Genomic DNA, 72,089 nt, shown 5'->3' with positions numbered 1-72,089 from the left:
GGTGTTTACGGGCCCGTTGTGGCACAGTATGTAGTCCAGTTCGCTTTGGGGTACCGGAATCACTACTCTCCCAACGAACTCACCGAATCCAGTTCGACCTGGGATTGTACTGAGTGACACTCAACCATTCGTACTACTCACAATGTGACTTGCGGTGTTTACGGGCCCGTTGTGGCACAGTATGTACTCCGCCGCTTTGGGGTACGGAATCACTACTCTCCCAACGAACTCACCGAATCCAGTTCGACCTCGGGTTGTACTGAGTGACACTCAATCATTCGTACGACTCACAATGTGACTTGCGGTGTTTACGGGCCCGTTGTGGCACAGTATGTACTCAAGTTAGCTTTGGGGTACCGGAATCACTACTCTCCCAACGAACTCACCGAATCCAGTTCGACCTCGGGTTGTACTGAGTGACACTCAATCATTCGTACGACTCACAATGTGACTTGCGGTGTTTACGGGCCCGTTGTGGCACAGTATGTACTCTAGTTCGCTTTGGGGTACCGGAATCACTACTCTCCCAACGAACTCACCGAATCCAGTTCGACCTGGGGTTGTACTGAGTAACACTCAACCATTCGTACTACTCACAATGTCACTTGCGGTGTTTACGGGCCCGTTGTGGCACAGTATGTAGTCCAGTTCGCTTTGGGGTACCGGAATCACTACTCTCCCAACGAACTCACCGAATCCAGTTCGACCTCGGGTTGTACTGAGTGACACTCAACCATTCGTACGACTCACAATGTGACTTGCGGTGTTTACGGGCCCGTTGTGGCACAGTATGTACTCATTTCATCATGAAGCGTACCAGAGTCACTATTCTCCAGACTTTATTACTACAGTCACTTGTTCTCTCAAACTACTATTGTATTCGTAACAGTATGTACTCATTTTAATATGTGAGAAAGATAAAATGAAGAATAATATTAAAAGTATTTTTTTGTTACTTTTTTATATTTTTAAGCTATATTATGTTATTATATTATTTAAGATACCCTGAAGTTACTTTTTTTCTTTTAAATGTAACTCATATAATGTTTTAAATGTAACTTATTAAAATAGTTTTAAAAAAATAAGTTTATTTTTTATTTAATTTTCTAATTTCAAATATAAAAAATTTAAAAGTAGTAACTTGTTTTCATACATTAAATTTTATTTAAATTTAAATATTCTTTATTTATTAACAAAATATATAAAAAAAAAAAAGAAAAAGACTTAAATATTTTAAAAAAAAATTAAAAAAAAAAAGAGAATGTTTGACAAGTTTATTATTATTATTAAAAAAAATATATTTTTACTATATATGTCATGAGTCATATACAAATAATAAATAAAAAAGTAATTGGCAAAAAAAAAAAAAAACGTACAAGCACTGAATTAATATATTTTAAAATTATTAAAGTGAGAATATGTGAATAGCTCATTATTTCAGTTTTTTAATAATAATAATAATAAAAGAGAAATTTTTTCTAACCACAATCAACCAAACCACAACAAAATCGATAATTTCGTTGGTTGGAATTACGTCTTCCAAGGAAAAGTTAATAGGGGGTTGGGTTTGTTCAAATTACGTTTTTCAAGGGATTGACAAAATCAAATTTGTCTTGGGGTTATACCACCTTTAGCCGTACCTAGGGTTATATTAATTATTATTTTGTAATATTTGACAAGACTACACTCAACAATCACATCCACAAGTACTATATATACCCCTCTACCTCTCCTTACTCCTTCACCTCTCAATTTAGTATTGTTTTCTTTCCTAGAAAACTCACTCCCTATCTGTAGACGTATGTATAGGGATAATATAAAAAAAAAAAAAAAGTAAATTATGTATTGTTGTTGCACCGAAGTGAAGATGTGTAAACAAAAGGATTGGTATGCACTACAACCGTGTGTTGTAGGTGCATCAAGGGAATTTCAGCAATTCAATCAATCATCTCATTAGAAATTTTGGTAATAACTCAACTATTTACGTCTATTTTTTTAAAAATTATATTATTACGAATTGTTTCTTAAAAATTTTATGTATGTGGTATATGTATATTCAGGAAACGTTGACGAAGGTTTCGGATGGGTGGAGTAGGGTGGCCCGAACAACTTCCAATACGGGCACCCAAATATGCCATCCAACCGAACCTAAACCTCCAATAAGGCCACCGAGGGATGAGTGTTATCTATCATATTTGACACAACGGTGCGCCATACTCTCGAACAAAATGATACGCGGGAGGCAAATGTCAGCGTTTTTACATTTTTAGGTAAAATTATTATTTTATTATAAAACCGTACTTGGGTGAGTTTTAAATATATATGTCACATCATATGTACTGTAGGAGTTTTTATTAACAAAAGACAAAAATTAATCCATTTTGTTGGGTTAATCCAAATGTTAATCCATTAGTTGGTTGTTCACTTTTATTATTTGAAAATTGTAATGTTGAATACTTTATTGTAATCAAGAAGTGAGAAATTGTAATGTGGTTACTACAAATTAATTAGCATATATAAAAGATTTCTTTATTCTAATAACGTATTTCTACGTATGTCTTTCCAACCCTAAAATCAATTTTCAACAGTCACAGAAATAAATTATATGAAAATATGTTTGGAACGTATTTCAATGTACGTCGGAAAATTTGGATCTCCCATATCTCAATAACTTCAAGTTTGAAAATAACGTACATCAATATACGTGCAGAGTACCTTAAATCGAAAATACAGTACGGTGCAATTATGTTTACTCAATATTTGAATTTAATGAGATAATAAGATTTTTTTTCAAATGTAAACTATAATTTCGAACATATATATTCGTACATTACTTATTTTAATACATTTTGAACCATTTCCTATTTAGGACCACGTTTTTAAGTTGTTGGGAATTATTTAAAAATTGTCCAAATATTGTAATCTTTTTAACCAAGTATGGACTATTTCCTCTTTAATTTGTAGATACTAACTAAAAAAATCAATAGTTGTCTTATCAATATTTAATTTTCTGTGTACGTCCCACAGTGTACTCACTGACGTTAAATGGAGTATTTCCTACACTTTAAATAACGTACGTCAGCGATTTCACAGTGTAACATCAAATCAAACTGACTACATTCTGACATGCAGATCTCATGGGATTCCCTGATTTGAGTTAATTAATATACTATTTCAAAACACGAAACCTACCAGTAATTACTTAAGGAGATTTAATATTTGTTGGGCTCTAATATACTAATATGACATTTTTCTTATTAAAATTTGGACAAATCAATTAGGTCAGATTTAATAAATTATGATAGTAGTACCAACAACGATTATGATGTCAAATTTTAATAAATTATTCACTACTGAAATGAGTAGATGTCACATCACCTTTTTAAATTTCACCATTTAAACCATGTACTTATTATTACCATAACATTTAAATATTTAGGTGACAAAGTATTCATTAAATAATTACTCCTTCTGTGGGATCCGACCAAAATATTAAAAAAAAATCATACATGTCACGTGAATTCTTCGAGTATTGTGCCAAATATTATAAAAAAAACTTGTTTTTATTATTTATTATAATTGTAGGGAATGTTCTATTCTATGTACCTTATATTTTGATCTCTAAAAATAGACAAACATCCTACATATAGTTACTTTATTTCTAATAAAATAATTAGGATTAATACAATTAAGAGCACCATGATTTAATATCAATATATTATAACATTTTATGTTAATACATATAATACAGTTTCATTTTTTTTTCCTTTTTCTCAAAATTAATTTTATAATTCTAAATTTTAATGCATATGGTGCATGGGACCTCACATTTGATCTTTATGTTCAATTAATATTGATTTTTTTTTTCATATATTATTTTATTTAGAAACATTTTGTGTTCTTATTTAAATTTAGGCTAGTAAATTTAAATTAATACAACATTTAACAAAAAAGAAGGCAAACACTCATTTTGACAAATTATTTAGATGGTGTTTTGGCACTATAATTAAAAAATAAATTTTATTCTTAACAACTGAAATTTTTTTTTTTAATAATACAATTATAAGTGTTTGACAATATTTTCAGAAGAATTTTTTTTTAAAAAAAATATAAAAAAAATATAAAATTTTGAGAACACCAAAAAGTTATTTGTCGGAGTTTAATTTCATCAATTTTTTTTTCCAAATTACTTTATCTCATTATTATTGAAAAAACTTTTAAAATGCATTTCTTTTTTATGAATATATTTATTAATTTTTTTATTGAAGTTTATTTTCTAAGAAAAAAAGAAAGAATAAATAAATAATTTCTGTTTTTAGAAAATTACATCAAACAAATATTTTTTAATTTTTGAAAACTTCAAAGCATGTTTTATATTATCATTATTTTAAACAATTTTAAAAAAAATAAAAACAAGACCAGAAAAATTCAGAGTGACTCCTCTTATTATTTAAGATTTGAAAACAATTTTATGTTTTTATAAACTCAAAAGGTGGGTCTACATAAAAATTCTTGATTTAGTTAAATATTTTCCAAAACAAAATCTGGGTATTATTTTGAATTTTAGATTGAAAAATAAAAACACTATTTTTTATGTTTCAAACCATGTACTTATTATTTAAAGATGGTGATGTGACATTTTTATACGGCTGTAATAAATCAATTCACATCATTCATTATGTCTTCCATCTGTACTAATACTTAAAAGCATTTTATTTTTACTTTAATTCTGGAAATTATTATTTAAATCATAAAACCGTACGTAAATTTGTGTTTAATATAAACATGTCACATCACTTAGTACTTTCCCGATATTGCTTAGATTTTGTTTGTGGGATTTGATTCACCTTCTCCTTCTATTAAAATTGGTTAACTAATAAATGGGTAAATATTACCATTGTCAAAATTTATTAACTATTAAATGGTTAAATTCGGAAAAAGAAAACCAATATTATTACATCAACCCAATCACGTGTACATCAACCCACCAACCCACTATATAAGTAAAGGTTATGTCTATTTACTAAGCATTTTTATCAAACCCCGTTTTATTGTTACCTACATCAAATGGACCCTTACCAAAACTTCAACCCTTTTGAAACAAGTCCTCAAAAATCCCCACCGCATCCTTTTTCTTCCACAAGACCCGTAGGTACACCGTCACGGAGTCCAAGACTCCGTTCAGCGTCCATGTCAGGATGTCCTAACTGTGCAAGGCTCGAGTCTGTTCTCCACGAACACGAAAAAATTATAAAGAAGGCTCATTTACGAGCCACGGAGGCCAAGCAAGAGTCATACAAACTCGCGGAACATCTGTACCATTCAGCCCACGCCATGCAAGAAGCCAACACTTCAAGAGAAAAATTAGAGGGTATCATGGATGACATTCTCGACTACACCGAGGTGTCCATTCCCCACTACCCACTTCATGTGAAACAAGAATCACCAAGCACTACTCCAAGAGAAAGCCCTTCACGACCAAAGTCCCCGTTCAGAGACAATAGCCCTCCGTCTCAAAGGAAGTTCCCTCAAGTTATAGAACTTGATTGAACATCCGTTCGGTTTCAGTCGTGGTATTTTTCATATATATATACTGTACTTTTGTTACAACTCATCTCATATGGCCGTTGAATCAACTTTTTGTTAGGCCATTTAATGAGATTGAAGCACTTCTATTATATATCTACTTGTTTGTAACTTTACTATATTATTTTAAGTTTTTTTGCTTTCTGCTTGTTTGCGATTTGTGATTTCACAATGATTCACTTCACTTTTACTTCCACAATTAATTAATGAGGAAAGTGACATTAATACTCCAAAATAAACCAAAGTACATATTTCATAACAAATACTGATCGTACAACATTATAGCTTAAAATATAAAATAACATAACTTGGACACTAACACAGTGCATCATTTACTGTTTTTGGGAGAAGTATCCACTCCTCCTTTGTCCCCAACTTCTATATCATCTCCATTTCGGTCCTCACCTTTCTCAGTCGAATCTTTCACATTGTCCTGTTCGGGTGATTTAATTGCACCGTAACATTCACCCTCATCAAACAGTGAGCAAACAGAATTAAGGATAGCCTCTTCATCATTATCATCATCAGAATCCCACATGCAGGGAAACTCATTAACACAGCAAAGTTCTCTAACTTTCTGCCCAGTGAAGCATTCTCCCGTCTCTCCATGTAGACATAAAGCAGAAAAAGCTTCTATGAAAGATTCATAACGAATTATTTTTATGGACGCATCAGAAGTAGTGTTTTTGCTTACAGCATCTTCGTACGTACTATAGATACCTTCATTTGGTCCATTGAAAATAACCCAGTGTGGACCTGAACTCATACTTGATATATTGTAATGCTAATAACTAAGTTACAAATTAATTTCTCTATAAACTTGATGCTGGATTGGAAAACGTCTCAAGTGTCTTATATAAGTCGTGGAGAATAACCCTATAGTACGTTTTTTAGTTAGCTGTACTCCATTGGGATGTACTCCATTGGGCAAATGTGATGTGTCAAAAGAGGGGTGCTTAAATCTCTGAATTACACAATTAAATACACGTGTAGGCGTATGTAGTATGGTCAAATGTCAACATTATTCATCAATCCCGTTTTTCCAAAAAACCTAATGTCCTACGGTACTGTTCTAACGTACGACGATGGTTTAACTTATAAGAAGATGTAGGTGAAGGGCCCATTAATATCAGCCCAACATAAATAAATCCCCAACATATATAAATCAGTAAAACTACCCATTCTACTAAAAAAAGTCATCACTTTAATACACGTGTACACGCATGGGGTTTTCATAATAGTACTGCGTTATCTTTGTAAAGTACAGGAATGGTTGAATTCATTAAAAGATGTTGGTATAGGCCCATTAATATAAGCCCAATGGATTTAAATGTGAACAACTAACCATTTATTAAAATTTTCTTCTTTTCTTAACATATTTTTTTTTCAAAAACAATAAAAGTACAATGTTTTATTTCGGACGTACGAATATGGTTCAACTCATTGAAAAACTTAGGTGAAGGCCCATTAACATAACCCCAATCTATTTAAATCCCACCACCAAACCTTTCAACTCAATAACATCAACCCTTCAAATTTTTCGTCAAATAACCTTATTTCACAATTACATGTGGAATGAAATTAAAACAATTTGTACTATTATACTGTTATGACGTACGAGAGGAGTTGAGTTCAGATTGTAATATTGAAGAGGCCCATTAATATCACCAACAACTTTAAATGTGATCACCAACTCCACACAACCCTATTATCTCAGCCTTTTAAACTCACAAAATCTAATTTCAATCCCCTCAGCACCCTCTACACCTTACTCCTCATCTACAATTCTTACAAATCAATAACAAGCCAACATGAATGACGAACACACTTATGAATGGGAAACCATCACAGCAGAGCTAAACATCATAAAACCAAGAATGAGATTGAGATACGGGACGTGCTAGGCAAGAGTCTCGACAAACTGGAAAAATGGGAAGCATTCTACGAAATGTATGCGAAACGGATGGGTTTCGACACAAGGAAAGACGATGTACGACGTTCTCATGGGGTCATTGTAATGCGGAGGTGGGTTTGTTGTTCAGAGGGTTCGAAAAAAATCGCATCACCGGACACACCAAGAAAAAAAAGACCTCATGATGTCACTAGAACCGGATGTCAGGCAGCATTGCGTATTTTACTCACACAACCGTGTAACACTTGGAAATGCAAAGAGTTCAACACAATACACAATCACGAGCTGGCTTCATCAAGTGAGGTACAATTTTTGAGATCATATAGAGTTGTCTCCAATGGGTTGCTTGCCCAAGTTAGGTCGATGAACTCCGTAGGAATTAAAACTGCCAACATAATGTCTCATGTTGCTTTGCAAAGTGGAGGTTACGAGAAAATGCCATGTCAACTTCGAGATGTGTACAACAGGGTTGCTGGTGCGAAGCGAGAAGAGAAGATAGAGACGGACTCAGAAGGGGCTCTGGGATTTCTTGATTGTCTCGCAGAGAAGGATCCTAATTTCTTCGTTGTCTATCAGGTTGACGACGAGAATCGCTTGGCTAACTTATTCTGGGCAGATGGAAACTCACGCGTGGACTATGTAGCTTTTGGGGATGTACTAGGATTTGACACAACCTACATGACGAATGAGTACAATAAGCCCCTCACTGTTCTCATTGGCGTCAACCACCATTTCAACACATGCATCTTCGGATTTGCTCTCCTCCTCCACGAGAAGCTTCCATCATATTCTTGGCTACTTCAAAAATTTCTAGAATGCCATGGAGATAAGAAGCCAAGTGTTGTAGTTACTGACCAAGATGCGGCCATGAAACAGGCTATCGTTGAACACATGCCTGATGTTACGCACCGTCTCTGCGCTTGGCATCTCAATACAAATGCTTCGAAAAAGGTTAAAGATCCGATCTTCTTAAAAACATTTAAGGATCTCATGTACAACTACTACGAGGAGGAAGAATTTGAAGCAAGATGGTTAGACGTCATCCAAACCCAACAACTAACAGATAATGAATGGTGTCAAACAACATTCGAGTCAAGACAACAATGGGCAGAAACGTATTTAAGGGGTTCATTCGTTGCAAGAATGAGAACCACACAACGTTGCGAATCCATCAACTCCGCTCTAAAAAAAATTTTAGAGAAGAATTATTGCTTGCGTGAATTTGTAACAACCATAGATATGACAGTCTCAAAGCTCAGACACAACGAGACTGCAAATGACTTCAAAAGCAGATGCACTCGACCTCACCCACCTAATCCTACATGCTTGACCACTTACTACAACCAATGTGCTGAATTCTACACAAGAACTATGTACCACAAGGTTGCTGAGCAGCTTGATTTAGAGAATAACTATTTTGTCCTAACTCAAGAGCAAGAAGGAGAGTGGCAGATATTCACCATTGGAAAGTTCCAGCATCCGGACGTCCAATACCGAGTTCATTACTGTGAAGGCCGACAAGCACTACACTGTAGTTGCTTGCTCTATGAAAGTCAAGGGTACCCTTGTAGACATTTATGGGCTACAATGAAAAGATTAAACATGAGAAGAATACCTAATTCTCTTCTCATGAAGCGATGGAGCAAATCCGCAAAGATAAATCTCCACCTACATTTTAACCCGCCAGCACAACCACAACAGCACATTTACGAGATGGCTAGGTTTGGATCTCTCAGTTCACTGACTTATAACTTCACTTTCTATGCAGCGAAATCAGAGGACTCGTACAACCGTGCAAAGGAAGAGCTTGAACGGCTAACTCTAATGTTCAAGGAAGAATTTGACTTGAATTCCAATCCGGAAGGAGAGACGCCACAACCTGGAAGATATCGTAGCAACCCCAACATTATTAAAGACCCCGAAGTTGTGAGAACAAAGGGTACGGGAAATACAAGGGAAGGACCAAACGGGGAGCAGATCCCAAGAAACTCAAGACATTGTCGCATTTGTCGCTCATCAGACCATGATTATCGACGGTGCCCAAATCGTCAACATAACACTGGATCTCAGGGGCAACAACCTCCAAACAATCAACCACCATCTGACTCATTCAATGACCACTCCAACGCGTATTTCCCGGAACCGCCTTCCTCCACACAAGAGTCTTACTATGGTCATTCTTATAACTAGCTACTTTTAGCCATTGTTGTTTTAACGTTTATGACTCTACTTATTGCTTCAAAAATTCTACATTTATATACTTCTTGTTATGTTTGCTGTGTTTAAGGTAATTCTCTCATCTTCACCAAACCTCAAAATTATTATTGACGAACAACTAAATTATGCCTAGGAAAAAAAACTGAATCTTATAAGGTGAAAAAATATATTTTTCTGGTAATTTTTATATACGAAATATTTACAATTACAAAATTACACCAACTAAAAACTCAATGTATAACAACAAATAATTTCATCACTAAAAAAAAAAATTCTAAACAATATACTACGAAACGTAAATGAACGTACTCGGTACGTGAAATTTTGTACTCGGTACGTGATATTATGTACACTAATTTTACTAAACATCACGCAGAAATAAGTAATGTACACGGTACTCTATATAATGTACTTAATTACCATCCCACAAATACATATGATCTTATGAATGAAGGAAAATACCAAAATAGCCTTAATCCGACAACATGGACCCACTGCCTACAGTGTTTTCGTACCATCAACTGCCAGGAACAGTGAAGACTGATGTACCTTTTTGTACTCTAACTAACACAAACAGTACCATTTTGTACTTTTTCCGTACCTAATTATTTTATAATTAAAAAAATAAAATCCCAACCGGTAACCACACCTACAACAACCGGTTACCACTTACATTTCAAAAATTAAAAAACATTTAAAAGTACGGTGGGCCCCCCCTGCCGTACAACGGATTCCAATCCGTGTTTTGCATATATGGGCACAAAATCGGCTGCCTATATATATCTATATATATATATAAAATGTAGTTCATTTTTTTTCTTAGCAACATTTTGGTTACTCTTAAAAATTTGTGAAGTCAACATTATATAACAACTTTTTGGTTACATGTATATATCAATTATAAGTACATAAAAAGTGGAGTAAAATTAGTAGATATAATAATTTTTATAATATAACTAATTTTGTGATGTTTAGGATACTATTTAGTTACTTTAGGAATTTTTTTAGAAACATATCAAAATATCTTTATTATATAAATGTATATCATTTAATAATTTTTAAATAAAAAATAACAAAATTTTAGAATAATCAATAACATTAGTTGTTGTATTGAATTTTAAGATACTATATGTTTTCTTTTATATATATATATATATAATATATATATAAATAACTTATTTTAGAAACTTAACAAAATTCTTCTACAAAATAAAATTTAATAAAATTAAGTAGATTATATTAAATTTTATTTAAGTTGAAATTTTGATTATTTTTGTTGATTAAATTGGAAAAGAAACTTATAAGTTACTTTTAATTTTGGTTATTTTTCGGTAACGGCGAGAAAATATATGCTTCCCACATGTTAAAATGATCACCTTAACGAGTAGATTTCAATAATATAATTTTTGAGCTCGAACAATTATCGGTGTGACTAGAAAATCTTTTTAAACTTTTAGAAAAAAAATAAAAAAAGAAAGAGACATAGAATAAAATTAACGAGCTTACCTTCGTTCAAGATAAGAAAAAAAAAAGGAATAAATTTAACCTCGGTATACGCGCACCCTTACATTAATTCACTGATTGACGCTACCCTCAATATTTAATTATCTAGTGTTATTTATATAATATTTTTGTATCTTTCGGTTTCTGATGTAATTTTCTCTAAAATTTATGCAAACATAAATCACTTCAAATTTCTTATATTGATAACTAACCAGATTGTAAAGGGTTTTATTTAGGGCACAAAAACCAACAAACTCCCACTTGCACTAACATAAAACAAACTGTGCAAATTAATCAATTTGTTGTCTTGATCTTAAGATCAAGTGTAGTATATTTGAATCCACCCAAACTTCTGGAAACTAGTTCATAAAAATAATATGAAACATCCTTTACTATATGCATTATTCAACAAGGGATACTGAAATCCTTACTGTTTAAAGTGCATCTGAATAAACAGAAGACATATCTCTCATATTTTAAAATATGGAATTGAGATAATACAGTGTAGACTTTTCTTCAGTAAAATAACTTTCTGGTAATTTCGAATTTACAAAGTTATAAATCTTCTCTGGTAGAGCTTGAATTATTATAGAATAACTCCTCCACCCCCAGAGTAACCACCACCTCAAAATTTGAGTGAGTTGGGGTAGATATAAGAATAACCGTTATACATTTCCTTAATATCTAACATATAGATCACTTTCATAAATCTTTCTTGAATATCTTCTAACGTTCCTTATTTGATTACATCTCAGATAGCTCCCACTCAATAGCAGATGTCTGGTTAAATAATACTTTTAACCTCTTATTGTTTGGAGAGATATCTAGTTGTGACTTATAGTATTAGTCTGAAACTATAAGTTTCTTTTAAGACTAAATCATCAACATAGCAGACTAGTATTTGAAGTGAAAAATACTTGCCAGAGATTAAGTAATCAAAATTAAGATACCATAAAATGTTATGAGGATTAAGAAATCTTGGCTCAAGTCATTCGAATAGACTGAACTAGAATTCTTTTATCTTATTCTCATAATTCTGATAAGTTATATCTATCCACATGAATGGTTAGATTTGCTTTTCAGTAGTGTTCTTAAGTTCCTATCACAAGTGTCAACCTAATGAAGATGGGTAAGGAATTTTAAAATTCTCCCACTTAATTAAGGTAGTGTGATACATTATCAAAGAACTTTTATAGGTATCATTATTTACTACAACAGTAAAACTAAATTGGAACATACAATCAAGATCAAGGATTTATATTGATAATAGCTAATTCATTATATTACTTCCATGTTTAAAGAAAATATGTGTTACATAGGGTATTGTGGATAAATTCCACCCCTAAGTATATAGAGATTATGATCTACCCCTAAAGGTTATAAAGATCATGATTCTCTAAGTGTTATAGAGATTATGTGGAGTTGAATACAATCCAGAGTTCATTAGATATAAAAGATCGTTGAACTGCATAGTTTTCTTAACTTTTCTCCACCCCTATCAGATCAAAAGATCCTTTTATTAAACAAATTCTCAATAATTGTATTAGAATTAACAATTATTAATAAACATAGAAATAATTTCTAGTGTTTATTTAATATAACTTTATGAAGAGTTGTAAATATTATAGAATTTGTATCAATAATAAAAACACTTACACATACAAACATATAAATATAATGTGGTAATTGTGGTTTAAGATAAAGTAAATGAAGCTCAATCTCATAAATTGCAATTTATTTGTAATAGAAAATAAAATATTATTAATAATAAAAAAATGTATTGCAACATTATGAGAAAACAGGGATAAAAATCCCAAACTAAAAATTCGAAATTCAAATTGTTTTAACTAAAACAATTAATTCAAAAATAGATAAATAAATGAGCTTCATCTTCATCTTGGACGATCTTCACCCTTTTGTCCATCCAACTCACTAAGATAGCATCTGAGTTCAAGTAGCTTGGCCTATAAGAAGAAGAAACAAATAAACAAAGTTAGTCCAGAATCAATAATCCAATTGGATAATAATTCACTAAAACTTTTAAAGTTTATAGAAAGAAATACCTTGTTTCTTTGCAAGAAGTTTAGGACATTGGGGTTTCCAATGACCTTTCTCATTGCAGTAGAAACACTTTCCTTTTAGTGCATCACCAGAAGCAGTAGCCTTGTTGTTTTTCATAGCTTTGGCTCGCTTCTTGGTGTTTCTCTACTTCTTCTTAGATTTGGATTTTGAAGTAGAGGCAACATGTGCCTCAGGTTTAACCGTCCCATTACCATTGCCAGAATTTTGAGGTTTACCCCCTTTCTTCTTGGGGCCTCCAATCAAATTTTCATATGTCTGAAGGTCATTGACTAACTCATGAAAGTCTATGTCCTTTTTGTTCATGACATAATTTGATGTATAGGGCAGAAAAGCTGGAGTCAAACTATTCAAGATAAGGCTTACTTGAGTAGTGTGATCCATTTCAGCACCATGATCCTGGGCTTCTTGGAAATAACTTGCCATTAGGAGAACATGATCACGCACATTCTGATGGGGTTTAATTCGTGCATTGATGTATTTCTTAGTCGCGTCAAAGCGATACTGAAGAGATGCCCTACCGAATAGCTCAGTTAACTTCGTCATAACTTCAGCAGCCTTTTCGGTTTTTGAAAACCGAGTTTTAAGGGTGTCAACCATGCTGGAAAGCATGAAGTATAGAGCTTTATTGTTAGCATTCTGCAACCACTCGTACTTCTCTTTAACAGCTTTGGTTGCATTGTCACCCGGCACTTCAAGAGACGGCTCAGTTAACACAAACAAGGCACTTTCTCCTATGAGCGTGTGTGGCCGAGGGTATCACCCTCATCCGCGCGCGTGAGTGGGTGGCACGACCCTGATATTTTCCCAATCTTCAAAAAATCATAACTAATTTAAATTAAATCGAAATTGAGTTCTGTAAAAAGGTAAATTGCTTAATTTTTTCCATACTATCCAATAAAATAATTCCAGAAACAGAATTTCAATTATTTTTCACGAAAATTCACAAACATCAATCAATCATCATATACCACACAACACAACATGAAACCATCCAAATCACAAACAATCGTTTTAAAGTCCAAATTTCTTGCAAGCAAATCAATTACCATGGCTCTGATACCAGTTGTTGCAATTTATTTTACCAGGATATTAGATCTACTCACAAGTATGTTGTTTAACACCCTAAATATGAACTTTCTAAAACGATAATTAAACACATATAAAGTTAAGAAAAACTTACATTGATGCAGCGGAATAATGTCTCCTTCCACTCAGATCTCTAGCCCTTGTATCCTTTCTGCCGCAGAGTATTATCAAGATCTGAGCCCGAATGTCCTTCTCTTTGTGTGTGATCCTTCACAGTCTTCCAATCTATGATTGAGGTACCACTTGCTGTGTGTGGGCACTACTCTATCACTAAGGTTTCGAAATTGAGAAGAGGAAAAGAGAGAGGTATAGGGTCGGCTATAGAAAGAGAAGTGGAAGGCTCAGTTTTTCTTAAAAGGCAATCTTTGATTTTCTGAGAAAAAGGTTTTTATTATGAAAACTTGTTATTTGATTGAGCCATCACTTTCTATTTATAGGCAACTACTAGGTTTAGGTTAGTAATTATTTGGCATTAAAATAATGAAAATATTAATTAGAAAAATCTCACCAAGTGGCCGGCCATAGGTGTTAATGGGCCTTACTTGGATTTTGCAGTTTTCACAATTTTTATTTCTATTTTCTCAAAAACGCCAATTTTCCAATTCTAACCTTTTAAATGCCAAAACTAATTATTTAATAACTAAAATTGATTATTAAATAATATTGTCATTTAATTTAATTATTAATCAGACATATAGAGTCTCTTAAATAATAAATAAACCTAGAATTTCTCTTTTCTTTACAATTTCACCCCTGCTTAGTGAAAATTCACAAATTAGACATAGTCTAACTTTAAAATTATAATTGATTAATCACAAATCAATTATTGAGTCTTACAAGCAGTATAGTCTCAACTAGAATGGGGACCATGGATCTATATGCTGAGCTTCCAATAAGTGAACCGAATTTACTAAGTAAATCCCTACTTATTAATTCCTCGTTGAATCCACTCTTAGAACTTAGAATTGCACTCTCAGACTTATATAGAGCATATTATATGTTCCACGATATAGATATGCTATCTCATTTAACCATTATTATAATCTTATTGTGATCAAAGATCCTCTATATAGATGATTTACATCGAGATGGGATAATTTTACCGTTTTCACCCCTCAACGTATTTTGCCCCTTAAAACACTTAGCTACCTGTAAATGATGTTTAGTGATCTAAGAATTAGTCACTTAAACAAGAGCTCATCCATTTACTTCTATTTAGCTAAGCTCGAAGGGAATCATCACTTAACTTCTATACACTAGTAGAAGCTATAGATTCCATATTTATGTTCAGCACTCCCACTCAATCATACTATCATGTTCCCAAAATATACGTATCACCCTGACCCAAAAGTAGGCTTAACTAATAAATCAAAGAACATGAATAACACTCCTGAGTTGAGCCTAAGCATATCAGGATTTAGATTCTTTTAATCTTAAGATCAACTACTGATATTGACTTGGAAAGATACAACGGTAAGTTTATAATATCTTAAATATCGGTCCAGTCCAATGTGTACTCCATACATTCGAAACTAGTATACTTTACCAATGTCCTGGAAAGAACATAACACTTACTCCAAGTGTAAGCACACATCATCGCTGATTATCACATTAGTGTAAATCCAAAACACTGATGAAACAGGGACTTAGTCTGTTGATTCATATAATCACAATCACATTCCACTGTGTTGACAATACTGTAATTGTGTTAACAGATTTTGTGTATAAATATAATAAACATATTAAACCATAAGCATGTAAAATTCATGCAAACATAAATCACTTCAAATTTCTTATATTGATAACTAACCAGATTGTAAAGGGTTTTATTTAGGGCACAAAAACCAACACATTACACAATCTATCAAACTCAGTGTTGATGAACTCTAGACCATCATCGGTTCTAAGTGTCTTAACTTTTAAATTTGTTTTATTTTCCACCTGAGCTTTCCATATCTTAAACTGTTCTAAACACTCATCTTTGTTCTTAAGTAAATAGGTCCAAACACATCTACTAAAATCATCAATAATAGATAGGAAGTAGTGTTTACTTGAATGTGTTGAGATTCTACTTGGCCCCCAAAGGTCAGCATGCACATACTCTAAGACTCCCTTTGTGTTGAGAGTTGCTGTTGTAAACTTGATCTAGTGTTGCTTGCCATTAATACAAGTCTCACAGAATGGTAATGCACATGTCTGAAGCTTTTCAATGACTCTCTTCTTGTGCAATTCCCTCATGCCTTGTTCACTCATATGTCCGAGCCTTTGATGCCATAGCTACATATCACTTTCTAAACCTTTTACTGTATCTGCTTCGACCACAGGTACAATTCACCCTCGAGTACATAGAACTCATGTACTCTGTTTCCTTTCATCACAAGCATTGAACCTTTTGTGACCCTTAGGCTCCCATTCAAGGACTTATAGCCATAACCTTCATCTTCCAAGGTTCCAAGTGATATTAGGTTCCTCCTCAATTCTAAAATGTGCCTCACATTATGCAAAATCTTCACTTCACAATTGAACTTCCTTATAGCCACCTTACCAATTCCAACAACCCTGCAAGAAACATCATTACCCATTAGTACTCTACCACCATTATTAGTTTCTAGATAATCAAAGAAAGATTCTAAGTTGGTACACATATGATAAGTGCATCCTGAATCAGGGGTCCAATCTTTACTGTTATTATTTTCTAAAATAGAAAATAATTCCCCATCTGAACTTCCATCTCCACTGCTCTCAGCCACAGTTGCATAGTCTTTTCTTTGATTTCCATGATCATTTGATTTTGAGTACTAGTTTTGGTTTCTGTTACATCTCTTGTCATCATAGTTTGATCTGAAACCAGATTGCATCTTCAATTGACTGCAGAATTTTTTAATGTGGCCAATCTTTCCACATTGATAACATTGTCGATTGTCTTTGATCTTTAACTTCGATCTTGATGGTGACTGGTTGTTCCTTGATGATCCTCTCTTTGGACTTCTTCCTCTTACAAGATAGGCTTCGTCTTTCCTAATCTCCTTCTCGAGTTGCATTTCAAAGTCCTTTGCTTTTAATGCCGCATGAACACCCTCTAACAAGATCACATCCCTTCTACATTTGATTGATGCTTTACTTCTTAATATGCCATTGGCAATTATCTGAGCAATATGATTGCTTGACTTTCTTCATCTACCTGATGATCAATGGTAATTAAACCAAAAACTATTTCATTAAATTTATCAATATTATCATCTAAGGAAAGAGAAGAATTCATTCTAAACCCGTATAATCTTTCAAGAAGATTAATCTTGCTCGATATTGATGGTGCCATGTACAGCTGCTCTAGTTTATTCCACAATCCTTTTGCGGTCTTTTCTTGGATTAACTTTCTTCTAACTCCATTGGACAGGTACATGATGATGGTGTAGTATGCCATCTCCTCCATCTCTGCAATTTCCTCTAGCTTCTTCTCAACCAGCAACTTTTCATCTCCAAGTACCTTTGCCACCTTTTGGTGCACAAGTATACCCTTCAAACTTTCTCGCCATAATGCGAAATCATTCGAACCATCGAACCTCTCTAGTTCAAACCTAGCCATCGACATCCTCCTTCAATCTGTGTTCTTGTAGAATTCCTTGATGAATTCTTGATGAGTGTTTGGTGCGGAAGCAAGTGATCTTTGAATCTCCCTTGATGATCGAAGAACCAAACCCTGATTTGTAAGAAATTTAGCTCTGATACATAGGAATTAACCTCTGTAATTCCAACTTCAAGATCACACTTAAACAAACAAAAGTTAAATCAAAACAAAAAAAATCAAGAACAAAAAACCAACAAACACATTAAACCAAAAAAATATAACACAGATGAATCTAAAAGGCTGTCAGACACAATAACACAAGAGGTTTATATTGGTTTCGATCCTAAGTTCAATGTGAACTTGGTCATACTCTAGTTTGAAAGCATTGCCACCAATCTTTATTGATAATGAGAATTAGAGATATCAATCTCAGGAGCTACAAGAAAATAATCACAACAAGTCATCCATGGTGTAATCCCTCAACACTCATTAACTCATTAACACGAGCCAACATAATCAATAATATTGCTCAATACAATTTCCCAATCCCAGCTCTCTCTCTCTCTCTCTCTCTCAAATATCTCTCTCCATTTCTCACTCTAACTTCTCTTTCTACTGTATTGTCTCTCTCTCTCTCTCTCTCTCTCTCTCTCTCTCCATTTCTCACTCTAACTTCTCTTTCTACTGTATTGTGTCTCTCTCTTTCTTCTTGTTGTTCTCCCTTGTGTTTGACTTTTTATGAAATGAGAGGAGTAGTTTACATTATATAGGCCAAAATGACCAATATACAAGCTCATAATTGATAATTAAGTTAGTTAAAGACTAACTAATAAACTGAATCTTGGTTGGGAGTTTAAAGAATAATACCATATGTACCTTATACAAAAATGAAATAAATTATTTTCTATTTTTTTCAAGCATAAAAACTAGGATAAAATGTGTCATTTTTTGTAGTATTTATTTTAGTCCATTAAACAAATTTATTTATTTATTGAGCTTCTCAATTCATTTATTTATGAGGAAATTACATTGTATACCCACTTTACTTTACTTGTTTTAATTTTTACCTCTATTTTCATATTTTGTTAGATATACCTACTTTTATGGATGATGTCCCCATTAGACCCCTTAAATTATGTAAATTATATGCTAGACTTAAGTACAAAATGAGAATATATTAGGCAATCCACTCAAAAAAAGTAGGCATATTCTAATAAAAAAACAATATAAAAATATTTTTGATTAATGGATAAAAAAAAATATATTTTTCAATTTATCCTTTTATTTATTTACTTTAAAAGGAAGCACTATCGTGCGCTGCCATCAGCCATGCGCACCCCATGTCCTACAGACCTGAGAGGTGACGTGTCAAAACGGCATTGGTAAATCAATTTTACGTGTACTTAATAAAAAGGGGGTGTGCATTGAACAGCCAGCGCTTTTTAGCATTGGCTGCTTTCGTACTATTTTGTAGTTTTTTATTATAATATTTTTCGTTTTTCCAGGCAAAACTCTTCCCACTCATTTCTTCTCTTCTCTTCTCTTCTATTTCTCTCCTCTCTAATAAAATATACTACTTCTGTTAACACATATTAGATCTCTCTCTCTCTCTCTCTCTCTCTCTCTCTAATGCCATTGCCTTTTCTCTCTACTCTATCCACAACAAGCAACCTCATTTTTCTTCTCACTCTATATATAGATAGACTATAGTACTCTAGTTAATTATAATACTTTTCTCTTCAAATATATTCGCCATTTAATTGAATTATATAGTTGCCTTGCTCTGATCGTGATTGTCCTTTAATTTTGGATTATTCTAATATTCATCGTGCATTGCCGTACCTTCACCAACGATTCGATCGAGGTTCTTATTTCTAAGCCTACAATAATCTCAGGTAATATACATAAATATATATATATTTCTGTATATATCTGTTTCTCTGTAAATGATCTGTGTTTCGAAGGAGAGAAAATTATATATATATATATATGTATTTACAGAAGAAGAAGAAAGAAGAGAAAAATCTTAATCGAATCGATGTTTTTAATATTGATGATCACTGGTTTTATTTCTTTCTCTTATTTTAATTATTGTTATTTCATATGGCCAGGAACGTGAGATGTTGGGAGGCGGAATCTGATCAGAGAGGAATTACGGTGACGGAGGTTGATCAGCCGAGCAGGCCGTACGTGCGAGAGTAAGCTATTCCGCACGTGTGAGCGCGTGAAAAGGTTTCGTGGCGAAGAAAGAAGCAGTGCTCAGGAGGCCCGTGAATTTTATTTAAAAAGAAAAAAAAAGAAAAGGAAAATATGCCTCACAGAACAACTTACTTCTTCCCAAGGCAATTTCCGGATCGCAGATTCGATGTATCTTCGAAACAATCATCATCACCTGATCAAGATCACGGGAAAAAGGTAATAATAAACTCATCATCAACCACCACCGCATCTACTTCTTCTTCTTCTTCTTCTTCTCCCACCGTATTATCAACTAGTATCGAAAACGACACTAATAAGTCGTTGTCGTCTGCTACGACTACGAGATCAACGACAACGACTTCTACAACGAAGAATCAGTACTTCACCGTTAACACAGCCAAAGCTTCAGCTGTATCCGACCTTTTCACGAGCCACGAGTACAAGTCATCATCCCAAACCAAGAAAAATAATAATAATCATCATCATCACCACAACAACCACAGCCACCACCACCACCACCAACACCACCAACGACGGCAGCAACAGCAGCAACAGGAAGAGCATTTCGCTGCCTTTTGCGATTGGTTAGCAGAGAAGAAAGCCGAACGCCGTTCCAATACTACTACTAATAGTAATAAGTTAGTATCATCTCGATACTCCTGTGATGAGGAGCGTGAGCTTCTTCTCCCGCCGGAGCAGATTCCACCTTCTGCGGTGGTTCCGGCTCCGGCTCCGGCGACGAGGTCGTCGGTTGTGAAGGATCGGAGTTTGGACAGGAATTTCGATCGGCAGGTTTCGTTGCCGAGGGTTTCTAGTGGGAGTAGCTATGCGGGGAGCTTGTTCTCTGGGATCACAACATTTGATGGGAACTTGTCTGTTAAGGACTGCCTCTCGAAGGTTTCTTGTTCGACTAGGCATGATGATCATGTAGTGGTGGAGCAAGGTGGGGCTGGTGGCGGCGGCGGCGGTAGTAGTGATGAGAGTAGAGATCAGGTGGATTCATCATCGGGGGAAAATATTAGTAGCTTGGCGCAGAGGTCGAAAGAGAGTTACTATCTGCAGCTGAGTCTGGCCAAAAGGCTTACTTCTCAAGCTTGCCTTGCGAGTGAGCCATTGCTAATGCAAGTGTCTGGGCCCGAAACTTCTGATGCCGAAACCGTTTCGTATCGCCTATGGGTACGTACGCCGTTTCTAGTTTCTATTGGATATCAACTTCATTTGTTGTTATTATTATTATTATTTAATTCTTCTTGGGTTTGAGTGCGTATATGTATGTATCTCTGACCTGTAGTATTGCTGACTTTAACTTCACTCAAAATGCAATGAATGCGCGACTCTTATTGGTCGAGCTTGTCTTTGTTACAATGCATATACGGGTGATGACAAATTACATGTTATTGGTTGAGCTTAAAATATTCCAACAAATTAATTTCATCATCTTCCGTTATTCAATTTCAAACGAAAAATAAATTAAAACTATAATATTTCCAAAAAAAGATCTCTTATAAATTTAGAAAAATACTATTTTATCTTTTAGAACTTTTCCTAAGATCTAAACAAAGATTTTTAATGTATAATTTTATTTAGATTGATGATACTAAGTCGCTTAAACAGGTGATATTAATGTAGTTATAAGTTTTAACTTATTGATATTGGATATACACCTCTTTGTAAGATGAGTTCTCTAATTCGAATATTCCCTCCTTGCAATTTAAAATTAAGTTTCAATTAAATAGTACATAAAATGACACAGCATATAATATTAGATTTTTTTAGCAATATAATGTTGGAACTTTAACATCCATAACTTTAGCGACCATGATCTTTTATTTAATTTAGAAAAAAAAAAAAAAACTTCATTCACATCAATGAAACTTTTTATTATTATTATTATTATATATAAATAAAAAATTATGAATCGAATGATATAACTACTAATTTTTTTATTCAAAAAATAAATAAATATAACTACTAATAAATATAACTACTAATAAATATAACTACTTTAAGAATATCCCACAAATAAAAATAATGAGATAAAAAGTGAAATAATCTATTGCGATTTAGATAAACAACTTGCTGCCAGTTCAATTGTCCAATTTATTTACTCTTCCACAATCGGATTGTTTGTTCCTTAATAAAATTGAACAGAATTAGACAGGAATGTATTTACTCTTCCAAATCTAACTTGCACGACATTCATTTGACTGTCTCTTATGAATGTGTTTCGTGGGAAGGGTTGAATGTGGCGGGAAAATGGATTAAAAGTGTATCAATGCGTTATGGGGCTCATTGTCTTGCTGATAGGGCTAACAAATCTAACGTTTTTGGTGTTTTGTCTTTTTGAGAGGCTCATCCCTATCTATGATATGAACAAGATTCTGGACTGTCCCTAGTGTTTCCTTTCTTTTCAATAAAGTTTGGTTCTATAATTTTTTTTTCAGCAATGAATATAAGAAAAATAAATAAAAATGTTTTGCATACATGATCATGGTTTTGTTTTTTGTTGCCTGAATTGTATAGAGTAATTATGCCACCTGACTTTACTAAAAAATGAATTTGAACCTTTCCAGGTTAGTGGCTCATTGTCTTACACTGATAAGATATCAGATGGGTTCTACAACATTTTGGGGATGAACCCATATTTGTGGGTGATGTGCAATGATTTGGAGGAAGGGAAACGGCTACCACCATTGATGTCACTTAAAGCAATTGATCCAAGTGAGACATCCATGGAGGTGATCCTTGTTGACAGATATGGAGACTCACGCCTTAAGGAGCTTGAAGATAAAGCGCAAGAGCTGTATTGTGCCTCAGAAAATACTCTAGTTTTGGTGGAGAAATTAGGAAAACTTGTTGCCATCTATATGGGGTATGTACTCAAAAATATTTTAATCTTTTTTTATGGGCTCAGTAACAGAGATATTTGTCTTGAATTTTATCTGTGTCCTGTAAAACATTAAAGGGGCACTTTTCCGGTAGAGCAAGGGGATCTTCACATGCACTGGAAATTGGTTAGCAAGAGGTTGAAGGAGTTTCAGAAATGTATCGTGGTACCCATTGGAAGTCTTTCAATGGGACTTTGCAGGCACCGGGCGATTCTTTTCAAGGTGACAAATTGGACTACATATTTGTTGATTTATGATATACAAAAATGGCAAAGCAAACCTTTGACATAAGTAGCAATTTTCTTTTGTTTGGCTGATTAGATATATAGCATTTTGAATTTTGAATGATGTTTGTGGATATTTAAGGTATCTAGAGGGGAGTCTTTGTGGAAGGTTCCACAGTCTGTAGAGTTATTTTCTGTCAATGACGCTACTAGGATTCTGTTATTACATATAGTTACTTGAAGTACATGGTGTACTGAATTGATCTGTGTTCTTCTTGAATTTAGTTTGAGTTTGATCTATTACAAGATACTTGTCAGCAACAATTACCATGTACTAGATTTAAGATTCTCATCGTATGTGTGTAGAAGACAGATTCTCCACACAATATGTACATTTTGGCGAACATTAAAAAATTATTGGTTCTTTCATGAACCCTGTTCACACACTTACTGAACTGTGCAAGTGAATGTATATGTTTACTTACTATTCAACCTTTCAACTACATTACTGGTTAGTTTATGTTAAACTGCTTTGCTTGTGCATTGCAGATTAGTGTATGTTCATTTGTATATGAGGTGTTACTTGTTATGATAATACTAAATACGTCCTTGGTTTAATCTGCAGAAACTGGCAGACTACATAGGTTTACCTTGTAGGATAGCTCGTGGGTGCAAGTATTGTGTGGCAGATCATCGATCTTCTTGTCTTGTTAAAATTGAAGATTCCAAGCAGTCAAGGTTTGTTGTTATAACTGTTCTTGTAGGCTTTACCTTTGCTGATTGAATTTGGAGCCTTGCTTGAAATTAAACTGGCACATTGCATGATCTATCATTTCAATTAGTTCTGGAACAACAGTAAAATGCCCTCGGTGACTTTTCAAAATATGATGACCAAGTTACCCACATATCAATTTATTGTAATCCACCGTTCTGTTTCAATATTTTTGTAGAAGTTGATCAGGTGTTTCTCTCTTATCCTCTTCATTCTCTTTCAGCCTCTTTATATATGTGTGTATATTTGTTTACAGGGAATATGTTGTTGATTTAGTTGGGGAACCAGGAAATGTTCATGGTCCAGATTCCTCAATCAATGGAGGATTTCTTTCTTCAGTGCCTTCACCATTACAAATTTCTCATCTTAAAGAATTTCAACAACCTTACATGGATGGTTCTCACTCCACCAATTCACACACTTCTCCTGAAGATCCATATTCGGGTATGATTTGACTTGCATAACTTGAGAGTGTTTCAGTGCATCACAAGCTGTATGACTGACATTTAGGATTGTGACTAATAAATAAGTTACATATTGCCTAGAAGATTAACTCAGATTTGTGTAGGTTCGAAAGTTTTCAAATAAAGCCTGCTAATGTTATGCCATTAAGAGCAATAAATGGAGCAGCAATTTTTCCTTTGTAATGGCATTGTAGCGGTACTATGATATGTTGTGTTTATTTGGTTTGTTGCTTGAAATCACCAATGATGAGTCAAAAACAAAGGAAAATGTACTTTTATTCCGCAGAGAGAATGCAGCATTTACTATAGGGTTAAATATTAGTAATGCGTTATGACATTTAGTTTCTTCACAATGGTGCAGTTGAAAATAGTGCTGATATATTTAATACATCCGACTTCTGTATTTTCTTGAAAATTCAGTCATTACAAGGCCTTGATTCTAGTCACTATCCTAGGGATATTCTAGGATCTGTTTCTTGTGTAAATATGGTTGGTAAAAGTTATAAAAATTAAGAATGTAGGAAAGTAGAAGCTATCAAATATTTGCTTTTAATTATTTTTCTTTCCTGTTGTAATTGCTCTCTTTAAAAGACAACCTTGTTTTCCTCATAATTTCTAACAGCAGTGGATTGTTACCACTGCGTTTCAAATTGTGACCTTGTCATATATGTGTGTACTCGTATGAAGTACTAGCTATTTATATCTGTTTTAAAATTATATGGTCCACTATTCAGCCTGCATTTACTTATGTTATCCTAGTCTGCTTCATCTCTTCCTCAACTACCTCCAAACTGATTAAAATTAGTTGTATTTCAATCGTTTGCAGGTTGTGGGACAGAAAGTCAGAAAATTAAGGAAAGTGATTTTTTCAAAGATTTAATGGGTGTTAGATGTGGTCTTATTAAGAAAGACAGTCTCGTAAAGAAATCATCTCTGATGTCCTTGGAGTTGAAAGGGACTGAAAAATGTCCTGCTCAGAGCTCCATGATGACATCTATCCAGGGTAAAGTTTTTGAAGTTCTTGATGCTGCTGTATCATCAGTATATACATTCTAAAGTTGATTTAGGACAAATTTGTTGTATCGAAACTTGATAAAAAAATGTGTTTCATCAAATCAGGAAATCAATTGATCAGTGATAGTGTCAAGCAAGCAAAAGTAAGCGCAAGCTTGTCTAGACAAACGGATTCGAAGGAGGCTGACAGTGAACTTGAAAGTCAAGCCATGTTTCCTGCAATAAGTGTAACCATTCCCCGGTACTTGATTCTTGAGCCATCTCTTGCAATGGACTGGCTTGAGATCTCATGGGATGAACTTCATATCAAGGAGCGTGTTGGTGCTGGTATATCCTTTTGACTTTTTTTAGAAAATAAACTGTCATAGATTTGCTTTTAGTTTCTTTTCTGAAATGTAATCATGTTAATTTTTTTTTCCCTTCCAGGGTCATTTGGTACTGTGCATCGTGCAGAATGGCACGGATCGGTTAGTAACCATCTTTTTTCTCTATTATTGGGATGTTTACTTCCACTAAATTTGGTGCAAAAAACCATTTCTTTTGAGGGAAATAATATAAAGCATCTACTTTGAGGGAAAATGGGTTTCTGTGTAAGCATTGTTCATTTTTGGTTTCATTCAAACATGTTATAGCCCATAGTAGGTAAAACTTGCATGGCCACAAATTACTCGCTCTTGGAGCCTCACTGCTCCTGTATTCTCTATGTGCATGTGACTTCATTTTTATACTTGTATTGCACTCTCTCTTTCTCTCATTGTCTTGTACTAGCACTTTTTTAAGTCACATTGGAGCTGATAGCTCCTTATTTAAAGTTTTCCTTTCCCTATGCTCTTTCATTATCTTTGAACAGCAATATTAATCATGTACTTACTGCCTTAGTGAACATAACAGAGCATCCTTTATACACTCTAAGAGTTGGCTTGCAAGTTAACTGGGATGTGCTGCTTTATACAGATCCACACAAGTGTCTAGCCTATTGAATGCTCTAGTAAATCTAAAGTGGTTCTTTATACTCTTTATTATTTTTTTTAATACAAGGACGCTTTTTTTATAAAGATGACCATCCCAAAGCTGTTTAGCCACAATTTTTTTTTTCTTTCAAATTATTTTCTTTGAATGTTGAGATATCTTGTATTATTAGCAACTTCATTTTTAACTGCTACATTGGCCTCAGTTGCTAAGATCAATGCTGCTGCCACAATGCAGGATGTTGCCGTTAAGGTCCTGACTGTTCAGGATTTTCATGATGATCAACTGAAGGAGTTTTTGAGAGAGGTACGTATCAAAACCTAATAGTTGAACACTAAATTGTTAAGGTCATGACTGGTCAGGATTTCATGATGAGAAACTCAAGCGATGTTTGAGAGAGGTACAATGTGAAACCTAGAAAGTTGAAACTGGCAGCACATTTCATTATCTGTGTGATGACATCATAGCGCTGGTTCAATTGTTATTGAACTCAAATCCAAATAAGAATTCAGACTACAACTCACTTTGTTTCTATTATTATTTTCATTATTCTCTTAGTTTGCCAGCCTAATTATCTCTGTTTTAATTCTGTTCTGCATCTTGTAGTTGCTGTTGATGTGTGTTAGTGTACCTGTTAGGCCCCCAATCAGTTTTCCCATACTAGGCAGGAGAGATTTGAGGCAGTGTAGAGTTGTTCTAGGCACAATGGGAAGTGAGATATTTTGTAGAAACAGTTACTTATATCTTGTATTAAATCTGTATAGGGGAGTGTGAAAGTTTGCCTAAAAGTAGCAGTAAGTTTTATTTAAATAGAGGAATGGTTTTTGGGGAGAGGTGTGAATATTCTTCTAATTGTAAATTCACTTTAATACTAGCAGTGATTGTATTGAGTTGTGTTTTATATTCTTGCTACTACTTGGTGAAAGTATTGGTCCCTTCTAGTACCCTTCAGTGTTTAGAACATAGCTACAAAATTATGACATGCGACTTGGGAAGGAATTTGATCTCTTATCTTACTTATTTCCACTTCCAGATTGGGGGTGAGCATAAAATATATATTTATTTGGCTATGGAAAGATGATATTGGAAACTCCACTCAGCTCCTTGACATATTTTAATTAAGTTGGGAGTACTTGTGGGTATTGTAGGAACAAACCGCACTAGTTTTAATTTTTTGATTTTTCATGCAAGTATTTGTTTTGAAAAGATCTCAAAACTTGCCCTAGTGTTTGGTGGTGAATTTTGCAAACAATATTGTGCTAGCTTGAATAATCTTGTAATATAGTCCATTTTAATGTTGACAGTTCATGTGGATTGCTGTATTGCTGTGATTGTAATGTCCTCCTGATTCAAATGATTTTTTTTGGGTTTCATTGTCAATTTATCTCTGTCATGTGGCTACGACTTGAATTGTCTTTCACAACATGTCAGGTTGCAATAATGAAACGCGTTCGTCATCCAAATGTAGTTCTTTTCATGGGTGCAGTTACGAAGCGTCCACATTTGTCAATAGTAACTGAATATTTGCCAAGGTTATTTGCAGTTTCATATTTTTGGTTTGTTCATTTGGTGAAAACATTATGAAATAGTAATAGTTCACAATAGCTTCCTCTTATAGAGTATTCTTGAACGTTTATTTGCGCTAATCTGTACAATTTCGGTGTTCTACAGGGGTAGCCTATTTCGCCTTATACACAGGCCAGCTTCTGGTGAAATTATGGATCAAAGGCGACGATTACGCATGGCGCTTGATGTGGTTTGTATTAGTTATTAATTATTATTACTATTGCCTCGTTTGTCTGTTTATGTTAACAACACCTCATAATCTAATATGGATGCAGGCCAAGGGTATCAATTATTTGCATTGTTTAAGCCCACCTGTAGTGCATTGGGATCTCAAATCTCCAAATTTGTTGGTTGATAAAAATTGGACAGTTAAGGTAACATTAGATTGCTTTTAGGCACTGTATTTTGTTTTTGTTTTTTTCTTTTCTTTTTTGAGTCTTAAGGTTTGGTTAGAGAAGTTCCCTTTGCGACTAGTCACCTGATTTAATGGTTTTATTGCAGGTCTGTGACTTTGGGCTGTCTAGATTTAAAGCAAACACATTTATATCATCGAAGTCTGTTGCTGGGACAGTAAGCTTCTCTCTATGTTTTCTTCTATTTTTTTCTTACTGTATTGTAATTCAGTACCCTAAAAAAATATTGTTTTGTTGTTTTTATTTTCGATTGTATTTTATCTGTTAAATAACTACCTCAATTTTTATTTTCTGTTATTCAATTGTCTTTTTCTTTTAGGCTATCTATATATTTATAGCGTTTATTTTTGGGTACTTTTGAGTTTGATTAAAGTTTGGTATCTTTTGCTAACTTGTATTAAAAGGATCTTGTTTATATTGCTATAAATGTGTTGAACGTAATATTATAGATGTCATCATCCACTGGTCCTTGTAGAGGATATTAACCCCAATCCTATATTTTCATGCAAGAGTTGTGACAAAGAATTGAGAGAGAGAGAGAGAGGGAGAGAGAGAGAGAGAGAGAGAGAGAGAGAGAGAGGTGATCATCATTTTATATGTGATCTTGTTTACTAAACTTCTCTCTTAGGAGAAGCATATATAGGACCAGTTAAAACCTATTCTTATTATGTAATTTTGTTTAAAACATAAAATGAGAAGAAACTTTGTGACTGTATTTCCTTTCCAGCATAAATGCTAGCTTATTTTTGGTCTCTCCATGTAGTCAAATATCTCCATCAAAATTTTGCAGGTTGAGATTTTACTTGGCAAGTGCATCATTCAACATGTAACTCTCTTGCTTTTCTTTTCAGCCTGAGTGGATGGCTCCGGAATTCCTTCGAGGAGAGCCCTCCAATGAGAAGTCTGATGTTTATAGTTTTGGGGTGATTCTGTGGGAGCTTGTGACCATGCAGCAACCTTGGAATGGACTTAGTCCTGCCCAGGTACCATAATAATTACATTAGTTTTCTTTAGGTGTGAATTCCAAACCTCCTCCTATCTCCTTCTTGTTTTTGGTTTGGACCAAAGAAAAGTAAGAATTTTCTCTTAAAACTAATTGAGTTAATAATTGCCATTTTTCAGGTAGTCGGAGCTGTCGCTTTTCAGAACAGAAGGCTAGCCATCCCACCTAATACTTCGCCATTGTTGGCTTCCCTCATGGAGTCTTGCTGGGCTGAGTAAGTCTACAGAATCTCACAAGTCAATTTATGTTAATGCTTGTTCTGTTAAAAGTAGATAAACCGGGTGAAGGCATATAGCTAAAGCTTCGCCTATTTGTTTTGTCCTTTATTTTTATGCTTCTTATATCGTTTCAGATTTGCATGTTGTGTTCTTGATACATATATTATTTTTCTTAATAACTGTTACAAAATGACCAAGTCCCAGCACTAGCTCATAAGTTCGAAGTGGTTGAATATGAAACGTCCTGAAGTTTGAACTGAGTCTTCTTCTAGGCTTTAGATGCTTTAGCCAATTTCATTACTTTTCCTTCCTTTGAAAGAAAAATAGTATACACACATAGAGAGGAAGGAATTAGTATCTTCCTAAGTCACTTATTTTGCTTGCTTAATGTGAATTTCCTTTATTATTTGGCAGTGATCCTAGTCAACGTCCATCTTTCGGTAGCATAGTCAACTCGCTAAAGAAGTTGCTCAAGTCTCCGCTGCAATTGATGCAGATGAGTGGAACATAAAATGCTAAAATGGGTACCACACCATTCACTGTCCTTTAAACATGCCAGTGAGTGATGATCTTAACTAAATCCTTTAATTATTATATTTAGAGACTCTATTGCTTGTTCCCCATCCCTAAAGGCAATTTAATTAAAGCCTTTCTTATCTATAAGGTTCTCGATGGGAAAGCATAACTTTTTTTTTTTCAATATAGTTCTCTTATATGCCTAGTTTCTATTGTTGACTTCTTATCATCTTAGAAGATGAAAATGGACTTAGGCTTGTATTTTGGCTTTACTGATATGGTTCCCATGGCTGTACTACCATACATTATATATTCTCATGCACTCTGTACTATGATCTTATAATCTAATCAATAGCCCGAACAGGGTCGTTACCGAAGTGGAAATTTTAGATATAACCCGTTTTTTATTGTATTATAATATATACACACATAAATCACACACAAACTTAATATACACTTATGTAACAAATAATTTCAAACAATTATTTTCATTTAAGATGGATCCTACTTATTAAAAATAATTTACCATATAAGTGTGTGAATTTTGTGTGTGATTTACTCATTGCTATTAAACTAATTTTGTATGCAGAAAAAAAAATAAGTGCTGCTGTGATTTTAAAGGGTAAATTTGAGTTTCTATGTATTGCAAAAATATTCCCATTAATATAAAATTTGGAAAAATGGTCCTCAAATTAACAATTGGAAATCTCTTCCCTCAAGCATACTTTTCAGATATTTGATACATGCTAAATTTGAGTTTTTATACTTACTCTTCCACCTAGTGACAAAAAAAATCCCATATAATATTACTCAAAAAATATGCTAATGTATCTTGTTGTTCACAATACTTCTCATAATTTATCTCACTTTCTCTCTAAACTTTTCACATTCTCTCCTTTTCTCACTGTATTTGTTGAACGAAATCCCTAAACCTTGACTCCTCACACATGATGCTTGCAACGAGTCCCAAACCCTGCAATGACGACGAGTGGAACCCTCGCCTCCTCCTTCATCCCCGAAGCTAAATATTGAACCCCAAATATGTTGCTTTTAGTTTTTAGTTTTAGAGTTTGATATACATTAATGGCTTGGTTTGGATTTTTTGTTCAAATATGTTTGATTTTGACTTGAGTTTAATCTATACATTTTTTTGCAATTTTTTTTCCATTAATGCTCGGTCGGTTTGATAAAATCTTGGTAGTGTTTGTACAGTGTATAAGCGTTGAGCTTGATGAGAGCTCGATATGTCTGTGGTGAATTCTCACCCTTAAAATAGGTTGTTACGGCAGTAACAATGTCTAAGAAACACAATTCAAAACTAAAACTAATCACAAAACCATAACTTGAACTTAATTGAAAAAAAAAAAAGATAAAGAAAATTTAGCTCGAAAATGGATGAATGATGGATCTTTATTGAATAGGAATAGTCAGTAGAACACAATAGAATGAGCCCAAGATTACAACTCAACACAGTAAAGTATTACAAAAAAATGTCTCACATTGAGGGAAATCACTTCAAGAGTGATACTCCCATTACATCCCTCCACACACACTCACTATGATCTTGGACTCTCTCTCTCTCTCTAAACTGAAGCTAAAGTATGAGCTTTTGGAGATTAAAGATCAGCACTCAGAACTCAGAACTCTCTTTGTGAATAGAGGAACACCTATGTATAATTGTTGGTGGGGTTCCCTTTAGGTTGGTATTAAAGACAACTGTTATAGATAGCAGCGGCTTTCTTCAGATTCATCTGATGAGCAAATGGATGGACATACTGACTTGATAGGTTAAGTGAGTTTAATCCCAACAATTCCACCTACCTGATTAGACTCACTTAAACTCTGATCCAAAAGAAATGAGTGGGGACATTAATTGTCCTGAATGCACAACAAGTTTAAACAGTGCCTAAACTTGTATCTAGTTACACTTTTAGTGAAAATACCTGCAAGGTTATCATGTGTGCTTATTTTCTTCACTTGCACCTTCTTGGATGACACGTATCCCTTATGAAGTGTAACTTGATATCAATGTGCTTTGACCTCTCATGAAACATTGGATTTTTCATGAGATGTAAAGCACTTTGATTGTCACAATAAACTGTGATGTCCTTAGATTTGAAACCCAACTCTTCTGTCAACCCCTTAAGCCATATAGCCTCCTTGATGGCTTCTGTAACAGCCATGTATTCAGCTTGTGTTGATGATAAGGCTACCACTTTCTGTAGGTTAGATTTCCAACTGATGCAGCCCTCAAGAGTAGTGAACACTAACCCTGTTAGGCTCCTTCTACTGTCTAGGTTTGCTGCAAAATCTGAGTCCACAAAACCAATGATTTCTTCCTTGTACTGGTTCTCCTTACTGGACACAATATGTAAAGACCGCCTATGAATAGTACTTTGTATTATTAATTATTTAAGGTTTATGTATTAATAATTATGGAATGCATATTTTAGAAATATATTTTATATATCATATATGTTTTTATGCTATTTTATGTTTAATTATCCAATTCCTGTGTTTGTGTTCGGAAGCGGTGGAAAGCGACGTTGGGGCCTTTAGAGAATTGTATTATATGGTTTAGAATATTTTTTGGGATATCATTGCTAGGTTTTAGCGGAGTTGGTATTTTCGGGGTGTGGTAAATGACCAATTTGCCCTTGGGGGTTGGTGTCTAGCTTTATTAGTTAGAAGGGTAATTAGGTCTTTTCTTCCTAAAACCCTTGTTTTGGCTTTTAGTGATTAATGGCTGCCTTTTATTATATTGACTTTGATTTTAAAAAAAAAATTAATTAATAAAAGAAAGAAAACAAGGAGATGAGTTAGAAGAAGCTTAGTAGTGAAGTTTCCATTTTCATCTCTCTTTTCCCTCTCTCTTTCGATCCATCAACCAGCAAGGAAGGAGGTTATTTCTTGCTGAAATCTTTGAATTCTAGTTGAGTTTGAAGTTCCAATTCAAGGTATTTCCTCTTGCTCTCCTCTCTTAAGTTTTCTTTAGTCTAGGTTAGGTTTTTACATGTGAATTTAGGTTCTAGGTGGCTGTGTGGATTGAAATGGTATAACTTGGTATTCTGGGAATGGTTTTAGGTTGTTTGAGCTCATTTGAATTGAAATTGAAGGTTAATTTAAGGTTTGAGCAAGGTTTGAGTTTGTGAACTCAAACTTAGCTCTCTAATGGTGGATTGAAAATCTGTGTGAATTGCTGAGTTTTATTGATTGGGATTGATCTAGTATGATGTTTACAGGTGTTCTGGAAGTTATTGTGAAGTTTGGGGTTGTTTTGAATTAAGGGGGAAGAATTTTTGGGTTCCCAGCTCAGAACCGGAATTCCGGTTCCTGGGGCCTGTTACCTTGGCCGATCGGTTGGTCCCAGGAACCGGACTTCCGGTTGGGAACCGGCCTGCCGGTTGGGGCTTTTTCCCGAGCCCTAGTTTTTCCCGTTTTTAAGTAATTTAGGGTATTGGCATCCTATTTATCGATAGGGTTAAGTTTAGTTTCTATTTTAAATCCCCGATAAGTGTTTTAGCGAGTCTCTCATTGGATTTTAAACATTATGGTTTAGGGCCCTGTAAAACGTCGAGCTGCACTTCCACTCAGGCTGACCGGCACACTTGAGCAAGGAACGAGGTAAGATAGCGTAAGAATATATATATGAATGTATATGTTTATTTTGAATATTAATGTGGTTACGGTGTTACCAACACGAGTACCCAGGGTACGTCGTGTTCGTGGTACAACACTTAGTAATTCCTGGGAGTACAGTTAGGACTCTACCAACACAAGTACAGAGTTGGTACTTTAGTGCATTTGGTATAGTAGTCGTACTACCCTTAAGAACGTTCTTAACCATTTGGTGAGCTTCGTTGTTAAGCTCAGGGCAGCTTAATCATAAAGCTGGCAGCGTGTTATTTTTATATTTTCTTGCATATCTTACTGAGTCTGTTGACTCATCAGTTTGCTACCTTGTGTAGGTAAAGGAAAAGCAAAGCTGGAGGAACAGTGAGGTGGAACTCGGCATGATTGTACATATCGCGGCAGTGCAACCTAGAGTGTTTCGATTTATTAGTATTTTGGAGTCTGTATTTTGATTATGCTTGTCCGCTAAAGTAAAAAAAAAAAAAAGAGAATATATATATGTACATATTAGTAAAATACTTTTAACTAGTATTTTGTTACTCGGGATCCCGATCCATGTGATTATTAATATATAAATTATTAAAAAAAATTAATTTTTCAAGTATTATTATTATTATTATAAAATACGGGCGTTACACAATACTGGCGTCTAGAGTACCTTTCAGGTACCTCATAATCCATTTCAGTGCTTCCTAATGTTCAGGGCCTAGGTCTGAAATGTCCCTGTTGACTACACTCATGGCATGAGCTAAGTTAGGTCTAGAACACACCATGGAGTACATGAGACTCCCAACACAACTTGCATAGGGAACATTGCTCATCTTGGCTCTTTCTGCAACTGTTTTTGGTGACTGAGATGCAGACAACTTGAAGTGTTGAGCAAGAGGTGTTGCAACTGGTTTGCACTTGACCATGCCAAACTTGTTCAATACTTTCTATAGGTAGGCAGCTTGAGAAAGTACTATCATGCCAGGCTCAGGTCTCTTTATGTCTATCCCAAGAATTCTCTTTGCTTTGCCCAGATCTTTCATCTCAAACTCATCACTGAGTTTCCTTTTCAGCTTGTCAATCTCTGACTTTGCTTTGCTAAAGATCAATATATCATCAACATAGAGTAGCAAACAAGTTTGATTGTTGAAATACACACATGAGTCATACTTGCTTTTAGTGTATCCAATATTCTGCATATAAGTGTCAAACCTCAAGTTCCATTGCCTAGGTGTCTGCTTGAGGCCATAAAGAGACTTCTTAAGTAAGCATACATCATCTAGATTCCCATTGTCAAAGCCCCCAGGCAGTTGCATATAGATTTCCTCTTCTAACTCACCATGCAAGAAAGTTGTTCTTACATCCATCTGTTCAGTCTCTAAGTCCATGCTTGCTGCCTTTGCCATCATGGTTCTAATTGAAGCTTGCTTAACCACTGGAGAGAAAAATCTCATTATAATCGATATCTTCAATCTGAGTGAAACCCTTGACAACTAACCTTGCCTTAAATCTGGTAGGCTCATTCCATGAACCTTATTTGTGCTTGAAAAGCCATTTACATCCTACCAGCTTGTAGAGCTCTGGTTTCTTCACAACAATCCAAGTTTCGTTCTTCCTAAGAGATTGCATCTCTTCTTGGATGGCCTGCAGCCATGCTGCAGCATCTTTACATGTCATAGCTTCTTGAAAGCTAGTGGGTTTTGAACGGTCAACCTCTTCTGCAATCATAAGTGCATATGCAATGAATTCAGCATAACTAAAACGATTAGGGACTTTTTTCTGTCTTCTTTCTATATCTTTTGCTAATTGGTAGCTACTTAGTTCCTCCTATTTTCATTGTCTTCCCTTTCTGTTGCCTTAGTTCCATCTAGAACATCATTAGTTGGTGTTGTAGGAGCAACCTGCCCCACCTCAATATGGACATTCTCATCTAAACCAGCTTCACTGTCTTTGGAAGTGCTCTTGGTTTTCATGGCCATTTCATCTTCCTTGAAAACTACATCTATACTAATCAAACTCTTCTTAAATCCAAGTTGTAAACATCACACTCTATATCCCTTAACCCTTTCAGGGTAGCCTAGAAACATGCATCTCAATGCTCTAGGTTGCAACTTATCTTGTCTAACTTGCACAAATGTAGTACATCCAAACACTTTCAAGTGATCTAAGTTTGGGGGTTTACCTTGTTGGAATATGTTTTACCAGGATCTAGATTTACTACCATGTATGTTGTTTAACATCCTAAATATGAATTTCTAAAATAATGTAAATTAAACACATATAAAGTTTGAGAAACCTTACATTGGGTACAGCGGAATTAAATGACTCATTCCGCTCAGATTTCTAACCCTTGTATCCTTTCTGTAGCAGAGTATCACCAAGATCTGAGCCTGATTCTCCTTCTCTTGAATTGGATTCTTCACAGTCTTACACACTATGATTGAGTACCACTTGATGTGTGTGGACACTTACATTATCACTATAGGGTTTGAAATATTGAAGAGAGAAAAAGAGATGAAGGATTCGAATGGCATAGAGAAGATGGCTCAAAATTTTGACTGAAGGCAAGTGTGTTCATCATCTTTTAAGTTGTGGCCATCACTATCTATTTATAGAAATCCAACTAGGTTTAGGTTTGAATTATTTGGCATTAAAAAAAATTGATAAAATAAATGGTAAAATAACCCGCTTGTCCATAATAAAGCAAGTAAATGATTTAAAATTGTCAGACCAAGGGAACTTCTGTGGGTGCTATGACGAGGCATTTCCAGGTAATGAGTCATAGTGTCAGTCGTAGTAGTGCTACCCGCTTGTCCAATTAGGGACCCAGAATCGGTCAATCCACATCTATCGAATAGTGCTGCTAAAGACTAGTGGTTCGGGATAAGATAGGGTCCTTTCACTGAACGAAATTAATAGACTTTCTTGTTGACTTAACACCACTTCTTAAGAGGGATTGCAAAGCCAATAGAGGTATAAATTCCCAGGGTGATGACTTGTCACGGGCTTATGCAATGAAGAATGATTTGTTCGGGAAAAAATCTTGTGCTTATGTGGATGGTTCGTTTCAATTCCCAAGATTAGAGAAGGGAATTTTCCTACAAAATATGAAAAGTGTTTAGCTTCAAATGAGATTATTTGTGTACTTCTTTTGAGCCCCATATATACTGTCACTTCTTTTATAATTGCTAAAAATATTTGGGATTACATAAGTAATTGAAGGTGACATTTTTGAGCACGGGTCATGCTTCAATTTAGTGGGATTAAGTCTAAGCAAGACGTGAGCGGAAAGACAAAGGGAAGTACATGAGACAAGATGCGATCGAGGTTGGGCGAAAAAGAAGCAACACTATGGATACCATGACTGATCACCATTGATAAAGAAAATTCTTTCTAAATTATAGTTTTTAAAATATTCTATTAAACTAATAAAAATCGTTAAATATTCATATTTTATATATAAAGATATTTTTTTTTGTAAGAATGTGAGATGAGTGAAAAAAATTAAAAAGAAAATAGTGAATAAAATTAAGGGTAAATTGCGGCATAAATACCTAATGTTTTTTATTTTAGACACTTAAATATCTAATGTTTATTTTTTGTAGCAAAAATACCTAATGTTACAATTCTTTTACACCGTTACTACCACTTCCGTTATTAATTCATAAATATGGACACGTGGAGGGTAAAAATTGATTACATTTATTTATTTTATTTTAAAATTTAATATTCTTAATATCAAAAAATAAATATTACTTGCTTTTTTAAAAAAATTAAGAGAGATGCAATACTAAATTACCATAGTTGAGTGAACCAGTATAGTATATGGAATATGATTATGGAATTAAAGTGCCAATATCATGTAAAAATTGTTATGATAACATGTTTTTTTTTAAACAAGTAATATTTAGTTTCTGATATTATGAATATTAAATTTTACAATAAAATAAAATTAAATGTAATGCATCTGAACCCTCCACGTATCCATATTTATGAGTTAACGGAAGTGGTAGTACCAGTATAAGAAAATTGTAACATTAAGTATCTTTGCTTTCAAAAATAAACATTAGGTATTTAGGTGTATAAAATCTGAAACATTAAGTCATAATATAACCCAATTTACCACTAAAATATAACATTGTAAAATAAAAGTAAGTAAATAGGTGGATTGACTTATTTTATTGTCGTAAATGACTTTTGTGCCAGTCAAAGCCGTCAGAGAAGAAGAGCGACCCACCCAACCTAGAAGACCTCCCCTGCCTAGTTATGGCGTCTTCCTCTTCCCAGCATTTACTATACCCTTCTCCTTCTCATCTCTGGTGATACTTTCCTTTTCCTTCCTAAATCAAAAACCCTCTTCAACTTTCCTAATTCCTTCTCAAGATCACTGATTTTGAATTCGATTCTTCATAGAATCATGTCAATGGTGACTGATCTACTCCTCCAAGCGGTGCTTATACTGGTATCTCTCTTCATGTTCCTAGCTCTCCACAACATTCCCCAGAAATTGTACGCCAAATTCCGTTACCGGGACCGAGCCCAAGTCCAATCTAAGCGCCACTTCGTTCTAGGCGCACAGCATCTCGCCCGAGCCCGATCTGCAAAGTCTCGCTCCGATTCCTCATCATTTGCCAAGGATGCGTTAGCCGAAGCTGAGAAGGCGATCGCACTCGACCCCAAGGACGCCGCCGCTCACATACTCAAGGCTCTGGTTTTCGATCTTCAGGGTTTCAAGACCTCTGCCCTTGAATCACTCGACGCAGCTCTCTCTCCTCTTGCGGTTAAGTCTCTCAGTGAGAAAGAGAGAGGGGACGCCTTTTTCAAGAGAGCTGAGTTGAAGATGGCCATGGCTCGGCGTGGAAAGGTTGATTCGGTTATCACCGACTTGGATGAGGCTGTGAAGCTCAGCCCTGATAATGCCAAGGCTTTTTGTCTGCTTGGAGAATGCTATGAAGTGAAGAAAATGGAGGAGGAGGCTAGGAAAGCTTACGAGGACGCCCTTAAGGTCGAACCAGAATTGGCCGTAGCTCAACAGGGTTTGGATCGTTTGACTTCTTCAACCATATGATAACTATCATATCATAGTATACACAAGTACGATTTCTTCGCTTTCATTGACTTCACCTTCTTGTTTTTGTTTGTAATATTTGAATGGGATTCTTCTTTTCTGATTATATACCTATAATTATCTGATCAAATGAGATTCTTCAGTTCATGTCAATACAAGATACAACACACAACACCTTTATGTGTTTTAGAATGGGAAAATGCTTAAAAAGTTTTGCATCTATTATGAATGAACTTGGGTTTGTAATCACAATTTTCAGAAACGTTTCTTAATGCAGAACCATTTCTACTTCACTATGTCTATGTCAGTCTAGTAAGTGTTTCTTTTCTTTTCCTTTTTGCGGAATATCGAGGAAGAAGATGATTCTAATTCTAACGATTGAAGTGGGCAGCAGAACCATTTGCAATCAAATCAATCAGCCTTTACATGATCCTCCTCCCTATCGCCAAAATGGTTTGTAGAATTTGGTTGGTTTTGATAATTAATTGGATGTGAAATGAGAATCAAAACAAAAACAAAATTGTGCGCAGTTACGATAGGACGGAAGCCAAAGGTCTAACCAAAGAAAATTCACCTAAAGCCTTTACTTACGTTCAATGCCCAGTTCAACTTTCCAAGCATGCTATCTTGCATCTTCTTGGGAAAGGAATGAAAATATGAATATCAAAGGGAATAGAATGAAATCAAATTTAAGTATAAAAAAAGGTTTGTTCATTTATATATTTCAAAGTATTTTTTTTTTTTCCTTTCATTTCTACGTTAAAATTGGTATAAATTACAAATATATGATATTTTACTGTAAATACTCTAATCGCAACTCACGAAGCAACTCAAATCGCAACTCAACTTAATTCGCAATCCACATCGCAACCCACGAAACAACTCAAATCGCAATCCAACTCAATTCACAATCCACAACGCAATCCACATTAAGCAACTCAAATCGCAACCTAAATTCAAAAAAAAAAGTGTAACTTACAGTACATGGGATAATTCTCCTAAAAATTATTAATTTTTTTTTATCTTGCATTAGAATGATATTTCTTTTCATTTCAAAATAGAATAGTTATTCTACCAAAATAATAGAAAAAATATTTTATTGGAATAACATTCCAATACTTTAAAATGCAACCAAACAAATATATTATACTCAATTTTCAAAAATTTAAAAAAACCTTGCGACTTTGACCAAGACTTATAAATGTCAAATGAGTTAAGACATCCTTCTTGAGGGCCTCATAGCACCTCTACGGAACTCAAAAATATTAACCAACCATTTGATGGTGGGACTCACACACTCAAGTGTGCCCAAACTAGGGTTTATTGGCCCTCGTGAGCGTTTTCATCCTAAAGACCTCAATCCGACAAAGAAACCAATAAGGACTTAACTCATTTAGGAATAAAAAGGCTTAGACTTCAGCATAAAGTCAAGATTGCACAAGAGTCCCATGCAATGGGACATATGCGACCACTGCCACATGAAGATGGCAGTGCTCTCCAGTTTTTGGAGAACACTGGCATAAGGAGATGGCAGTGGTCGCCACTTATAAAGTACCGAAGGGAACTTATCAAAATGTGTCCCCTCACCACCAAGGAGTGCAACACAAGTGAAAGAAACTATTTCTCACCAAAAGACAAGCCTAGCCGACCATTGCCATCTTTGTGCCACAAATTGTGGTAGTGGTTGACCATAAGGAATGGAGATGAGATTTTTTGCCAAAAGTACATTTTCATCAATAACATGTCAAAACCAAGTGAGAAAAGCCACCAAGTGGTGTAGGAACCACTTGGCCGACCACTGCCACATTTTTGGCACAAATGGTGGCAGTGATCGGCCATCACATAGAAGGGAAAGTTTCTTTGGCCAAATTGTATTTCCAACATTTATATATCAAATACCAGTGAGAAAAGTCACCAAGGGTCCATAACCCCCTTATGCGACTACTGCCACTTTTTTGGAAAAAATTATAGTAGTGCTCTCTTAAGTAATTGACCAAGAACTAATGTGACAAAAGTAGTTTTCTAGCATCTATATGACTGAAATAACCAATAAACACAATCTAAGGCTTCCCATAATCCATGACCGACCACACCACTGCCACTTTCTGGCCCTGATTGGTGGCAATGGTCTCTAGTTAGGGTTTTGAATGTTGAAATGAGGTTTTGGGGTCTCGGGATCCTTAAAATATGACTTGTCATAAAAAAAAAAACAAGTCAAAACACACCCCGAGGGGTCCGAGAACATGCATGGCTGAGAGTTGCCACTTGGTCGTGTCAGTGCTTGCAACTAGAGCAAAACAGCACAAGTCTCCCTTCAATAAAATGGGCATAACTCTCTCAATTTTTATCCAAATGATCTGGTTCAACTTGCATCAGAAGAAAGCACGTACTCTTCAACATATCAAAGTGAGTTCAAGATCTTGAATTTTCACCAAGGTTCATTCTTTAAGTTAGAATACATCAAGCTTGCGGCATGCAATAGAGAGAGTAATTAGTATAAGTCAAATACTTTTGAGTTTTGATAACTTTATTAATGAATTTTATCTCTAAGTGTGACTCCATAGACTAATCGCAATCTGCAAGATTGATGATACCATGTATAAAAACCTCGTGTGTTTTTATTTTTCTGCGCTTTGGTTCCTTGTAATTTGTTGGTATGTAGTTACTGAATCTTTATCTATGGCTACAAAATGTATGTTTCACATCAATTTTATTATTCCACGTTTAACTAATTAAGTAATTAAATAATAAGTTTGTAATTATAAAATACAAAATTTGGCATACTGCAAAAGGGAATACTCCGGCAGAAATTAGAAGAATATATATTATCCTTAATGTTAATTATTTATGTATAAAAAACAAAGTGCATATAGTAATATTCCATTTCCAAATGCACTAAACATTACACATTGATTGCTTAATTTATAATTAAGCTGCTTATTATCAATTATTAGTTCTATTAGATAGATAGATTTGGTTTTGATAATTATAATTATGATTATAATTATGATCGAGTAGTAGTAGTCCTGGTTCTGCCACCAGAGCCAGACTCCCTCTGGGAGTTGTAATAAAGGGCAGCAACAGGCAAACCAAGGTTATAAAGCTCAGCAAAGTCCTTGGTGTTGAAGTTCTGACGCCACCCAGGCCCATACACTGTTTGCCTTCCCAATTGTCGGAACAACACAAACACATATCGATGAATCCCCACAGTTGGTCGAGGGCTCTCGTAGCACATCACTTCTTGTCCGAACGATGGCCCTGTACTTCCAGGAATATCAGTCACCAACCTGAAATAATTCATTCATTTTAAATATCATCACTAATCTAATAATTTAATATGATAGTTATTTTAACCAATCTGAAGTTAGAAAAGAAAGGGTGTACATAACTTTTGTTAAAAAAGTCTTGAGTATTATTTGAAAATTTATTATATTGTTTCATTGATTGATTCACCCTAGGGCTCCGCTCAACACAAGTCTTAGATATTGGGATAAATTGAGGAATACCTATTTTTTATTTCCATTAATAAAAAATACCCTTTAATTATATTTCATTAAAATGTACTCACTTTTGTGAGGGGATTGCCCAATATATGCTTACCTTCCACTTAAGTCTAACACATAATTTACATTAATCTTACCTTCCACTTAAGTCTAACACATAATTTACATTAATCTAAGTGGTATAATAAAGACATCATTTATAAAAGTGAGTATATTTTAAAGAATATAAAAATTAAAACATGTAAAGTAAAGTGAATTACAATGTAATTTCTTCTTAAACATTGGCGCAGGGGCCATCCAAGTGGGCTGATATTTGGACTTTCTCCTAAGTAATAATATTATTTTATTATTTTATTGTTATACTTTTATTATTTACAAAATGATTAATTTGTGGTATAAATTAACTCCTAATTATAAAAAAATGCTTAAGTTTAATTTTTAACAATAATAATACTTAAATTATATTTTTAAAACTTCTGTAAGTATCTAACCATTAATTGTCAAGTTAATAGTCACGTGACAGTCCTTGATTAGTTCAAGTCATTAAATTTATATTTTTTATTTAAAAATTAATTTAAATATACCAATAAAAAAATAACATATGGATAATAATTTGACATTAAACAGACAGATACCAACAGAAGTTCGAAAATATAACTTAGCTATTATATAACCATTTAAAATTATCTGTACCCGATAACTAAATTTAGATATTTATGCGACAAAAAATTAAATTAAAGTCTAATATAAAATATTATACAAAAACAATTCCTTTATCTATTTTACATTAGTATTTTATATTTGTAATTGCTAATTGTAATCTTGAATTAAACTATAAAAGTATATGATATTATATATTTAAATCAACTAAATAAAAAGGTGACAATACATATCTAACAACAATAAAAAAAAATTACTATACAAATATTGGTTAAAAAAATAATATAATAGAGTCGTATAATTTAGAAAACTCAACGTTTTGAATTTAAATTAGAATTCCATTATTTACTCTCCTATTAAAATAATTTAATTAAAATATTATAAATTAATTACTATCAAAATTCCATAATTCAACAGATATATTTTAGTATTGATGTCGCTCCATAATTATATAGTGGCTACAATAGTAAATTGATTTTGTCCTATCCATACAAAAATTACAATTAAAATTAAATATTTAAGATGTACAATAGAAACTAATGGCAATTAGAAGAATTAAAATTAATAAAATTATTAATAAAAATGGAATATCAAATAAACAGCTCGGTAAAATAGAGATGTAATTATGTAAATTGTATTCTTAAATTAATATTAATTCAAAACACAATTGAATTTTTCTATGCCATTAATTTTAACTAGAAGATACATATGATAAAAGAGCCTTAATTAATTTATGTTGAATAAAATAACTGTAATTTCTAGATGTAGAAGATGCATTCTAGATTAAAAGTTTTTCATTTTTGGTTTCATGGAGTTTCACATTATTAATGATCAACTCTATCTCCTTATATTATATTATTGAGAATCTTTTTATAGGAATTTTTTATCCTTGTTTTTTTTTGGGTGAAGATACATCTAATTGACCCCCTCACTTTATTATGTATGCATGTGTCGACCTTGTTTTTGGTCAACATGCGGAGTGTAAAACAACGATTAAAGTACTGGATAAATAATAATAACTGAGAGAAAAAAATAAATGACACAGAGATTTATAAAAATTTGGACTAGATATATATTATTAAAGTAACTAAGGTTACTTTAAAAAAAATAAACTTTTTTACTAAAAAAAAAGAAATAAACTTTTTATAAATCATTATTATTATAAGTTTATTATACTAATTAACGATATAACATTGAGGGTGCTAGACAGTGGTACCTTTTAACATTTCTCTAATTAACGATCCAACTATATATTATCAACTACTATATTTATGTTATATTAAATAGGGTAAATATCATTTTGGACCCTGTGTTTTACAAAAGTTAAAGATTGGACCATGTATTTTGTTAAATGACAAAATAGATCCTGTATTTTCTAAAATATTAAAAATAGGACCCTGAGCTTAATTTTTGAATTTTTTTTTTAATACAACCAACTTGAAGACAATGCTTAATACGAACAGATACAAAAAATGTAAATAGTTTTATCATAGCACTTTTAGATCGGATTATAATTAAACTTTATTTTGACAAAAAATCAATTCAGGGTCCTATTTGTACTATTTTAGAAAATACAGGGTCTATTTTGTCATTTAACAAAACACAGGGTCCAATTGGTAACTTTTGTAAAACTGAATGTCCAAAATGGTATTTACCCTATTAAATATGACTATATATCATAAAAAAAAATATGACTATATAATAAAGGAAAATTACCCCATATATTATTTTTTAAAATTTTTTTTTTTTTAAATTTACGGTTTGAGTTTCTAAAGTGGTTGCAACGCTAGTTGCAATATATAAGGATTTCTATACATTTTTTTATTGCAATTTAGGTTGCAGCGCTAGTTGCAATATGAGTTTATATGTAGAATTTCGTAAAAATACAAAAAAAAAAAAAATTGTTTTGAAGTGTAAAAATGAAAAAGCCCTTATAATAAAAGTGCTATTTCGTTTAAAAATATTACAATTTAAATTTAAACTCATTACACGTATTTCTCTTATTTTTTATCTTATATAATATGTTTATATAACATAAAGTGTTTTATTTTTAATATTGCAATTCAAATTCAAACATATTGCACATATTTAAAAAGAATCTTTCTATTATCATTTTTTTTACCAAAAAAAATGTATTTTGATTATTATTATTTAAAAAATAGAAAAAATATATAATGTTTCATAAAAAAAAAAATATTATAAAATTAAAAGTATTATAGTAATTAAATTAAAATTATAAAATAATATTTTTGAATAATACTATATTTTCTTTTTATAAATAATAATTAAATTAAATATTTTTTTAATAAAAAGAAATTTTATTTATTGAATAAACATAAAAAAAAACTAATTATCCAACTAAAAATATACATATAATTAAAATAAATAAAAATATAATTTTTTTATGACTAAAAATATAACTAAATATATATGTACTAATTAAAATAAGGTCTAACATATATATCATTTCTTAATGGGTATTACCCATTGATGGTTACTAAACAATTTAACTATAAATATTAATTTTAAAAATATTAAACTATTAGATTTTGATCCAACGACGAATAATAAAAAGAGAAATTTGAATTTCTATACTTAATTTAACTACTTAATTAAAAAAATATCAAAAAATATTATTTTTACACTATATCAAAAAATATATTTATATACAAAATACTTAAGTCAAATTCAATTTTTTTCTGCCAAAAAACTTTTTTCTTAATTTTTTTTTTTCAACTGATGAAATAATCTCAACTCATATAATGTAAAAATGAAAGATTTTTTTAATTAGATAGAAAAACTAAGCATAAAAACTTAAATTTTCATAATACTATCCATGAATGGGTAATACCCATTAAAAGTGCACCCATTCGTATACATGTACGAAAACATTTAACAATAGCTTTTTTGTTTGTTTTAAATTGGCAATTGAATTTCGATCGTGGCTTAATTAAAAAGAATAAGAAGAAAACAAATTTGAGGGTAATTAATTATATTAATATTGATAATAAATTACTAATTATTTAGCAAAAAAATAAAAAATGCCATTATATACGTCGTATATCATATGTAGTGCGTACAAGATGTGCATATATGCACAAATCGAAGTAATAATATTATAAAATATGTCATTAATATACGTACTTTTTTAACTACTTTACTAATAACTAAAGTTAAATACATATACAAATTAATATATATTTACATGCACATACTATTGATGGTCATGAGATGATGAAATATATATGTTATATATTTTTGGAAGAGTATATATATGTATATTAGCAATGCAAAAATAGTATTAATTAATTACCAATGCAAATACTCCTTTAGATTGGGGTCACTTGGGCTAGGAGCATCAGGGTCAACCATAACCTGTATTAATAATTATTCAGTTTTGATGAGTTAATCACACACATATATAAATATATATATATATATATATATATTAATTAGTTAATTGTATATACACGTACGTACCAAAGTGTAAAAGGTCCTTAAGTCTTGGCCACCAATGTCGACACGAGGTTGGTTGACAATTTGTGAAGGTTTAAACTCAGAACCATTGTTGACCTCCTTACTACCATAAAACACTCTAAGAGAGACACAGCTTGTAAATGGCTCCAAAACATCTCCTATAACTCTACCAACCACAAGAGGGTCCCTATCTCTAGCCATATATATTATATATATAATTATAATTATACGTACTGTTATATATGTATAATGTTTTTAATTGAAACTATATACTACTACTACATATTATACTCCACACCAAGTAGTTGAGTGAATCCAAGTTTTTCGTGGTTCACATTGAAGAAGGATGATCTATTTATATTATTTTTTTTTTTTGTATGTACCCCTTTATTATCTTCCTTTTCTATCCACGTAACATCACTATATAGATTCTGCCTTTTTTACTAAGAGAAATGCTAAATGAATTGTAAGATACATTTTTGTCAGATTTTTCAATTTGTATTTCTTATCGAGTTATCAAAGTTTAATTTGAATGGATTATTAGGGTTGCATATACAAAAGTAAAATTAATATATATTATGCCTCCTTCCTCTTTCAGACAAAACTGTAAAGTCAATTGTAGTGGACCCATATTTTTATTCGAATTCATCAGTTTATTATAAATGCAAACGTCGCGGTTCCAAAGCTATACACATGAAAAATTCCCAAGGAAATTATTCACACGTACGGTACATATATTTCTCTTTTTACAAATACTACTTATGTTCTTAATGAATAATGTCATATTTTTATTTTTATATAAATATATATGGGTGGACTTTTAATGAGTATTACCTATTTATAGATAATATTATGAAAATTTAAGTTTTTATGCTTAGTTTTTTTTATGTAATGAAGAAAATCTCTTATTTTTCATTATATATATGAGTTGGGGTTTACATAAGCTGAAAAAAAAATTAAAAAAAAATATTTTTCGACAAAAAAAAAAGTTGAGTTTAACTTAGTATTTTGTATATATAAACATATGGCTAATTAATAATTTTTCCCCCCGAACTTTAACATGTACTAAATCGTGTCCCCTGAACTTTTTTGGCTGTTAAAAATTCCCCCGAACTATTGAGATTATTAAATTTAAAGACTTTTGTCTAATTTTAGTAAAAAAATTCTAACATGGATTAAAGTTCAAGGGCCATGATTTAGTACATATCAAAATTTGAAGGGCATGATTTGGTAGATATCAAAGTCTGGGAACAGTAAAATCAAATGAAATTAGACAAAAGTCCTTAAATTTAACAATTTCAATAGTTTAGGGGAAATTTCTAACAGCCCAAAAAGTTCAGGGGGCACGATTTAGTACATGTCAAAATTTAGGAGGAAAAATTACTAATTAGCCTAAACATATATTTAATATAGTGTAAAAAGTGATATTTTTATATATTTTTTTTATTAAGTTGCTAAATTAAATATAAAAATTCAAAATTTTCTTTTATTTTTTATTATTGGATCAAAATCTAATAATCTAATATTTTTTAAAATTAATATTTATAGTTAAATTGTTTAATAATTATCAATTAGTAATACCCATTAAAAAATATTCCATCAATAAATTTCTTCTTAGCTTAAATAATACTTTAAACTATGTATATATTTTAATATATATGAGAATTAACCCGCCATAGATATTTGTTTATTATTAGGTTGGTGATCAATATTTGTTTATCTCCTATTAATTAATTACTTCTCACAATTTTTTTACAAGCTTAGATTAGAGTTATACTGTCAAACACCATGTTAAATAAATATATCCTACAATTTAATCTCAAAATTTAATTAATAAATAACATTGAGTATATCATAAACACTTAATTATATATATATATATATATATATATATATAATATTAAGTACCTTAAAGTGTCATTCATATATCTTTCTAACAAATATTAGCCTCATGTACAGGTAGCCACCATATAAACTTACTTCAAATGATCCCCATATGTTTATAAGAAAATACCTACTTTCATATTTGGTATTTTTCCCCCAAAATTTATAGCCCTATATATAACTAGTAGAGTAATTATTCAATAGTTATGACTAATTATTTTCTAATCTATTATAACATGTTATTAATAGGTAAAAAAATTTATTTTTAAATAAATTAATTACAAACATTTTTAGTAATTAACATTTATAAATATTTTTATTTTTTATTTATAAAAATAAAATAAAAACAATTTACTATCAAGTTACAGTTAATTTATTAATTATTATTATTTTATTAGTAACGAATTTATTGATTATATATTTTATTAATTTTTAAATTAATCATAACTATTCAATAATGATTCAACAACTAAAAGTATGTAACAAATTTTCTCAAAAAAAAAAGTATGTAACAACTTAAACCTCCACAATTTATATATGTGTATAAATATAAATATAATAGAGCAAATACTATTTTGGACCCTGTATTTTACAAAAGTTATAAATTAGACCCTTTGTTTTGTTAAATGACAAAATGGACCCTGTATTTTCCAAAATTGTAAACATAAGACCCTGAGCTTAATTTTCGACAACTTTTTTTTTTAAAATATAACTAACTTAAAGATAATTTCTAACACAAGCAGATACAGAAAATATAAACAGGTTTGTCATAAAATACATTTAGATCGAATTATTATTAAATTTTATTTTGACAAAAAATCAGTTCATGGTCCTATTTGTACTATTTTAGAAAATACAGGATCTATTTTATCATTTAACAAAATAGAGAGTCCAATTGGTAGCTTTTATAAAACACAGAGTCTAAATAATATTACCCATATAAATATTAGACTGTGTAATCTTTTATGTTTAATTTTGTGCATTCTTATGAGAAACTCGCACTTTAACTTTACATAAACCATGTGAGATTTTTCAAAAGTAAAGAAAGAATCAAATAACTTTTGTTTTATTGGTACAATTTTTTTTTAAACAAAATGAAAAACAATATAAACATCAACTAAATTTATTTACACTTTACTTTATGGACTATAAAATATATATATTATTGAAAAATTTACATAAACTACTATTTTTGACAAACTTTTTACACATTTATAATTAAAGATTTTTTTTTATATTTTTACAGTATTTATAAAAATAACACTAAAATAATAATAAAATACATGAAACTAATAGAAAAACAACATTTAAGCAGCATAAAAAAAAGTAACATACAAATAACAAAAAACCAACTACAAAATAACAAGAGCACAACATAAAAAAAAAATCAAAAGAACATATTTTATGTAAATAAAATCTTAAAAACCGTAAAAATATTTAAAATTCTGCATAACCGTATTTTTGTAAATTTTTTTATTGTTTTTTATGTTTTTCTAATCCCTATATTATTACAGACTATAAAATGAATGAATTTCAATAATTATAACAAATTAATTGAGACAAATAAAAATAATAAACAAAATGATTTATTTATAATGTATATGTGAAGACTCACTATCATTTTTAAATAATGTGAGATTATCACAAAAAATAAACTTATCAAAGAATCATGTACTTTTTTTTAAAGAGAAAATAATATGAAACTCGCTCTCACAAATTTAAGAAATATAATTATATATATATTTTTTTATAAGAATATATAAGGGTATGTTCTTAATGGGTATTACCCATGTATGGGTATTTTATTCTTCACCATTGGATCAAATATCTAATGGTTGATATTTATAATCATTAATTAAATATTAAAAAATTAATATTTCCTATTTTGTTATTTTCTATATTCCTAAAATAGATAAAACTATTAATAGAAATAAAAAATTTATAAATGGAATTGTTATTTAAAAAAATAAAACATACTAAAAAAAATTAACAAACTATTTTTTTTTAATAAAAATCATTTTAAAGATTAAAAAGAAAAAAAATATATATTTATCTTTTTATAAAATTTCTTCATACTAGAATTCTAAATTGCATTACTGAAAATAAAAAAAAATAATAATTTTAAGCTTTAAACTGTAATACACATAAAATGTATAAGATTTTTTTTTAAACCTAAAATCTTTAATTTTATAATAATTAACAATTATTTATATGTTTTTATTTTTTAAAAAAATACTTGAGCATACCAAATCTATAAAAATAAAACCAATGAAGAAAATTTTAACAAAAAAAAATGAAGGAAGAAAAAAATGTCATAAACATTATTGAATAATGGCAATTGCCAACACAATAATTTCAGCACAAAAAATTATATTTGATCCCTAGACAAGATTATCATCTTCTAATCCTAAAAATATAAATAATGAACAACACCTCATTAGTTATTCTAGGAGAATGATTCATGGTAATATAAAAAAAATCATTGGATGGTAATAATATTTTTCTAACAATGATAGCCTAAGTAAGAACTAAGAAGTATTGTAGCGTTTTATTTTTAAGAATATGAATAATATTAAGACAATGGGATTCCACAATCAAGCTCCTATTCTTCTAATAAAAAAAAACACATTAATATACATGAAAATGATTTTTTAGTTTTACAATAATAAATTATTAATAAACTCATAATTTCATAAAATAATAAAGTAGTAATTTTAATTAATTTTTAAAAATAATTTATATTTTTTTTTTCAAATTATTAGTTGTAATTATTATTTCCAATTTTATAAAAAATAAATATAATTTTTTTAAAAAAAAAAATAATTTTTAGAAACTTGCCATAAAAAGGTTATTGGATTATTACCTTATTAATTTTTTTCAGTTTCTATCAATGGGTATTACCCATTAAGAAGTGTTCCGAATATATAAATTATAATATATATTATTACAAACTATAAATTAAATGAATTTAAAAAATTATAATTAATTAATTAGGTAAGACTGATTTTATCAATTACCTAATAAGGAGAGGGATATAAATTTTTGCACAAATAAAAAAAGAAAATTACAAGATTTATTTATAGTGTATATGTAGACCTACTATACTTTCTAAACAATATGGTTTTTTTTAAAAAGTAAGCTTAATAAATAATTTTAATTTTTCATGACATAAATATGAAATTCTCACAAAATTTGAACAATAGAAAGGAAAAATATAGAGAGCCACATACTTTTGTACATATATTAATTGGGTAACACTAAATTAATTAGCTGAAAAAAAAATAAAAGTTAGTAATTTTGATACAAATAAAAATGAACAATTTAATATGTTACTTATAATTTACAAAATAACGTATACCATATATTTTTTAAACATATATTGTTATTGAGTATGTCATCCTAAATCTAAAATATATAAAAAAGTAAAAAATAAGATAATATAGAAAAATAAAATCTTGACATCTTTTAGTTTCAGAATTATATAAATAGATAGATAGATATTATAATATTAACTCCAAATCTCATCAAAATACTTACAACCATCATTTTCTTTACTCTCTTTAATTCCTCCTGCATAAGTAGTACCAATTAAATACACCACATATATGGAAAATTGTGTCTAATTATATAAGATCATTTATAAATTTTTAGAAATTTTTTAATAATTTAAACAATTAATTACTACTATAAGAAAAAATAATCTAACAAATATTTGAATCATCCTCCAATATTTGATTCTTGTTTTTTTGTTTGGTTCTCTTTCTCTTTTCTTTTTTGGTTTTTAATGTAAATATTTTGTAATGTATATTGTGAAAGGAAAATGTACGCTTTTTTGTTTTGTTTTTATCTTATATTCGTGGCACAAATTGAAAACAAACCTACGGCCTAGAGAGTTAAAAGGTGAATGGAAATTGATTTTATTATATTTATATATGCCATAGAAAAAGGGGGAATAAAGGTTGATGTTGGATTGGATATACGCCTTTTTATATTTGTGGTGTTCAACTATACTACTAATTCAATTCCTTAAAAAAAAAATAAATAAATAAAAAAAAGGCTACTAATTTAATTGATTTATACATAAAATAAATTACTTAGAGGCTATAACTTAAAATTAAAACTGTTTTCTATTTTTTAAAACTGAAAACAGTTTTTAAAAATTAATAGGGGTTGTTTAGTAAAAATTTTTAAAAATAGTTTTTTAAAAATTAAGTTTTAGAAAATTAGAAAATAGAAAACATCAAAATGTTGTTTTTAATTTTCAAAAATAATTTTTTTATCTAACATCTTATATTTTATATTTTTACTCACATACGGATCCTAAATCCGAAACCATACCCGAACCTGGATCCAGATGAGTTCATGTCATGGTATGGTGTTAAAATATTAATTTTTCTTTTTAATAAAAAAAACTCTAAAAATAGTTGTAAAACATTTCTGCCAAACATTATTAAATTTTTAAAATGACAAAAACTGTTTTTTATTCTCACTTTTGAGAAAACAATTCTAAAAACTAAAAACTGAAAACACAGCCAAACAGGCTCCTAATAATTAGAAAAACGAAAGTATCTTGTAATTCTCTGAAAAATTAGGAAGGTAGAACGTATTTGTGGCATAAATATTAAGGTAGAACGTATTTATAGCATAAATATTTAATATTTTTAATTTTTTAATCACTTATATATTATTTATTTTTTTCGACTGTTTAAATATCTCGAGTGATAACTTAGTTAAATGTTATGTTTTTTAGTCACACAATTATTCTTTTTGGTTGAGACTAATAAAAGTGATCTTAGTTACACAAAAATTAGTATCATGTTGTCACCATTTTGCAGTAATTACTTGCATAAATATTACTACAAAAAGTATTTTCCAAATTAGTCTATAATTCACACCAAATTTAAAGTGTGTGTTTTTGGGTATTGCCTGTATAATCAGTTGTTTTCTAAATTATATTTTGCACTTATAAAAAAAGTTGAGTGGTCTCATTTTTTAATGGGGAAATTTATCTATACTTTTGTATTTTCGAGTATAAATATTTTTTTTTTTAGAAAATGAACCCTTGGTTCGGCACACATTAAAAAGAGAGAAGAAGATACAAAATTTCTTGTAAAAAATCTATTGATGTTGTCTTTGTCCATTTAAGATTCTATTTATAGAACTTGGTAAAGTAAAGTGTTAGGAATAATATTGTAAATAATTAGATTGATAAAACTAACTACTAGTTAGTTATAGTTGTTAAGCTTTAATAGGTGTTAGTTAAGTGTTTTATTAGTGTTAATTATGTAACCAAGCTTTTGTATATAAGTTACTTTGTAAACATTTTCTCCACTTAATACAATTTATTATTTCTCTCAAATTCATTCTTTGAATTTTTTATATGGTATCAGAGCTTTTTCGTTTACCCTTCAATCATGGAGAATTCGTCCCAAACTAATGCTTCTCTCAAAACACCAAGTTCTTCTATGGTGTCTCTACCAAAAACATCAATCTTCTGTTTCTTTCACTCATTCTATTTTGATTCGATTGGATAAACATAATTCTCTTCCACGACGCCACCAAATTCTTGCTTCACTCAAAGGTAGACAACTCCACAAATGTTTTGATTTTCTTAGAGCTTTGCCAAAGTTCATCACAATAGATGAATGAGCTAATCGTGTCAACCTTGAGTTCGAAGATTGAGAATAACAAGACAACCTCCTTGTTTCTTGGTTGTTATCATCGATGCCAAGAAAACTACATATTGTATGATTGGTTTTCATACAATTGTTCAGATATGGAGCCCCCTCAATGAACATTATACTGCCCTAATATCAATATTTATAAGATACAGTTGCGCAAGATAGTAGATTTCCTCAATGACTATCTCCTCAAGATCAAGAATCTTGTTGATTTTCTTGCTACTATTGGCCATGTTTAATCCACACAAGATCACATTGAGACTATTTTCAATGGATTATTTCCTAATACGATGTTTTGTAACATCTATAACAACCAGAAAAGATGCATATATGATTGCTCAAATTGAAGCCTTGCTCATGGCTTAATCTACAAGAATCGACAAAGGGGCAAGAGAATTAGATACAGTTAAAACAGAAGTTATATAGACATTTTATCAACTAATTTTATAAAATTGTGACCAATATTTTATTCATTGTATGGGTTATGATCTTCCACTAAATATTCATAAGTAGAGTTAGGTATCTTCGTCTATTAACCTGTTTAATTATTTTTTTTTATATGTGAATTAGTGTCCTTAATAGTCTAACAAAAATTTCTGTAAGTCATATATAGATAAAATTTTCATTCACAATAGAAAATTACTCCTCTATTTTTAAGTACCTCTATTAATACTTAAATGAATATTTAGTCTAGTTTCAATTAAAGAAATGTGGATTCCATATCAGTGTAACATATTCATATTTTCTAATATTAGAATTATTAATTATATTAATTCTAATTATTTTATTCAAAAGTTAATATTTAGTTCAATTGATAAAATATTCTAAATATGATCAAAACTATTTAGTTGTCCAAATTAGATTGTGGCAAAGATTTTGATGAGATGTGTCACCTATATAAATATAAATATAGGGTCTCAGTTTCCAAGCTCATTACTCATTCTGTAAACACAATAAATCTATTTAAAGAGAGTTGAGAGAATTTGGAAGTCCGATTACCTACACTAATAAGTTTTTTTTTTTTCAGATCCAAAAGAAGTTCTATATTTCATTGTGTTCCTAGTCTTATACGATCTAGTATTAATTCGGCATACCTATTCCTGACTGTACACTTACCAATCTGGATAGATTGTTCTACCAAAGATATTAAGTAAAGTGTGTTGATAATCTTAACTAATATATATAAAAGTTAGCTCCCACTTTTAATATTATCACAGACAATTAATTTTTGTTATTTTCTTAAATTAAATTCTCTTATATACATAATCTCATATATATAAATATATCTATATATATATATTTATACTTAATATTTACATTAAATAACAATAGATCTCTTTAGATAAGAAATAGTATGTAAAATACTATATAATTATACGTAATTCTAAAAAATAGGGTTTAAGGTCACCATTCTCAACAAATATATCTATCTCGATATAAAGTTCTCAGTAGATCCTCATCGGTAGAAGCTTACTTATAGATTTTTTTAATACCATATATACTTTTGGATTATCTATATAAAGACCCCGACCATCTCCTTTAAGTAGAGATTTTATGTTGACGATCGACTATGTTATTGATAGACTAGAATATTAATTGTATTGAGTTTTTAATATTGATTATAAAAAATTGCTAATACAATTTATAAGTAATATCATCTCATTAGAGTGATGAACACTATATATAGTACCTAACAATGTTTCTAAAATAAAAGCTTGGTGGATCCGTACGGAGGAAAAGAAAGGGGGTATAAAATCCAAGTCCAAGAGAATGAAATATTGTTTCCAAAGTTACATTAATACGTTTGTCAACAAACATCTAACCCAAATGTTCTATTCGTTTTAAATGCGTGTCACTTTATAGATTTTTTTGAGTTTTGTTTACTTTTTTTTTCATGTAAAGTCTGCCGGCCTTTTATTCGCTATGATAAAAAGATGGAATAATGAATAATCGAAGACTCCATTTCAAAAAAAAAAAAAAGAAGAAGAATCAAAGACCCATAAAGTTGCATCTACAAAAAGCTCTCAAAATTTGTGGCTTCCATGACTTTAGTCCACCTCTTTAGTCTTTCCCACAATTCGTGGCTCACAACATAATTCACCTTCATGTTTAATAATTAAAATAAAAACACAATTCACCTTCATTACTTTTTCTATCATGCACCATGAAACTCTTCTTTGCGTTTGAAAAGTGATGGTAGAATTGAACTTGTGTTAATTGGAGATAATTAAATAATTTCTTTAGGGCGTGTTTGGAAAGTGATAATAGAATTGAATTTAGGTGTAATTAGAAGTGATTACAAAATTTAGCATATTAGTTTGATTAGTACGTAATTACACAGTAACGTATAATTGAGGAGTAATTACACAGTATAATTAAAGATAATTAAGAGATTATAATTATACTCTCCAATTCACATAACCAAAATGAGAATATAGTGTAATTGTTGAATTACTAAATGCTTTTTTTCTTTTTCTATTATTGAATAAGGTAAAAGCTTTATTAAACTAGATAAAATAAAAAAGTTTTTTTTTTTTTTTCAGTTTTAACCAAAAAAAAAAAATAACAATACTACAAAAATACTTTCAGCTAGCCAAATAAACAAATATCAGCCCAAATAAAAAAGATTACACAAATACCACTTACACACCTTCAACCTAGGATCCATGCTTCCTGGGCAACTATCGCGCAACTACGCAGCAACCTAATGCAACCGAAACGCAGCAACCTAATGCAACCTACAAAAATACTTTCAGCTAGCCAAATAAACAAATATCAGCCCAAATAAAAAAGATTACACAAATACCACTTATACACCTTCAACCTAGGATCCATGCTTCTTGGGCAACTATCGCGCAACTACGCAGCAACCTAATGCAACCGAAACAAAATTCAATCAGAAAGAGAACCACCTTTAATTCCAGCGACTTCACCTGAGAAGACGACCAAAATCAATCAAAACAGGGACTGCTTCGAATTCATAAAAAAGGTGTAGAAAAACTACTACGAAACTAAAATCAATTGGAAATCCAGTTTAATTTGCATAAAACTAATGTCCTAACTTCAATTTTTAGATCCATGAAAGGAAGATCTCAAAAAGTTGAACTGGAATTCCCAAACAATCTAACTCAAGTATAATCCAAAAAAAAATTACATCAATACTATAGTAAAATAATTATCTTGGTGTATTTTTGTTGTTTTCCAAATTTTTAATGGTGAATTTTTTCATATTAAATCATTAAGAGACATGTAGATAGAGTTACCTACGTGGAAACACTATCTGATTTTTAATGTTTCACAACAGTTGCATTACAGTTGCCTAAACATTTTGCTAATAGTTATTTCATCTGATTGAAACCTTCGTCTGATACAACTGTCCGCCAATTACCCAGTAACCACCCAGAAACTTTCGTCTGATTGAAACCTTCGTATGATGCAACATTCGGCCAACCACCTAGCAACAACCCTGCAACCATCGTCTAATTGAAATCTTTGTCTGATGCAACCACCGCGCAATCACGCAGCAACCACCTTACAACCATCGTTTGAGTGTGTAAGTGATGATAGTGTAAGTGGTATTTTGGTAATTAAAATCACATAAAAAGTATAAATATTGTCTTTACCTTATGGAGGTATTTTTTTTAAAAAAATGTCAATTTATATTTTCTATGTAATAAGCATCATTAATATTGGAACATAACTCCTATAAAACATACGATTAGAGATAAAATAAGATGACCTTGCTAAACAATGAGCTACCTTATTGGCAGATTATTTTACAAAACACAAAGAAACTAAAGGAAGAGTCTACATCAACTCTTAGAATCCTCAACAATCCTCCCAAAGTTAGAGAGCATTGGTGCACTGCCAGCAGTCAAGCGATGACAAATTGCTTGAACCAATACCAAATAATCAGTTTCGAGCACCACCTTCCTACACGACTGTTGCTTTAACCAACTTAGAGCTTCTTTGAGATTGATACCTTCTACAACTTCAGGATGCGGAGCACCTGATTTTTGCATCGATTATGCCTCCAACAAGCTGCCATTATTATCTCTAATGACGAAAGCGAAACTATAGCATCTTGTTTCAACAAAAAGTGCAGCATCCATGTTCACTATATGATTTTCTAAATCCAGTTTCGTCCATTTCTCAAGACCAACTACTGGTTCCAACGAATCCATAGAGACTTCATTAGAAGCCTGAGCAGTACAATAATGTTGAAGAGTGACAGCTCCTGCCGTTATGATTTACAAAACTAAAGTATTTTTTTGCTTCCAAACTAGACTATTCTGGATTCCCCAAATTGACTAACATAGCATGGCCACTTCAACGTGTTTCTCCTTGCCATATTTTTGAAAAGATCATGTAACCAAGCTCCAAAACTGGAATTATGGCCACCTGATATCACCAACCAAAACTACTCTAAATATCTTGCACAAAAGCACACTCAACTAACACATGATTAGTAGTTTGAGGTGCTATAAGACACCATTAACAATAAGTGTCAACTTCCATCTTTTTGATTCTCAATTGAAATTTTGTTGGAAAAAAACTTGAGACTGCCCTCCATAGAAAATCTTTAACCTTTGGAGGCACTTTCAACTGCCACAGTTATTTCAGAAAACCAAATTTATCAGCCATAAAATGATCTTCCTTCTCTTCTTGGAATAGTTTATAAGCAGTTTTAATTGTGTAGTGCCTAGACTTTTCTCTCCCCAAGCCTATGTGTCATCTAACTGAGTTGCACTACAAGGAATATTCAAAATTAACCATGTATCACGGGTATTAAATAAATCTAAAATTACCTCCTCATCCCATGTAATTTCTCCTGGTATCATAAGACTAGACACCATTGTATCCACCAAAGTAGGATGGTTAGTACTCACTCTTGGATTATGCTCATCTGGCAACTAAGGATCCCAGAACACACTAATTGCCATTTTGGACCCTACCTGATGCCTTAAACCCCCTCTCACCATAGACTGAGATTTCATAATACTACGCATGCCAAACAAAACTAGGATTACTACCCAAACTTGCATCTAAAAAAGACCATTGTGGATAGTATCGCACTTAGTTATGAGTCTCTAAGCTTATGTTCTAAGTAAAGAAATATTAAAGTCTCTCAAGTGTCTAAATCCAATACCACCTTTATTTTTATGAGAACTCGAATGATCGTAACTCATCCATTGTGTATCCTTTTTGTTTCATTACTTGAAGAAGACTTCCACAAAAAATTATTCACCAATCTCTCCATCTCACTACAAACTAAAATTAGTAATAAGAAAACACTCATAGCATAATTTGGCAAGCTTTGAGCTACTATTTTTAAAAAGAATCTCCTTACCAGCTCGTGGTAGTAACTTAGCATCCCACCCCTGAATTCTTTTCCTAATCCATTCCTTCAAAAAAAACCCCCAAAGTAACTGTTTTATTCTCCCCATGATATTTGGTAATTCTAAATACATACAATATTCACTTGTTTCTTTCATTTGTAGTTCTAAATACATCGTTTCTTTAATCTTTGTTGTTCAATATTTAGGATGATGTTATCTGATAAAAATTAACTGTAGGAAAATAACTTAAAAACAATCTCAAAACAACATTTAATGTTTTCAATTAATCATGTTTCAACTTAATGGCAACTTGCCATCAACCAAATACATGTAACCTTAAAATGTATCTGATAGGAACGCGACATCAAAACAACTTTTACAAAACTATCTTTGTTAACAACTTTTTTAAAAATTTAATTTGCATGTAATTCATATTGTTCAAGTTTTTTTAATTCTTTTTTTAAGTAATTTCCTTTCTAGTGCCTATTTTCTTCTCTTTACCCATTTCTCAAATCAGCATATAATGTATATCACTTAATAAACAATATCAAATATTAAATATTAGAATGTTTTAAGCATGTAATAACTATATTAATAATCCTCAATATTTTAGTGTTACAAGTAATTTTTAATCAGTAATCAAATGAAAATATGAAATAACTAATAAATTATTGCCCATGTAATAAATGTATTAGTTTAGTAGTTTTGTAGGTGTTGTAGTGGTGTTTTCAATTTGTTTGCGACATGTTTCTACTCGTTTTTCTGTCGTGCCATTTTGTTAATATTTGTTGTATTTGTTGTGGTTTTTTGTTTCCCATGCAGCGTTCATTTTTTTTTTCTTGGCCTTCAAGATTTGATTTTTTCGATTAGAGGCAACACTATAATGTCTTTAAAAATTCTAGTACGTCTCATTCTTGTTGGTACCCGACCGAGTATACTATTATATGCGTTAAATCTTTTTGTACCTAATGAATACTCAAATCAGAAAACCATTTTTAAAGAAAAACTAGAATTAATGTATGTTTTTGCTTGAAAGTATTTCAACTTTGTATCCGGAGTTTTTCTCAGTATTTTTTTTGTGTATTTTTGGCAAGTTTTTTTGTTGTGCCCTTTGTGCCTACATTTGTTGTAATCATTTTGTTTTTTAGTGGTGGGTAACCTTTATTCACTTCATATTGTAGTTGTATATATGCTGTTCCATAGTTATATTGTAGTTGTTGCAACCATTTGTGTACAACTTCTTTATACTTGCAATACCTTCCAACCAATTTCCAAACTTGAAAGCCAACATAATTTTTGTTCTCATCCCATTTCTGGTTGATCTGCACCAGTATTTGTATAATTTTATTCTCTAAAATTTAATGTTAATATGAGATTTAATTTAAACAAGCAATTTTTTGTGTTATCACAATTTGTTAGTTAATTATTGTGTAAACAACTAATAAATAACTTTATAGCAATGTAAAACAAATTAGTTTATTCCAATTTGCAAAATTAGACATCAACCTATTATCTTAGGGAAATAACGACAAACCAACTTCTCAACAACAAAAAACGACTTTTTTTTTTTAATTATCGTTTTCAGTTTGGTTGCATATTTTGGTTCTAATCAACACATTGAATAGATAGGTGTAAATAACTCATAAAAAATTTATAATAACATGGTTTTATATAAATGTTGCAAAAACATTGCAAAAAAAGCTTCCCAACATCAACAAAATAATTTATTTATTATTCTTAGATATGTTGTAGTTTTTATTTAGTTATTTTCAACTTTTTCAATTTTTTATGTTTTTTAATTTTACAAGTTATGAAAAGATTGATCTTACTAGTGAATAAATAATTTGATCATTAGATGGTATGAGTCAAAATATTGTGACTTTATGGTTATCAAACCTATCTCTTGATTTCATTACTTTTTATTCTTATGAAAAAAATTGCATTTGTTGTTATATCTACGTTATTTTTCTTTCAAAATTATAGATAACAACGTAAAACAAACATCACTGAAAACAACATATTTTTATATTAAAATTAAACACTTACTATTTTCATTATAATACCTAAAAATTCACTGTAATCCTTTTTATTCCAATTTTTTGAAAATTATCAAAATAAACTAAAATTATATAAACAAATTCCACTAACTAATATGTGAATCAATGAAAACAAACAACAACAGTTAATAAACAAAATAATCACAGTAAAAACGGGAAACAAAATCAAATTGTTTAAAAAAAAATCTCAAAATATTTAGTCATGAAGGTCTTCTCTTGCTAGTTCTTCTCTCATCGGCGTTCATGGAGGCTCTCCATTTATTTCTTTGAGATTTAGATTTGAAATTTGGGGGGCAAGTCTATATTAACACTTTTTTTTTTATCTTAATTTGAATTCTAAATAAAACATTGGTTTAGAAATTCAAAAACTATAGTTTAGGCTCTTTGTTTATGGATTTTCGGGTTGAGATCTTTCTGCTAGTTGTTTGAGATTGCTGACAACGGTGATTTTGCGTTGGTTGGACTTGGAGAATTCACACTTGCTGTTAGTGCACCACGAAGGAGACCGCCTCTGTCTGGGTGATCTTTTTTTCTTTTTCTTTTTTTTTTTTTTTTTTTTGTAAAGGGGTAGTTTTCCTTTGGAAGCCATATTTTCGAAAGAAAAAAACTTTGCAAAAGTAAAATTGTTTAAAACCCCATATGATAATATAAATGTTATAATTTAGCAGTATTTCCCTATAAGAGAAACAATCCCTTCAATACGAATTATACACTAAGACTTAACTACAGGCACATATTTGCCAACCATGCCAATCTGATAGGCCTCCTAGAGTCTTATTCGTTATAATAATAATCTCACTATCTATCACTCACCTGCTGAGCTGAATGTACCCTCGACCATTTGAATCAGCTACTGCAATATATTTATATATATGTATACAATACGAATTATACAATGAAATGAAAAAGAACACAAAATATCCCTAAAAAAATTACATTTTAAAAATGGTAAGATAAGCACTCATGTATATCTTCTACCAAACTTACACACATACAAAATGGACACAAGGATGCTTTCCATCCATCCATCCATATTCTAATGTCAGCTAGAAGTAGCCGTATCGTTGAATGGTAAAGATCGCTGAATTTGAACATGAACCAGATATATCTGTAGTTAAGCCAACTTAATCCTTCAATTTTCCCTGTAATGACTATTTTTACTATGACATGTACGCTGCACAATAATAACACGAGCGATGTGCTAAATGTGATCGCTCAACTACTATCCAGATCTCCTGACATCATTCTCAAAAGAACAATCATCACCTTCTAATCAAAGTTAGTCGGGATGTCTATGTCCGTATCTGAAGGATTAGGAAGCTCGTCCAGAGGCTCCTGCAGATCCCAAAACCTCAACATTAAGGAGCTGTTTTATCATTCAAATTGCTCTACGCAATACTGAATGCGGGTCTTGCTGTGATGACTCCACTTTTTCGAGTATATTGATCAGCCTATCTATCTATTACTTCAGGAAGAGTGTAATCAAAGAGAGAGGAAGAGAGAAAACACAAACCAGCAGCACTTTTTTAATAAATCGAAGTCGAACTTATAAGAGTATTTGCTATGACAGCTTATACAACATACATTTCTTAAACCTCACTACCAACAGCAGATATATACCTGATCATCATCGTTGACCGAAGAATGCATGATTCCAATGGGCAAGGTATTTGCAAAATCTTCAGTGGCTCCATGTAAATCCTGTACACAGCAAATTAATATTTATTTAACAAAATAAAACCCAAAAAAAACACTACAATAATTTTCTGCTAGCTCAAATTTAATAATTTTCTAAGTTACTTAATACTACAGCAGTAATTCATACTCTATCGCAGAGCACCGCAAAATACTATGTAAGTGATGAATGACTAGGAAACCAATTAGAGCGTGTGTATTGCTATCAAAATAAGATAAGATAAAAATATATGAGCTTCACTCAAGAAATCAATGCTTCATAGGGAAAAAAACAAACACCAGCAAAAACCAGATTACATAAGATAGGTGAAGGTAAAAGGAAAGTTCAAACATACTTCCTCGGCAGGGTTGACAGAACGGTCATTGTAACCTTCAGTAACTATCTTAGAAGGATCTTCAGCAGAAGTTCCCTGCATGTGCCATAAATCACATTAGAAAAATAACACCAGCATTTCAATGGGAGGTATAAACTAGCTGCTATACATGCTCATCCTGGTTGCCTGAAAATTCTCCTTCCACAACCAAAGGCTTGACATCAAGTAGTGTTTCCTACAATATGAAATGAAATATATAAAATAAATAATATTTATTTGAAGATGAAATGTGTCACATAAGATTTGCATTGGTCGAAAACTAATACATTAGTAATTACTACAACCAAACTGATTCTTGTCACTTTCTTCAATTCTCAATCCAAGCTGAACAAAATAAGAAACAAAATTAATTCACTATTATTACCTACATTTGATTCATTGCTTTTAATAGATTGCAACTTATTCAGCTTCTAGACAAACTCAAAGATAATATATTAAAAAGTCATTTTTATCTTCTAACCCCTAAATCTTTTTATTTTTTAAAGCAAAACACCGCTACCCAGTAATATTAATAATAATACAAGTAACAGGGTGTACAAAGACTAAAAAACCCACACTACAAAGAAACCTAAAAAGTCAACAAAAGTTCCTAATTAAACACAAACAGGAACTATACAAAAGCATTACAAGAAAACCTGCCTCTAAATATCTCAGAGAAAGGCACATTTCTAAACTCGTTCACATTAAACAGCCAAATAGCTACCCAGTATCTCACTTTATCTCAAATAACTACTGCACTATCTTCTTCGTTCTTCCCCTTCAAAAAATCTTATATTTCTTTGCAACCTCTATAATAGCTTTTTAGTTTCATTTCCTGACACAAATTGAATATTTAATTCATTGCATCTTATATGGCATGCACCACTGGTTGTTGAAGGAGTTCAAGAACCTAGACCGTATGTAATCATTGTAAATGCACAATGTAAGAAAATGTGGGAAGAATCTTCCCCACTATTTTTAAGTAAAACACACCATCCAAGGTAAAGTGTAACATAAGGCCGTTGAAAGAGCATCATGAACAATTAGTGATCTAAACACCAGGAAACTATAACAATTGCTATGTGGGTATGCAGAAGGGACTCAAACCTCAGATCTTGTGGGCAAACCACATGTCTGACCAAGCTACCCCTCTTGAGTTTATTCGGTTTTTTCACCAAAAAAAAAAAAAGAAAGAAAGAAAAATCTGGATACAAACCTTAGACTGACATGAAATTCAGCTTTTGTGAGAAGCCACATCAACAATCTCCAATGAAAAACAACAGCTCCAACTTATTGATAACATATATGCAAAAAAATAGGAAAATATTAATGTCATAGTTATACTTACAGATTCTACAAGATCAGTACAAAGGTTTCTCCCCCCCTTACTGAGATCTCTCAGTGTTCCCTGTATAATCAATGAACTGGTGAAAAAAATGAATAATCATTTAATGAAGTGGGCTGGAAAATATGATCTTGTGGAAATAGCAAGAAGAGTAAGCGCATGGTTGTCAGTCTTAAAAATACACAAACCTTATTTGCCCACATTAGACCACACGCATTACATAACGTTCTAGGACCAGCTGGTCCACGACGCATTGCAGGTGTATTATGCTCACTAACACCACAGTGTTGACATCTCCGCAAACTGAAAAGTATTGCAGCAAAATAAGGGAAACCCAAAATCAAAGATTTGACATCAAGAAAAACTCAATAAGATGATAAATCAAATAGAACTCTATTGAACTCAGAACTCACACAGTTTCTGGACGAATAGTGCCATCTTGAGGGCCAGTTTGTGACGAGTCCCAGCCAGAAGTTCCAGAATTTTCTTTTAAAGATGCAAATTGCCCATTCTTCCGGTGCATCCTGGGAGGACCAATAATAAAATAATGAGATCTCTTATAACAGATTACCAAGGAGTCAGTGAATAATTTATTTGGATTTTGGCATTGCAACTTCTATATCTAGAACATTTCAACTAAATCATAACCAACAAATCACGAGAAATTTCACTTCCATTGGATCTAAAGAAGTTTGGAGAGAGGGAGAGGGAGGAAGAAGAAATTATCAAAGAATATCAATGTCTAGAAACAGATAAAGCATCCCAATTATACAAATCCAAATCTGTACAATTACAAACAGAAAATCACGAAAAATAAATGTACATTGCTATATCACATTTACTGCAGCTTACTCAGATTACTTCTACAGTATGGACTATGAAACTAACTACTATTTCATCAAAAGTTCGGGTTCAGGGAAATAATTGTGGGTGAAAATTAAGTATCTACTCAAACCTAGAAGGTGTATCCTCAAAATAATAATAATAATAATGACACTTATTTTAAAATGTGGAAGTTGAACTAAACAACAAGACCAGAGAACCAAAACCTAATAGGTAAGTTCAGGTATCGAAATGCTATTAAGTAAGATAAATGCTAAAGGGCACAAATGGTGGCAGCACCACCATGCGGTGTTAATCTTATATATTTTAATTTAATAATTATTATAAAAACTATTAATCATTTTCAAGGCGCCACCTCGGTGTTGGGCTCATTAAAGTAAAGAAAAAGAAAACACTCATTTCCATATTTGATTCAAAGTAAAAATTGGTACTACATTACCTCTGTGCAACCTCTTTACGTACAGTGTACCTAATTTTCTTCTCAAAACATCTCTCCTTCCTCTTCTCACGGAACCGAACAAGGGAGGCTATTCTTCGCGAAAGATTCGAGCGCTTTGGAGCGTCGACAACAGCTACACCCTAAAGAAAAGAAGAATGTGGCACAAAACACATAGATGTAGGTACAAAAAAAATAATAATCATTGTTACTTTCAATAATGGTCTGAATAATCATTCATAGCATCTGAATTACCCAGTTATTTTGATTGTAAGGCACTTCCACTGTAGGTATACCAGTTGGTACATCACGTCCCCCAAGTAGCAAGAGCACGGCTTGCACCTATTGTGAAAATATCCCCAAAAATAAAATGAGAAAGGCAAAGTATTTCCTCCAATTCTGGAGTCCACTCCTAGAAAAATTCTTATACGTGCTTTATTTTTAGCTTGAAATTAAATAGTTTCAGTACTCCTAATCTTTAGGGAACGTGAAAGTCATAATCATCTACCAGTCTAGAGGGGAGTTGACCATTGAAGCAAACCATCGAAACCAAATTACTCTATGAAGAGAGACAGAGAGAAGTACAATTGAATATACAGAGAGAAAGTGACATACTTTTTCAGGCGTAACAGCAGGAAAAACATACACCTCCCCTTCGAAAGAAAGAGTGAGCTCACTAGTCCTGGAAGCCATAACCACACCTCCATGGCTGGCCACAACGTTGACCGAATTCATATGGGTCTCTTCCAAGTCGTCCATGGCATCATCGATATCATTACTACGACCATCTTCATACTCATCTTCGTCATCGTCTTCGTCTACAGGTATAGGACCCCGCATGTGGTCCTCAAATGGTCGGGCTTGCAGAGGTTGTGGATTGGCAGCCGCCATGTAGAGAAGAAAAAAAAAACCACTGCAGCTGTCCTTGAAACCCTAAGAAAGCTCTCTTAGAATTAACAGAAACCAAAACCCTAATAATTAGCAAGTGTTTCCAGCAACCTGTTCCATAGGAGGGAAATCATGAAGAGAGAGAGAAATTGACCAAGTGAAGTGAAAAGAAGCTAGCATGAAGAAGAAGAAGAAGGTGGTTGGAACAATGATTGGATTGGATAGGGAGGAAAGACAAAACTACCCAAAATTAGCACTCGGATTTGGATTTGCATTTGCAAGGCGAGGCGTGACTCAATTTTTTTTATTTGTGAAGTGAAACTTTTCATTTTATAAAATTAAAATACAGTTTTTTTTTTTTGGAAATTTAATTAAATATACTTAAAAATGGTGTATGGTGTTTTAATATATGGAAATTTTATTTGTACCCTAAAAATTGTAAACACATCCTATTTTAATAATTTTTATTTTATATAAAATTTATATGTACTAAGTGTTTTTAATTTTTTTCTTCTAATTCATATTCTTAAAAAAAAATATATCTATTAAACAAAAATAAATTATATTTTAAATATTGTGACAAAAAAATTAGAATAAAAAATTATATGAATTTTTTTAAAAAAAATATATATATATACGTGAGTTAGAAAAAAAATATGAAAATAAAATCAAAATAAGTATTGAAATTAATATAAAATAATGTGAGAAAAAAAATTAAAAAAAAATATTAAGAGTAATTTTTAAAAATTATTTAAATATTTTTTTTTTAATAATGGGGTGTATTTATCATTTTATGGGGTGCAAATTACATTAAAAATATAGGAATATAATACTCCAAAAAATCTTAAACCCAAAAATACCCTTTCCATTTGAAAAGTCTCTCTCTTTCTATTTTCCCTCTCTCTCACCTAACTCTCCCTCTCTCTCTCTAAATCTCACAGACAAGACTCACCCACAACCACCGGCAGCACCACTCCCATCCCACCAGATGTAACCCAGTTGAAAGCTAGCCACACCGACGAGACCCACGACCAGAGATCACCACGTCACACAACGAAATTGCGAAACCCAACAAAATCGAGAAACAACAAAATTACCAAGAAGAAGGTATATTTCTAATCTTCTACTTGATTTTAAATGGGTTTTGGGTCTTAAATGATTGATTGTTAGGAATTAGATTCATTTTTTTTCGGGTTGAGTTTCCATGTTTACGATGATCTGCAATTTCGCCTATTATCGACATCTCACGACTATGTTCGCGACATTTTGTCGATTTCTTTCCCAAGGACTTCAAAATATAGGCAATTGTTGTTTTTGTGATGTTTCACGACATCTTGCGATGTCATGATGTGACATGTTTTGTACTGTGTTTCACGACATCTTGCCTAAGTTGCTGCATTTTTTTAGCTGTGGAAGACAATAAATTCTAATAAGAGAGGAGGCCCCAAGGATACTTAAGGAAGTTCTCTACATTTCTACTAACTTCAGCATATCTGTCATTTATACACACCCTCGAATCGTGGCAAAAAAATGCCTTCAACAAATGCACATAATGTAATGACCGCTCTAGTATGTGGATTAGTAAAGGCAATTAGCACTAAATTATATTATTTTATTATTATTTATGAATTTATTTAATTGTGGACCCCAATATTTAGAAATAAATATTAGAGTTATAATTTCTCAATTCCGGAGATTTTATTAAACTCTAGGGGTATTATCTAGTTTATTTGTGTAATATGTTATTTTTGTAATTTTTGCTCGGCGACAACGGAAAATGCGATGGATGGCTAGATTGATCACATGAGTAAGTTTAGAACCCTATGTCATAGTGGGGAATATTTTAGAGAAAATAAATTATCGGGATTGATCGGGGTTATGGGATTTGACCATTTTACCCCTAGTTTTAGAAATACCCAAGTTATAACCTTAAGGGCATTTTAGTCATTTTATTTGGTAAAGGTTTAGGTGGCTGCCTAAAGGAGTGACACCTAGCTTGTTTATTTCAGCCATGAATTAACCTTATCCCTCATTTATCTCATTTTGTAAAAAAAACAAAGAAAAGTCAAAATAAGAAGAACTCTCTCTTCTTTCTCCTTTCCCCCTTCGAAACCAGCAAGGTTAAGGGAATTTGCTGCTGAATTTTGGAGTTTTCAGCTAAGGATTCAAGCTAGGTTCAAGTGGAGGTAAGCCCTATTGAAACCCTTCTTAGTTTTCAAGTTTTAAAGTTATGTTGAATTGGTGATATTGTTAATTAGGGGCTGTTAAGGTTTGAAGTACCTAGGGTTCGAATTCTAGGGTTGGTTTAAGTTGATTGAAGTCCCTAGTAGCTGATTTTATTGCTTGATGTTGGTTTTAAGCAAGCTTGAGTTTTGAAACTCAAGCTTTGAGCTTTAATGGCATAAATTGAATTATTGGTTTGTTTCCGTGATTTGTTGGTTGGAAATGGATGTTTATGCATTGTATAGGTATCTTTGGAGAGTTTGGTTAAGTTTGGGATTGAATTGAATCAAGGGGGATGATTTTTTGGTTCCCAAAGAGAACCGGAATTCGGTTCGGGTGGCTGTACCAAGGTCGGCCAGGTTGGTGACCCGAGACCGGGATGCGGTTGGGAACCGATGCACTGTTGGGGGATTTTCCAGAACCCTAGTTTTGGCCTATTTTGAGATATTTAGGGTATTGCCATGAGGTTTATCAATAGGGAAACTTTTAGTTTCAAGTTTTAAGTCCCGGAAAGTGATGTAGCGAGTCACTCATCTGTATTACTATTATTGTGATTAGGGCATCCATCTAGCACGTGAATTTCGTTCGTGCCTGGCCAAAGACACTTGAATTCGGAAAACGAGTAAGAAGCTGTGTATAATGTGTGATATGAATATTCGAATGTATGTATGTGTTAATATATATACATGCTTATTTGTTGTGATTCATACACTACCAACATTTGTACGGTTGTGGTACAGAGTGCATTGGTAAGGTGTATGATGTTTGGAAGTACATCATGGTGTTACCAGCACTTGTACGAAAGGTACGAGGTGTCCGTGGTACAACACTTAACGGTACTCAAGGTGCGGTCCATACCCTACCTACACTAGTACGATGGTATACTGAGTGCATGAGGTACATGGTACATGGTCGTATCCTAGTTAGAACGTTCATACTCATCTGTTAAGCTCTGTAAATAGGTGTATGGGCGCCTATTTACAGATCGGAAATTATATGATGTGTTATATGCATTTCTTACTGAGTCTGTTGACTCACAGTTTCTACTTTCATGTGTAGGTAAAGGAAAGGCTATGACTGAACAGGAGTGAACCCGAGCTCAGATGGGATTGTACATGTCAAGCGGCGCGACACAGGTGTTCGGTCTCGGGACATCTGGGAGTTGTATTTTGAAAGTCGCTGTGCGACCTAGAACTTGTGTATTTTGAAATGTATAATGTGAAAAGTAAATTTTACAAAGTTTGAAAACGGGATCCCGGAATTTGTAAATATTATATTATATTACAAAGTTTAATAATTAAAGCAAAAGTTTTAATTTAACACGTTTTTCGAGAAATATCTTTGATTAGCAAAGATTGCACAATAATTGAAAAAGCACTGTAGCGTGCCTTAGCATTAGGGCGTTACAATTTTGGTATCAGAGCCGCCAGGTTTGTCTACCGAAGCTTGCTATGACATGTACAATCTTCATCAAAGAAAGCTCGATTCACGGTTTAGTAAGCCCGTACTTGTTTAGTATTTTAAATAATTGTGAATGTGAGAGCATGTTAGGAAGCATATTAGATTTTAATTAATTATTTTAAAGTGCGTTGCCTTAGAATCCATAAGTGCGGTAGAAAGTTTGTAATGGGATCGTTGCCTGACCAGACTGACTTACTAATTGGCAGGTTTGTCCTATAGTATGGACACCTGGTGCAATATGGGGAGTCTGGATAGTGTGGTCAGGGCTGGTAATGGTTGGAGAGAATGGAGTTTGAGCTCTCCCCGCAACCAAGGTGAAAGCCTTCGGATGGCTTCTGATGGGAGTGATGGTCGTTCGTCACAGGCTCCGTGGGGGTTGGAGCAAAGATTTGCAGAAATGGAAGCTATGATTCAACGACACGATGAGGAGATTCAGAGGTTGAAACAACAAAGGTTTCCTGTACTATCTTTACCTCATATGCCAGGCATTCTCAACTCGGAATTACCAGCAGAGCATAGTATGGCTGATAATCAAGTGGGATCATTGCATGAGAAAATTTGGATAAATGAACCTACAGTCTTTCAGGGAGATTCATATATGGAGAATGCTCTCTGGACTGGAAGCTCTAAAGAATGTATTTTAGGACCTCAAGAGGTAATGCCACGAAATCGGAATACCGCTTGCCATATTTCTAGTTATGGCAGAAGCGGTAGGGGTTCCATGGTTGAGCAGAAGAGTAAACCTACGTCATCAATGGTGGGTTTAAAACGGAACAAGCGGTTCCGGGGAAATCGAGGCAAGGGTGTACGCAAGGATTATTCTTACCCTGAGTGCCCGCGATGCAAGAAACTATTGGAAATTATTTTACCAGGATCTTAGATCTACTCACAAGTATGTTTATTAACATCCTAAATATGAACTTTCTAAAACGATGAAATAAACACATATAAAGTTTAAGAAACCTTACATTGGGTGCAGCGGAATAATATGACTCCTTCCGTTCAGATATCTAGCCCTTGATTCCTTTCTGTAGCAGAGCATTATCAATATCTGAACCTGGATCTCTTTCTCTGAATCTTTGATGCTGAATCTCCTTTGCTGATGATCTTTCTTCACGATCTTCCTCACTATGATTGAGGTATCACTTGATGTGTGTGGGCACTACTCTAATCACTAAGAGAGGTTCGAAATATTGAGGAAGAAAAGAGAGAGAGAGTGGCGGCTAGAGAAGAGAGTGGAGGCTCAGGTTTTTCTGATTCAGAAAGTGTAATTTTCCTGAAGCCTTCACTATCTATTTATAGCATTCCTCTAGGGCTTGATTTGAATTATATGGCATTAAAATAATAAAAAAAAT

At 32.2% G+C, this 72,089-nt stretch overlaps 5 protein-coding genes across 9 annotated transcripts; 3 read left to right on the top strand and 2 right to left on the bottom strand.

Annotated features, from left to right (window-relative positions):
- The first annotated feature begins 7,420 nt into the window (after positions 1 to 7,420).
- Positions 7,421 to 9,688, top strand: LOC133032354 (protein FAR1-RELATED SEQUENCE 5-like). The gene has a single exon (XM_061106272.1). The coding sequence runs from the start codon at positions 7,421 to 7,423 to the stop codon at positions 9,686 to 9,688; it is 2,268 nt and encodes a 755-aa protein (XP_060962255.1).
- A 9,785-nt stretch (positions 9,689 to 19,473) lies between these two features.
- Positions 19,474 to 34,440, top strand: LOC115697744 (serine/threonine-protein kinase CTR1). 3 transcript variants are annotated; one of them, XM_061105250.1, is made up of 18 exons: positions 19,479 to 19,849; positions 20,066 to 21,329; positions 22,727 to 23,025; positions 23,119 to 23,263; positions 23,891 to 24,003; positions 24,294 to 24,481; positions 25,328 to 25,504; positions 25,621 to 25,842; positions 25,942 to 25,982; positions 26,722 to 26,790; positions 27,916 to 28,016; positions 28,156 to 28,240; positions 28,326 to 28,424; positions 28,552 to 28,620; positions 29,315 to 29,446; positions 29,586 to 29,680; positions 30,099 to 30,242; positions 34,169 to 34,440. In XM_061105250.1, the coding sequence occupies exons 2-17, from the start codon at positions 20,265 to 20,267 to the stop codon at positions 30,193 to 30,195; spliced, it is 2,997 nt and encodes a 998-aa protein (XP_060961233.1). In that variant the 5' UTR covers positions 19,479 to 19,849; positions 20,066 to 20,264; the 3' UTR covers positions 30,196 to 30,242; positions 34,169 to 34,440. The 3 variants fall into 3 exon arrangements, with proteins under 3 accessions (XP_060961235.1, XP_060961233.1, XP_030480726.1); XM_030624866.2 differs by lacking the exon at positions 34,169 to 34,440 and having other exon boundaries at positions 30,099 to 30,577; XM_061105252.1 differs by lacking the exons at positions 29,586 to 29,680; positions 30,099 to 30,242; positions 34,169 to 34,440 and having other exon boundaries at positions 19,474 to 19,849; positions 29,254 to 29,392.
- A 3,798-nt stretch (positions 34,441 to 38,238) lies between these two features.
- On the top strand, positions 38,239 to 38,889 carry LOC115695146 (uncharacterized). The gene has a single exon (XM_030622237.1). The coding sequence runs from the start codon at positions 38,239 to 38,241 to the stop codon at positions 38,887 to 38,889; it is 651 nt and encodes a 216-aa protein (XP_030478097.1).
- A 2,810-nt stretch (positions 38,890 to 41,699) lies between these two features.
- LOC115697736 (protein HEADING DATE 3A) lies at positions 41,700 to 46,872 on the bottom strand. Its single transcript, XM_030624853.2, has 3 exons — positions 46,533 to 46,872; positions 46,366 to 46,427; positions 41,700 to 42,176 (listed from the first exon to the last, which is right to left on the bottom strand). Exons 1-3 carry the CDS (start codon positions 46,728 to 46,730, stop codon positions 41,894 to 41,896), a joined length of 543 nt encoding a protein of 180 aa, XP_030480713.1. The 5' UTR covers positions 46,731 to 46,872; the 3' UTR covers positions 41,700 to 41,893.
- A 15,458-nt stretch (positions 46,873 to 62,330) lies between these two features.
- Positions 62,331 to 67,357, bottom strand: LOC115697707 (GATA transcription factor 24). Of its 3 annotated transcripts, none has more exons than XM_030624832.2 (10): positions 66,778 to 67,357; positions 66,418 to 66,504; positions 66,166 to 66,305; positions 65,297 to 65,407; positions 65,072 to 65,186; positions 64,887 to 64,946; positions 63,669 to 63,734; positions 63,521 to 63,595; positions 63,111 to 63,191; positions 62,331 to 62,825 (listed from the first exon to the last, which is right to left on the bottom strand). In XM_030624832.2, the coding sequence occupies exons 1-10, from the start codon at positions 67,051 to 67,053 to the stop codon at positions 62,760 to 62,762; spliced, it is 1,077 nt and encodes a 358-aa protein (XP_030480692.1). In that variant the 5' UTR covers positions 67,054 to 67,357; the 3' UTR covers positions 62,331 to 62,759. The 3 variants fall into 3 exon arrangements, with proteins under 3 accessions (XP_030480692.1, XP_060963233.1, XP_030480674.1); XM_061107250.1 differs by having other exon boundaries at positions 62,331 to 62,955; positions 66,778 to 67,354; XM_030624814.2 differs by having other exon boundaries at positions 62,812 to 62,949; positions 66,778 to 67,355.
- Between the last annotated feature and the right edge of the window lie 4,732 nt (positions 67,358 to 72,089).

Source organism: Cannabis sativa, chromosome X (assembly GCF_029168945.1).
Source record: "Cannabis sativa cultivar Pink pepper isolate KNU-18-1 chromosome X, ASM2916894v1, whole genome shotgun sequence".
NCBI classification, from domain to species: Eukaryota; Viridiplantae; Streptophyta; class Magnoliopsida; order Rosales; family Cannabaceae; genus Cannabis; species Cannabis sativa.
This window is presented reverse-complemented; position numbering and strand designations above follow the sequence as displayed.

Excerpts from the sequence above, each read along its gene's own strand:
- LOC133032354 (XM_061106272.1), top strand. The coding sequence starts at position 7,421 with ATGGGAAACCATCACAGCAGAGCTAAACATCATAAAACCAAGAATGAG.
- LOC115697744 (XM_061105250.1), top strand. The coding sequence starts at position 20,265 with ATGCCTCACAGAACAACTTACTTCTTCCCAAGGCAATTTCCGGATCGC. Across the intron at positions 25,983-26,721 it reads GTGCAGAATGGCACGGATCG|GATGTTGCCGTTAAGGTCCT; the intron begins GTTAGTAACCAT and ends GCCACAATGCAG. Across the intron at positions 29,681-30,098 it reads ATGGAGTCTTGCTGGGCTGA|TGATCCTAGTCAACGTCCAT; the intron begins GTAAGTCTACAG and ends ATTATTTGGCAG.
- LOC115695146 (XM_030622237.1), top strand. The coding sequence starts at position 38,239 with ATGTCAATGGTGACTGATCTACTCCTCCAAGCGGTGCTTATACTGGTA.
- LOC115697707 (XM_030624814.2), bottom strand. The coding sequence starts at position 67,053 with ATGGCGGCTGCCAATCCACAACCTCTGCAAGCCCGACCATTTGAGGAC. Across the intron at positions 65,408-66,165 it reads CGTAAAGAGGTTGCACAGAG|GATGCACCGGAAGAATGGGC; the intron begins GTAATGTAGTAC and ends TGGTCCTCCCAG. Across the intron at positions 62,950-63,110 it reads CGGTCAACGATGATGATCAG|ATAGATAGGCTGATCAATAT; the intron begins GTATATATCTGC and ends CTGAAGTAATAG.
- LOC115697736 (XM_030624853.2), bottom strand. The coding sequence starts at position 46,730 with ATGGCTAGAGATAGGGACCCTCTTGTGGTTGGTAGAGTTATAGGAGAT. Across the intron at positions 46,428-46,532 it reads TAAGGACCTTTTACACTTTG|GTTATGGTTGACCCTGATGC; the intron begins GTACGTACGTGT and ends TTATTAATACAG. Across the intron at positions 42,177-46,365 it reads CTAAAGGAGTATTTGCATTG|GTTGGTGACTGATATTCCTG; the intron begins GTAATTAATTAA and ends GAATTATTTCAG.